The 66269-nt window shown below is 37.0% G+C and overlaps 1 protein-coding gene across 1 annotated transcript; it reads left to right on the top strand.

Annotated features, from left to right (window-relative positions):
• Positions 1-7744: 7744 nt before the first annotated feature.
• Positions 7745-48857, top strand: OTC (ornithine transcarbamylase). Its single transcript, XM_036460519.2, has 9 exons — positions 7745-7887; positions 9589-9670; positions 16047-16134; positions 29763-29916; positions 32560-32682; positions 37546-37599; positions 37678-37827; positions 42911-43048; positions 48601-48857. Exons 1-9 carry the CDS (start codon positions 7837-7839, stop codon positions 48658-48660), a joined length of 900 nt encoding a protein of 299 aa, XP_036316412.1. The 5' UTR covers positions 7745-7836; the 3' UTR covers positions 48661-48857.
• The last annotated feature ends 17412 nt before the right edge of the window (positions 48858-66269 follow it).

The raw sequence follows: 66269 nt of genomic DNA, 5'->3' as shown, positions 1-66269 counted from the left end.
ATAGCCAAAAATATATCAGTAACAGCAAAAATAACAACAAAAAAGAAAATATGCCTTAATTTTTGTATCAATCTGTAATGTTAAAGTAATATCAAAATTTCAGCCATCGGGGCCATTGATCCTCTCTTATGCTTCCAAAAGCTAATCTTTATCATAAAGTCTCCACAGTGATCAAAATATCATTTAACTCTGAATTTTTTCCTACCCTGGCAAAATCTGTTTCTGACTGACCACATTTTACTCGAATCAAGCCCTTTTTCTTCCAACAAAATACAGTTATACAGGGGAACACATCCAGGTCTTCCTCCATGATTCAAACAATTTAACATAATTGAAAAATGGATAATAACAATAAAAGGTTAATTCTTCCAATAAGAAAGCACTCCTCCATTTTCCAGCTGGGAAGGTATTTGAGTAAAGCCAACATAAGGGTTTATTACCTTGGCTTAACTTCTTAAGCATTCAGTGATTTGGGGTTAAAAAATCTCTATAATTATCTTTTCAAAGGATAAAATTAATATAAGAAACTGTCTTGCCTTTTTCAAAATTCTGGCTTTAACCAGGCTGCGATAACAATGGCAGTTTTGATGGAAATCTATACATGGTTCCCATTGTTTTATCCAATATTGCATCCTCCCTATTATGTATTGGCTTAAACATGCATGTGGTTTAGGTCTTGTTTACTAAGGAGACACATTTAAATACAAGGACACCATCTATTTTATGGGAACAAGAAAATAGTGATTCCGGTTCTGGTCTGGGTGCTCCTGAACCAGACTAGGCTGCCTCCAACTTCAGCATAAAGTCTCTATGCCATTTAAGCCAGTGGTTTTAACTGGCTAATTCAAGTGTGGGTTTATCATTAGAAAGCAAAAACTGCTTGATGCAGAGTAGAAAAAAAGTGGCCTATGGCAGAGGCATTTTAGCATGGTACAACTGTGGAGCTCTTCTACTTTTTTCTAATTTTTAAAGTAGCTTAGGAAAGAGGTGTGGCAGTCTCATTTTGGAGCCAAGGCAAGGGTGCTATGAGGAGATAGTAAACAGGATAGAAATTTAAACTGGAACCATTGTGTTTGCTTTCCTTCCAGTGATCATTTTTCCTGGTTAGCTCTTGATATCTATGAAAAACATTCTTTTCCCCAAGCAAACATTTCCTGCCCCACCTCTTAGATAGAATTGAGAAAGGTGGTAACTACTCTAATGATTGTTCAAATGTGTAAATAGTATGACCCCCTTTATCAGTTGAGGTGGAATGTAAAAAAAAGAATTCCAGTTAACTACTGAAGCCCTCACATGCCAGTATGATGCATCTATTTCTCCATCCCCTTTTTCTTCAAGAATCCTGGGGACTTATTCTGTCCAAAAGGAGTTAGAGGAGAGAGCGAACCAAATATCCATATAGTCCACTATCATAGTACTTTGGATTTGGCCCTCATGCTGCCATAGATAAAAACTTGTACCATTATGTCCTCTCATCAGTTTTCCAAGTTTTTGCACTTGACTCAGACTGTTCTGCTTGGGATACAAGGTTATAACTTTGTTTCACATTCTTATGTCTAAGCATTATTCTCAGGACTGCAAAAACTGTGCTGGAGTTTTTGAGCCATAGGGGTTTTCAGCTTTAGCAACTCAATTTTTTTCCTAGACTCTTAGGTCCATATTTGCTCTTACATCAACATTAATTCTGTTTGGGGGTATTGGTGTTCTTTTTTTGTCATCAGATCTTGGGTCAGGGCATTGAAAATCCGTCATGACAAATCTCTAAATGTATCCCAGTCATTTCAATGAGCAGTGCATAAATATTAATGAATAAAACAGGCAGGATCCCTGATATCATGGATCATGTAATCCAATGGAAAGATAAAAAGTAAGCAATAAACAGAAGCATAAATATATATTAAAATTGTGAGGAGTGTTATGAACAAAATGAAGGCAAAGTGGAAACTACTTAGTACAGTCAGGGAAGGAATTGTATGGGAGATGGTATTTAAGCCTCCAGCCTAAGGGGGGAAAAAGCCAGTTTTGAGAACTCAGAGGACAGTGTCCTGGACAGAAGAAATGGTATATAATAATCTTACAATGGGAAGGCATTAGGAGTACAGGCAGTCCTGCCTTTGCATGGTCCCAATATATAGGAATTTCAACTACCACAGTTTAGTTATGTAAATCCAGTCTTCCAAGCACACAGTTCAAATTTTAGTTGTCATGGTATATTAATTGTGAGTGGTTGCGTAAAGTAAAAGCTTCATTGTTAGCTCTTCAGTTCACAAATCACTGACCATAGCAGATGTACATCATGATCAGTGAACAGTCATATCCCTTCTTTTAAAGTCTGTTGGTGAATGCTCAGTGTGCATGTTGTTCAGTTCACATACAGACAGTAGAAAACATAGTTGTACTGCCTTTTTTTCTCCCAGTGATAAACCCATGGTACATTTTATAAAAATGGATAAATGAAAGAGGGAATTGTCTGACAATGATGAAAGTGCAGCAGGCATATACTAGTAAAAAATAGCACTGGCAGTTAAATTTGAATCAAATGTTAATGTATTTATGAAAGAAATAGGTAACTGTGGTATTATTGACCCTGCTACTAGTTGAGAATCTTTAGATATGTGCCAGAGGAACTCAGTGAAGACAAACTTATTGACATAAGGAAAGCATTTGTAGCAAAAGTATGAAGATCTTCCAGAGGAAGTATCACCAGCACAACACCTCACATTAAAGGAATTCTCAGAGATATTTCACAATATTGAAAATACAAAGGATAAAATGTTGGAAGTTGATTCAAACTTAGAAGGAATGCAATAATTTACCCAAACATAAAAAGGTTGCTTGCTCAGTATCTTAAGTTATCTAATAAGAATATAGCATACATTATTCAAACTACTCTTGACAGTTTTTACAAAAAAATAAAACACTATAATTCTCAATGTTCCTATTTTAAATCACAGTGTACTAAATATATATCAGTTTTACTATCTTTTTAATTTTCCCATGTATTTATACTGTCAATAAGAAACTTTTTAATGCTTTGACAAAAATTTTAAAGTCACAAAATAATTGTGACTTTTTTGTATTGATTATTCAGATTTAATGGTTATTTACAGTTCCACACTAAAGTTTAAAGCCAAAACTGTCTGTATTTTTAAAAAAGCTTATCTGCTAACATTTATTAGAGGTGTAATCCAGAGAAACAAAGTGAGGACATTATCAGTGACTGAAGTCACAAAAAAGGTATTCTTCTAATCACTTGTGGTCTAAGAAAAATAATTTGAAATACAGTTTCTGTTGCTATATAAATTTGAAAATGAAAGATCTGAACAAAAAGGAAGAAGTAAGTAGGATGTTTATGTCTTCTTTCTATTATACTTTTAAGTTCAAATCTGTCAATGAAGAAATAAAAAGAGCAGCTTCTTATAATGTGATATCAATAACAGAACATTAACCTTAACACTAAACTGAACTCTAACCACACCTGCAATTTAGAAACTTCTTGAAGTGTGTAAGGTCACATTTGAGAAAATCCCAATCTGTCTTCTGTTTGGGTAGTAAGAACTGGAAGTTGGATGTTTTTTGAAGCAGTTAAAGGTGTCGTTAAACATCCTCTTTCACCATTATTTTCTGATTTCCATGTATGGAAAGTGGAGAAAATAGTTCCCTACAAAATTTTCATTTCTAATTCCTTTTTTCCCCCTGTGATTCAACAGCAATTCTAAGATCTATAATATTTTATTAAGTTAAACATGTAGTCCTGTTATTATTTAGAAGAGAGTAGATACAGCAAAACCTTAAAGGTGTTGAGATTAGGGGAGGATATCTCTTAAGTGTAGCTGTTTGGAGACATAGCTTTTGTGGGCTCCAAAATAAACAGGAGTTGCCATGCCCTCCTTGGGCCAGACATACTCAAATCTCCTTTTAATAAAAATATATTTGTATTGATTTCAGAGAGAAAGAAAGAGGGAGAGAGTGATAGAAACATCCATGATGAGAGAGAATCATGGATTGGCTGCCTGTATTTAGTTATTCAAGTCCCCCACTGGGGATTGAGCCCACAACCCAGGCATGTGCCTTTGACTGGAATCGAACCAGGGACCTTTCAGTTCACAGGCGGATGCTCTATCCACTGAGCCAAACCAGCTAGTGCTCAAATCTCCTTTTTGAGTAAATTTTCTTTCTCCTAAACTCTAAGGGTCCCCACAAGACTTGCAACCAGGGGAGCAATGGGCAGCAGCAGCTCATCCCAGGCTAACACTCTGAACCCCTTTTCTCTGACTTCCCAGTGAGTTTACTGCAGCTGCGCCAAGGTTTACTTCTTTCCCATTGCATTTCAGCCAGCCCCACTTAGGTTCTCTCCTGTTGCTTCTTCTACCCCTGTTTCACTGTCCCCAACTTCAATAAATGTACTATCAAAAATCACCTGGACATACGTTGTGAAATACTTCCTGCATGAAGTAAAAATAAAAAAGTATTTGAGAGTTTATTACTTGAGCTCTAGGCAAAAAATAAGGCCTCAAAATTAGCTCATGGGTTATTTTTCCTATTGTTGATAGGAGTGAGCTCAACAGCTATAGTGATATTTTCCAAATTCCTTGAATCTTGGGGTTTTCCAGCAAAGTTTTTCTCCCTTTAAAAATAATATTGAAAGAAGTACCAAGCCAAGTATTATTGTAAGACATAGAGTAAAAATAATTTATCTTCTGTGACTTTATGTTGCTTGGGTCTTATTCCAGAAGAAAAAAATATTTTCAAAACTGCCCTAAATGTTAAACCTGTTTACAGCTTCTCAGAAAACAAACACAATTGACCCTGAAAAAAGCATAAATATCAGTCAAATGGTTTACTTCTGAACAATATCAGTAACCATATATTATATGTACTACTTAATATTTTATTATTAATATAATCAGAACCAAGCATAAAATCAAAATACATATGCAAAAATCCAAAATTTCCTGCCTAATGCCATGTTTTTAAAGTTATTGCTGACTACTATTGTCCAGATCTTGAACAAAGTTTTGTAAGGTTTTTACTAGGGTTCCAGTACAAGGAAGAAAATGAAAGTCTATTCTAGAAACTTTATTTTCCCCTTGGTTATTAATAATTTCTAATGGTATACAGTACTGACTATTGTTAATTAGAGATAACACTGGGAATACTGAAAGAATAAATTTTGTCCATTTAATATACTGATCATCTCAAATAACAAATTGCTAGCCAGCAAAATATTTTTTATATTTACAATTTATTTTTTAAATATTAGGTTCTTCTTAGTTTAAATTTTTAATTTATTTTTCTTTATATTTTGTTATATACATAATCTATTAGAATACTAACATATATATTATAAACTAATATATATTGTAGGTCCATTTAAAATATTTTAATATTAGGGATCTATAATAAAAAATTAAGGATTGCTACATTAAAGATATTTCCAATTGAAGAATATATGGATCACATATTTTAAAAGTTGACTAAAAAGATACATCTTTGAAATAGGAATGTTAACCAAAATTTTGATTCACATATAAATGGGAAACACTACTTTCTATTGGAGTTGAATATGTCATTAGTACTTCTATTAAGTCAGCCAATCAACCATTTCGCCAACTAACTCACACATCATCATTATGGATGTTCCTTTCTTTAATAACTAGAAGCTTTGAAGTGCTTAATCTCACAAAAAGTCTACTGAAAAAATCTACTCACCTACTGAACACTAAATGAACAAATTAAGTCTGCCAGAAAATTGAATATGCAGTGAAATATTCATTTGTCTAAGTTATATGACATCATGTAGTAGAAACAACAAATTGAGTGAATTTATGATTTTCCTATCTATCACCATCAATGAAAAAAGACATACATAAATCCCACCATAGTATTTACTCAAGGTAGGCTCAAGTTTCTTCTTAAGCTGGAATTTAAGCATGATAATTTTGACACAGTTGTTCTATTCCTAATAAAATTAATGTTTAATACATGTGGTAAACCACATTTTGCCCTTGGTTACTCATAATTTCTAATGGTATATAATAATAATTATTGTTAATTAGGGATAACACTGGGAATACTGAAAGAATAAATGCTGTCCATTTTATATTCTGATAATCTCAAATAACAAATTGTCATCAAAATATAATAGAATATTAAAATAGTACTCTTTCTGTCTCAATTTCTGGCAGAAAATTACAATTAGTACACCTCAGGTCCATACCTGGGAAGCATAAAGTAAGAGGGACTGATGACTAGCTGTTTTAATGGCAGAGCAAGAAAGAAGTCTATACTGGGATGGACCTGACTCTTATAAAAGCAAAAAATATGAAGGGCTTCCCATGAACCAATATAAAATGAGAAAGAGATCTATCATGAGACTGTTTCACATCACAACCAAGAGACCTGCTGAAGGAGTGGGGAAATGTCAGAGAGAAAAAAAGAGTCTGGAGTGGTCTCTTGGATGGCAGAGGAGATGTGATTGTCTGCCATTAAGAACTGCTGTGAGAAATTTCCAGTGATGAGAAAGTTCCCAAAAGGACCATGAAAAGCGCCCAATGAGAGAAAAAGTCAGCCTCACGCACATATACCAATGCTAAATTTCTAGAACAGAACCAGAGTTTGCCTCACCCTTAACTCCTCACCTTCCCTTGGCTTTACATAAATGAACTGAAGGCAAGGAATCAGAGGAAACAGTTTATGGTCCCTCTTCCACCTTGAATTAGGCATGAGCTGGAAGGCAAAGGTTATTAACCTGCAGTACATTTCTTAAAGTTAAAAAAAATCATTTTATTATTATATATCATTTTACTGAGACACTTTGAGAGACTGAAGCAAGCAGATGACGCTCCCTCCTCCCCCCAAAAAAGTTACTACAAAAGCCACAGGGTCCATTGTATTTGACTAGGGACAAATAAAAAGAACAAATCTCTAACAATAGATTTGAAGGTCAGTAGGGAAAAAAGAATGACATTGTTTTTTGTTGTATGTACTAGTATACTAAAAATTCTGATTGTAGAATCTAATGATATTAAAAATAATAGCTAAAATTTATCAAATGCTTATTATATGCCAGACATTGTATGATTTCTATGAATTAAATCATTTCACCCTATAAGGGAGAGACTAAGTAACTTACCCAAAGCTGCACAACTAGTAAGTGGCAAAGCCACTTGTGTGGCTATTTGCAATAATAGCCATTCAGAGAAAGACAAGTATCAAATGATCTTACTTATACATGGAATCTAATGAACAATATAAACTGTTGAACAAAATAGGTCCAGAGTCATAAAAGCATGCAATAGACTGACAGATCTCAATGGGAAAGTGGAGGTGGGGGGTGGATGGGGAGCAATTAACCAAAGAACTTGTATGCATAAACCATGGACACAAATACTGTGGTGAAGGCCTGAGGGGGGTGAGATCTAGAAGGGATTAATGGTGGTGGTGGGAGGGAAGGGACATCTATAATACTTTCAACAATAAAGATAAATTAAAAAAAACTACAAAGAAACAGCTTTATCAATGCCAAAACAGAATTCAATTTCTTTCTTCAAATTCTTTTCTCTCAACAATAAAAATACAGAGTATCTAAAATGCCAACCACAGCCATATCAATATCAATGCATTAGCACTTTGCAGAGACACATGAGGTTGCATGTGATTTACTATTTTGTTTCAAGAATAAAACAATAAGTCACTACAGGACAGGTTATTTTTTCATATATATATATATTTCTTTTCTTTTGTAGATCTGGACAACCATTACAAAATAAAGTACAGCTGAAGGGTCGTGACCTTCTCACTCTAAAGAACTTTACTGGAGAAGAAATTAAGTATATGCTATGGCTATCAGCGGATCTGAAATTCAGGATAAAACAGAAAGGAGAGGTATGTAGCATTTTTATCTTACCTTGCATTGCTACCAATCAGATTTTGTAAAGACAGCCTTACAAAGAAAGAGGGAAAAGAAAACACATTAAAATTCCTAAACAGTAGCAAGTAATGGAACCACACAGTCAAGGTAATTGATTACTGAGTGTACAGGCGCATAAAAGGCATAAAAATCAGTTATTCAATGACAAGCCATTGCACTTCTTTCATGTGGAATGTTGAAATCCATTATTAACTGTATCACAACCTAAAGAATCATTCTTCAGAAAGATTTTGTTTTTGTGCCTCCTTTCTTTTCTTTGTGTTTTCTATCAAGTTAAAAATAAGGATGATATATTATTTTTCTAGCCAAAAATTTTAATTGCGAATGCATATCACATATATGATCATTAGGATGTCAAAAATTTACAGTTGATGTGACAGTGTTTTAAAATTTTAGATTGGCAAAGAAACAAATGTTAACCACGTAGGGGGAGAATGAGATATGGTGCTTAGCTGTAATCGTTATTCTGCATTTTGAGCAATTTATGTTTGCACATGCTTAATTAATGCAGTAGCTTCATTTAGACTGCTTAATTGTGGAAGCATTTTCATATTCCAAATTTGGGTAAAAGCTTTTATAAAGAGCTGGTTTCAGGTTGAAAAAGTTTTACACAACCCTGATTTTCATATATATATATATATATATATATATATATATATATATATATATATTTTATTGATTTTTTACAGAGAGGAAGGGAGAGAGATAGAGAGCTAAAAATGTCGATGAGAGAGAAACATCGACCAGCTGCCTCTTAAACACCCCCACCGGGGATGTGCCCGCAACCAAGGTACATGCCCTTGACCGGAATCGAACCCAGGACCTTTCAGTCCGCAGGCCGAGGCTCTACCTCTGAGCCAAACCGGTTTCAGCAACCCTGATTTTCTTATCTAGTTCACTAGCTCTACAAATCCTTAAAAACAAACTAAAAAGTGTGACTCAAAATGTTATGGGATGCTATTCCTATGGAAGATCTGAAATAAGGAGAAACATCTCCCTCCCCCTAATCTTAGGCCTTTGTTCTTTACATTGTTTGTGAGGATGTTTAGCTGGCAGGAATCTGTTTGTTCCAGAGCTCATCCTATCGGGAAAGTCCATCTATAGAAGAGGAAGGAGGAAGAACCCCACCCAACACCAAACCCTACAAATTGTTTCCACAGGACTTTCAGAAACAAAGTTCTTGCACTCCCACAAGGATGCATAATGACTGTAGCAGACAGTCTGAGGCTTCACCTTTAGGAGTTTTACTGCTCCATGTTTAACAGGGTAATATGTTCCTAGCTGAGAAAACATTTCCAAACCAAGCATCTTCAAGGTCACTGAACACTGATGGGGATTTCCATGGATTTAAGTAAGAAGATGACACCAAAGTGAAATACTAATATATTTTGAAACAAGTGTTCAGATTGAACCTAAAACAAGTAATAATGTTTTCTAATAATGTCAATAATCTTTGAAAGTTCCTATTCCCTTCACCCATTTGTATAGAAAAGGCAAAAAAAACATTTTAAATAACATTTTGAATACTTATTTGGAAGTAGTGATTAATTGTTCTACGTTTTTGACAATGTAAAGAATAAGTTTTGAAATATAATCCTTGATATTAGATATAAATATATTTTTATCTTAATTATATTATTGTCCTTTATTTTCAGTATTTGCCTTTATTACAAGGGAAGTCTTTAGGCATGATTTTTGAAAAAAGAAGTACTCGAACAAGATTGTCCACAGAAACAGGTGAGTCCATCAACAAACTCACCCTTCTGTTGAAGAAGGGGCCAGAGAGTGAGGACCTGGGAGGAAGGAGTAGCTCAGGGTAGGGAGAGAGATCTGTTTTTCTCTTTGGCAACCATAAAGGGGAAATACTATCTCTGGGAGTATCAGTGCAAGCCTCTAAATGCCCTTTCCAATTATCATAGAATCTTTATGCAGAAAGATTGGTTTCATCTATAAGAATTCATTGAGTATTTGAGTAGAAGTCCCAAATAGAAGCACTTTGTATTAAGTACAAAATATAAGTGGACACAAATTCTCATTCTTCAAACTCATGTGGTCAAGGCATATGTATTTTTATAATATATAAAGAACTTTTTCTTATTTGTATCAATTTTGCTAGATGGTGGAAAACTAATGTCTGCAACATTACACAATCCTCAGGCATTTCAGGGTTTGTTTTGTCAATTTAGTGTCTCCTATACCTTATATTACAGCCTTGGTTAAGTTCTAGGGAGTATGAGAATGTCAAGGCATTTAGGATTATGGATATCTGGTTGTTGGATATCAAGATATCATCATCAAAGACCCATGCTAAAGTCCTGTGTATTCACATTGGACCTTGATTGTCTCTCATTCACTGTGCAGTTTGCTTCACTCTAATCACAGACCTGAAATGTATCTTAGTTTGGCTCTCTTAACCTCTTGGCAGCTCTCTATGCTATACTGGACACAGAGATACTGCAAGGCTATCTCTACTCTGTTGTTCCTTCTTCATGCTGGGTGCCAGGGAGTTCTATAACATTTGTTGCCTCCTAGAGCTCTGTCTTGAAAGCATGACACAGGTGTCTCTGCTCTGGGGTTCCCCAAACTCTTCTGAAATGTCCATCACACTCCAACCTGAAGTACTTGGTCTGGGGGATAGACAGGAGTTCATAGTTTCAAAAACCCATAAATCTCTAATTCTGTTGCTTCTCTCTCACTCCTCTTGTTCCCCTTCCAGTTCCAAATATTGAGGGCTCAGTGATAAAGTAGGAAAAACAACTCCCTCTGATTTTTCATGTATTCTTTCAAATCTATTGTTTGTACCTGGAATCCCAGGCTGTCAAAAAAGTTATTTCTTCTCAAATGATTATCTCTTGTCTAAGTTTCAAAAAATCACATTAGCTCTTTTCTTTCTCTCTGCATTCTGTTATATCAGCTTTCCCTTGAATCAATAATATGACTCCCCAAATGGGCAAATGATAGGATCAGGGAGGAGGTATCACAAAAACGCATTGGTTGATTCTTCAAATACCTTATCTCACTTACAAGCATCAGACCTTTCTAGAACTTAGAAGCAAACATCTACTTCATGCCACTCTTGCCTTGTAATGGTCAATAATGAAGTTATCAAATACATAACAAAATAAAGTTCAGAAGGATTAAGTGACTTCCTAAGTTCACTCAATTAATACAAATCACAACAGGATTCAGATGCCAAGTTCACTGTTCTCATTAGTGCACTTGAATTATCTCCTGAAAGAAGGAAGGAGGAGGAGGGGAAACATATAAGGCACCACTTAATCTTTAAAGTCATAGAAAGAAAACAGATGAAAATATTTTGCTCTTTAAAGTTGGCTCCAGTTAGTAATTCTCAAATTCTGCTACCTTTCAACACTGGTCTTCCATGAGTTAGACAGAATTTTATTTTATCATTTTTTATCATTGGTACAAGAGTGTTCTTTTTTGAAATTATAAAAATAATACATAGAAGTTTCTCAATTTTAAGTTTTTTAAAGCTAATTCTTAGTTGTTGATGTTTTCTGCCATTTTCTCTGTTCAATGTTATTTTTAATATCAAATATCCCTGAATAAGAGATAATTTTTATTAATCACACATAATGATGTGATTGTTGAGCTATTAATAAAACTGAGTGAGTATTTAATAAGGTTTTTGGTGCAGACTCTGTATCAAGTACTCTACATTAATTATATGGATTATCTCACTTAATCCTCATGACAACTCTATAGGAGTGAGACCATAGGCTGAAACAGGTTCAACAAATAGTCCACAGACACATAGCTAATAAATAGCAGACCAAAGATTGGAGGCTATTATTAAATTTATTTTGTAAGCATATAATTTAATTAAGACATATGATAGTCATGTATTATTCCAGTAAAATAATTTCCACAGGTGGCATTAAGCATTTTGTTAAATGGAGGCTTTCTATAAAGAAGAGCTCTGAAACTTGGACAAAATCATAAACTGTTGCAACAAATACATGAGAAAAGGACATAAGACCATAAAAAGTTATGGTTCACGGAGTATTCATCATTATCCTTAATAAATACCCTTGGTTCTAATTTCATATGGCATTTTGCCAAGCTCAAAAGTAGAAGAATCAGTCAGAGTAAGGAGCTGCTTTAAATGCTTACAGAAATGGTAAATCTCAGCCAAGAACATGGTAGAGCTTTTCTATTATGTATATGCGCATAATAATAGTTGGCACAATTTTTCATCAAAACCTTTTACCTTGGTACTTAAAATGAAAATAAGATGTAATTAACACTGCCTGTTGCTACCCTGAATTTATGCCAGTCTCTAGGATGAGGTGATCCTCACAGGATAATCCTTAAGAATTCCATCACAAGCCTGAGTAGCAGAGATATGGAAGTATTTCTCTTGTTCCAAGGGACAGAATAACATTTTCCACTCAACCTAAGCGATATTAATTGCTCATGTAATATTTTAAAATATACTTTTTTATTTCAGAGAGGACAAGATAGGGAGAGAGATAGAAACATCAATGATGAGAATCATCAATTGTCTTCCCCCTGCACACCCCCTACTAGGGATGAAGCTATGTGCCTTGACAAGGAATTGAACTGAGACCTCCTGGTTCATAGGCTGATGCTCAGCGACTGAGCAATGCATGTAATATTTTTTATTAAAGTGTAACACACCTATAGAAAGTAAACAAATCATCAAGCATATAGTTCAATTAATTCTTACAGTGAACACATCCTTGTCACTAATACCCAGATATATAAACAGGACAATAATAGCAATCAGAAGCCCTCCTTTGTATCTCCTTTCAGTTATTACTTCCCCCATCCTATGGTTACCATTATCCTGGCTTTGAACATTGCAGATGTTTTCTACCAGTTTTGCCTGTTTGGGAACATTATATGAATGGAATAATTCAGCATATGCTCTTTTTTATCTGGCTTATTTTGCTCAGATTTATATAGCTATGTTATATAAATTTATGTTAGTGAGATGAATCAATGTCATTGTGTGTACTTGTAGATCATTTATTCCTCACTCTTTGTGTATCCCTGCCTGGAAAACTGTGCAATTCTCCTATGTGTTTACTTATGATTATATTATTTTATTGCAAGTTAATTGAGCAGATAGACAGATACATTTATTAATCTTAAGTGCAGTAGCTGATAGAAAAACAACAGGACATTCTAAGAGATATCTCTTTTCATTATTTAACATTGGTATTTGACTTTAAAGGTGAAAAATAAGCTGGTGTTTTCCAAGCTGTTTCAAATTTATCATCTTTACAAAGGTGGTAATATAAAAATCATGATACTATTCTGCAGGTAGGAAAGTGAAGAACAGAGAGAAGTTAATGACTGCCTTAGTTCTACCATAAAGAGCCTTCAGAGCCCACAGATTTCTAGTGCATGAATTTTTTATATATATATCCTACCTAATAAAAAAGTAATATGCAAATTGGCCACACCTTCACTCTGCCCAAGCCATGCCCACCAACCAATCAGGGCAAGAACGCAAATTAACCCAACCAAGATGGCAGTTAATTTGCATATCAAGACAGCATAGAAAGAAGCCAAGTGCTGCAGAAGGGAGCTAAGCTGTGGAGAAGCAAGCAAGCAGGACAGGGGAGAAGGAAGGGAAGCAGGCGGGGCAGGGGAGAGCGCAGCAGGAAGCCCTATTGCAGGAATCTTCCTACAATGGGCTACTAGTATATATATATTTGATTTCAGAGAGGAAGGGAGAGCTTGAAACATCAATGATGAGAGAGAATCATTGATAGGCTGCCACCTGCACAATGGACTAACCCCACAACCCAGTATGTGACCTTGATCGGAATTAAACCTGGGATCCTTCAGTCTGCAGGCTGACACTCTATCCACTGAGCCAAACTGGCTAGGGCCATGAATTCTTTTGAGCAAAATAACAGCTACTATTATATTCCCAGACATAAATTAAGATATTAACAGAAGAAACACTTTATTCAAAAATATTTGATGTAGGGTGACTCTGCCCTCCTCTTCTCAGCAATTCCTTCTCAGAGGCAATGTTCTCTATTTTATCTTCTTTAAGAACTGCTGAAGACTTTGACTCCTACTTCTTAACACTTTCTATAATCCCTCTTCCTCCACCTATCTCTAGGAAAATGAAAATGAACTAATCCTGGGTTATTACAGCAAAATGACTGCTAGTCAAAATAAGAGTGTGACTTGGAGCAGGCCTGCCCTGAAGTCTTAAACTCTGTGTGAAATGTTCCTCCATAATCCGCAATCTTGAATTATAATCATCTCCATGCTAGGTATATAGTAAACACACAATAAATACTTTCTAGATGAATTTGCAGTATTCATATTTATTTATCTGCCTACATTCCATTATCTCACTTCACACATGATATAACATTCTGTTCTTTAAGTTAACAAAATTAGATGTTTGCAAGTGAAAAGAATGGGTTCTCTTTCCAGAGTCAAAATTCCTCCTACATTCATTCAACAAGTATTTTTGAGCAATTACTCTGTACCATTATTTATTCTAGATTCTTGAGAGTGATACATCAGTGAACACAATAAAGAAAAAACCCTTGCCTCCATGTGGGTACACAGACAATAAATTATAGACAATAAGTGAATGCTAATACAATATTAGTGGAAGGTGATAAATGCTGTCAGAAAGGAGAAAAATGTGCCTGGAACTTGGGGGAAAAACATTTATTTTATTATTTGGATTTTGGCTCTACTCTGAGTAAAATGGGGAAACTTTGGATGGTTTTGAATGAAGGAGGGACATGATCCAACATGCATTTTAAGAGAATCTCTATTGAGAATACAGTATTGGGGTAGGAATGGAGGCAAGATAGAAATAGTGAATTGTGTTAATATGTAACTATAGTACATAGAAGTTGGGGCAGGGTGGGTAACAATGGAAGGAGTAGATTCTGGGTTTGTATTGAAGGGAGAGCCAACAAGATTCCTGATGTATTTGGTAAGAGAGAGACATTAAGGATGACTCTAAAGTTGTTGTATAAGGAAGAGGTCAAGGAAAAGAAAAAGAAACAGCAATGGAGACTGAGAAGGACCAATGAGCAAGTAGGTATAAAAGGAAGATGATGTGGTATCTCAGACAGTGTGGCAAGAAATTTTATCAAGGACAGGGTGGTGAACAATTTTGTTAAATGATGCTATGGCAAGAGAGAAATGGCCACTAGATGTAGCAATGTGAAGATAATTGGTGACTTTGGTGAGAGAGGCTTTGGTGCAGTGTTGGGAGACTAAAGCATTATGGGAATAGGTTTGAAGAAAATCAGAAAAGAAGAACTGAAGAGAGAACGAAAAAAGAAAGAGTTTTGATGCAAAAGGAGCAAAGAATTAAAGAGCTATCTAGTAGGGGAAATAAGGACAAGATAACATTTGCATTTTTTAAATTAATGAGTGAGAAAATGAGATGTAGTAATGTAAGGGAGAAATGGAAGAGCAAGATGCTTGAGTAGAAAAGGGGTATGGCTTCTAGTGCATACATGTATGTTTTCTGAAGGAAAACAGAATATGTGGGTACAGATGCTAGCAAGTGGGGAAATGGGGTGGTGGGAGAATCTGGAAATTCTATTATTGCTGGCTCTACTTTCAAAATATATCAAGAACCCAATTACTTTATCATCATTTCACACACTACCTGCCTGGTCCAATCTATTAACTCTTACCCAAATTTTTGCAACTTAAAGTCCAATTTATGTAACCCCTGTTTCCACCCTCCAGTGGAAAGTGATGCTGGGCCTGAAAGGTGGTAGCAGTGAAACATCACAAATGGAGTTAGACTCTTATTATAGGGTCCCTAGCAAGTAGAATTATTACTTTGTTTTGTGTTCTCTGATTCTACCTGGGACATAGCATATCTGATCTGCCAGGTTTTGCACAAGAGGATAGAGAAACAGGAACACATCCTAAGGAGAGGTCAGTGCTTATACCAAAATTTCCCTAGATTCCTTATTTTGGTTTGCTTGGAAATTTCCTACCAGAGAGGTTGGAGAACTTTAAAGATTTTGACTTTTCAATTGAGATGGTGTTTGAGTTAATATTTGTGTTTCCCACTTTACTTTTTTTCAAAATGCATTTTTTCCTCTTTCTTTTATTGTAGGCTTTGCACTTTTGGGAGGACATCCTTGTTTTCTTACCACACAAGACATTCACTTGGGTGTGAATGAAAGTCTCACGGACACAGCCCGGTTTGTAAATCTTCTTCAAATATTATTTTAAAATTAATGGATACATTTCATAAAGAAATATGCTTTTTTCTATAATCAGTGTCCTCTCTACTAATTATAAAATTTCAAATTTAGGGAAAATTAGGAATCACCAATCATGGCCCTTACATTTTACAATTGAAAAAATTAAGGTCCATTCAATGACTCATAACTAGTTAGAATTAAAGCACATAATAATATTAATAGCTTATATTTATTGAGCATTTGTTATATGTCAGCATTGTTCTAACTTATTTAATCCTTATAACAACCCAAAGAGATTCACATAAAGAGGTGAAACAACTTAATTAGGCACATACTAACTACTATAAATACAAAATCTCAAAATCTTAATGACTTAACAGAATGTGGATGTTCCTGATTGGTAAAAGGAAAGGGATAATTATTTATATAGCTATTGAGAGACTCTGGATGAGAGTGGCTCTACAATCATCAACATGTGGCCTCTAAGGTCACCCTGGATGTCAACATCCAGCCAGGAGCTAGGGGAAGAAAGCATGGAGACCAGATACTTGCTTTAAAGCCACCTTAGCATGGAAGTGGCACAATCACTTATACTCATATACTATTGACAATTTCTAACAGCTCACCCCTACTCAGATAAAAATAGAGGGAAGGCAGGGGAGGGTGGGAGTAAGGGGTAGAGATCAACCAAAGGACTTGTATGCATGCACATAAGCCTAACCAATGGATATAGACAACAGGGGGATGAGGGCATGAGTGGGGGAGTTGGGAGAGTAATGGGGGGATAAGGACACACATGTAACACCATAATCAATAAAGAAATTAAAAAAATAGAGGTGAGAAAAGGCTTATAACAACTATACTGAAGATTGAAACATAGAGCCACTGATTCCCCATTCAATACTCTCACCATTATATCATGTCTGGTTAAGAAATACAGAGCAAATGTCTTTGTTTAGATATTTTAAACTTGATATGGAAGATTAATATTTTGTTGTATTTTTCTGAAAACAATGTGCCATAAAACAACTCCTTGCAGACACTGACTCCTTTTTATAGTAGCTGAAGAGATTTGAAATAACTCAACTTTAAATCTTTTTGTTACATTATTTCAGACGAGACAATGTTAGTATTAAGAAGAGTTGAACAAAAAGAATAAATAAACACAAATGAAATTTTCTTCCTAATATGCTGCCACTGACTGGGATTATATTTGCCCAATAATTCTCCCTTCACAAAAGTGAAGTATACTTTATTCAAGAGCAAATATAACAAGCTGGTCAAGAGATAAAGCCAGGGTCACAGCCAAGATAGAGTTTCAGTGGGGATCTTTCATATAGGACCAAGTGAATGATGGTAAATCAGTCATGTGTGAACTAGTGGTTTGAAAAGGGTACAGCTGAGAATCCAATAAATAGTTAAGGAGTGCAGATTGGCAGCCAGAAAGAGGCCAGGGCCCAGAAATCAGTGGAGTGGGCAGTACCCCTAAAACAAGAGATAAGTAGCCAAGCATGGGTTGAAAGATGAATATAAACATTTTTTTTTTTTTTTTTTTTTTTTTTGGTGTGTGTGTGTGTGTGCGCGCGCGCGCGTGCATGTCCACACGCTCTGTACACAATTCCCATCACAAGTTTTTAGTCAGAGATACTCTACAGAGATCCTGAGAAAAACAATCTGTTTACAAGTTCCAACATGTTTGGGATCTTTTATTTTTTATCTTTAAAAAAATATATTTTACTGATTTTTTACAGAGGAAGGGAGAGGGAGAGAGAGAAACATCAATGAGAGAGAAACATTGATCAGCTGCCTCCTGCACACCTCCTACTGGGGATGTGCCTGCAACCAAAGTATATGCCCTTAACCAGAATCAAACCTGGGACCTTTCAGTTCACTGAGCCAAACCAGCCAGGGCATGTTTGGGAGCTTTTAGTACACATATATAATTAGTTCCATTGCTACATCTATATATGGATACGTAAAATTTGAACCATAGAGCTGAAACCGGTTTGGCTCAGTGGTAGAGCGTCGGTCTGCGGACCGAAAGGTCCCAGGTTCGATTCTGGTCAAGGGCATGTACGTTGGCTGAGGGCACATCCCCAGTGGGGGGTGTTGCAGGAGGCGGCTGGTCGATGTTTCTCTCTCATCGACGTTTCTGGCTCTCTATCTCTCTCCCTTCCTCTCTGTAAAAAATCAATAAAATATATATTTTTTAAAAATGACCTTTAAAAAAAAATTTGAACCACAGAATTCCTTCTTATTATTCCATCTTATCCAAAAGACTGAGTGCAAATAACCACTCCTCCTCAAAGGGTATATACTATAGACCTCTTGTACTGTTATTTCTAAATCTTTGTAAAAACCTTACAAAGTAATTATTGGCCCAATTTTATAGACAATGAAACCATGATTCAGACTTAGCAGCTAAGTCAGCAGTTAAAGCATGTGGTGTTTTTAAGGCTATGCTGTTTTGAGTATTGGCTCTTCTAAACATCCCATGAGAGGGTCAGTGAAATATGTTATGAAAATCATTGGCTTCTGTGTCATGAGCTCCCCAAGACCACCACCATGTTTGATGATTCAGTGGTAGTATTTATAGCACTCAAAATATGGTCATACTCATGGCTATGATTTATTACAGTGAAAGTATACCAATCAAAAGCAGCAAAGGGAAAAAGAACATGTAGCAAAGTTCAAGGGAAACCAGGTGCAAGCTCCAAGAATCCCCTCCCAGTGGAGTCACTCAGGATGTACTTAATTCCCTTAGCAATGAGTTGTCACAACACATGTGAAATGTTGCCAACCAGGGAATCTCCTTGGGGGTTTTACTGGGGGATGGTCACATAGCATCCTTTGTTTGACATTTACCCAAATTCCAGACTCACAGGAGAAAAGCAGGTGTTTATTTAAAACATATGTCTACTGATTTCAGAAAAAAGGGAGAGAAAGAGAGAGAGAGAGAGAGAGAGAGAGAGAGAGAGAGAGAGAGAGAGAGAGAAACATATTTGAGAGAATCATTGATTGGTTGCCTCCTGCAACCTGTGCATTCCTGACTGGAATTGAACCTGGGACCCTTTAGTCCACAGGCCAATACTCTATCCACTGAGCCAAACCAGCTTAGGTCAGCAGGTGTTAACTTTAAACCATATTGTTTGTAAAAACATTTTAGGCACATCAAGCAACTCTTATCAGGCCTGGGAATGGTGGAAATGTGGTCTAAATCAAAGTTCTTAGACGTCATCCAGAGGCATCTTACAGCTAGCAGTGCGTTCAAAAGATAGCAGCCAGGCTTTCAATATTAACTCTTTTCTGCATGGCTTGAAAATATCTCTGGATCTTAATTTCCTTTTCTAAAATGTAAGGGAGTTCTGATCCTTAAGTTTAATTTTGTATTCTCAAATGCATGCAAATATATGAAATACAAAGTGGAAGTCCTTAAACAGAGGTATGTCCCAATGTAAAGCATGTGCAGACAGTTGCAGAATAATTTGAATGGGGGTAGAGAGATAATTTATATTTCTGCAGGTTAGGGTTCATATGGTGTCTGGGCATATATATTTTAACAAGCTTCTGAAATGATTCAGCTGCATCGGTGGCTGGACCATACTTTGAGAGACTCTGAATTGAAAGGTTGTATTGTAATACTGGGCTCTTGTGCTCTCAATCTATGCTAGAGCATTAGTAAAGGGAGTGGTAAATAAGAGATAGCTAATAAACTATATGGCTTCATGATAACTGATTACAAAGGGTACATTGATAGTGGAGACACAATTATTTCAAACTATTAATTATTAAAATATTTATGTATGTATTAGAAGAAGAAAATGAAAAATTTCTGCTTTCAGGAGAAGGTGATAAATTAGGTATTGGACACATTTCATTAAAGGCTGTACCTCCAAATACAAATAAATTGTCATTTACAATTGATTTGTATTTGACCTTGAGTAAAGTTGAAAGCTGGAGAAATAGCAGTATAAGTTCAGTGATAGAAAGACCTTGAGTAAAGTTGAAAGCTGGAGAAATACCAGTACAAGTTCAGTGATAGAAAATGAGCTACAGAGACTCATAGCAGTAGAATTGCAGAAGGCTGAATCTTGAGGACAGGTGCAATTAAGGAGGGGTAGGAGGAATTAATCAGGGTACAAGCAGAATAAGGTTAGTGCAATATCAGATGAGGCTGCAATGGGAGATGGAAGTGTCAGAAATTAGGGTAGAGTAACCACTGTGGAAATCTGACTTTCTTTTGTATACCTCATTACTACCTGATCTGCCAAAATATATGACAAGATATTGCTGAGATTCAGAAATTCCATCAATCTAAATTGAAGAACACTAGAGAAACCCACTGCCTTTCACAGAGCAATTGAACAGGAGATAGAAGGAAGTAAATCTTAATGACATCTATCTGCCAATATGCATTATTCAGTCCATAGCAATTGCCTTCTTGCTTTTTGTAAAAGTTAAATTTTGTAAGATGCAAATAGATTAGATAATGTTTATTTTTTATTTTATTTAAAACAATTTTTTTAAAATATATTTTTTATTGATTTTTTTACAGAGAGGAAGGGAGAGAGACAGAGAGATAGAAACGTCGATGAGAGAGAAACATCGACCAGCCACCTCCTGCACACCCCTCACCGGGGATGTGCCCGCAATCAATGTACATGCCCTTCACCAGAATCGAACCTGGGACCTTTCAGTCTGCAGACAGACGCTCTACCACTGAGCCAAACCGGCTTCGGCAGATTAGATAATGTTTAAACAACAGTGCTGGCCCTTTAAAATAAAAGAGACTAGTGCCTACTTGACAATGATTGATGGATTTGCTTCTCCATCTGTCTGGCTATTTTGAGGGCCCTTAGAAGTTGATCCTGTCTCAGCCACTAAAGGAAGGGGAAATAAAATCAGATAAAGGAGTTAAAATCTTAAGTACACATTCAAAATAGAATGTGTTACTCTTTTTTTTTTCTTGATTAAAATAATAAAATCTGTTTATTCTTCCAAATATTGTGGGCAAATTCTCCAAAAGTCCAAGTTTCCAGAGACTAGCTTAGGGTCAACCTGGTAAGCAGACTGTAGAAAGCCATGTCAGGACTACTATGTTAATTCTTTTTTTCACAACAGAGATACGTTCTTTCTTTTGAATTTTTTTTCTAACTGTTCTTTACCTAGATATACTTTAACTAATAAGGGAGTGTATCCTACATCCATGGGAGGACAGCCTTAAGGTTTGAATTGTGTGTCCTCAGTTTATTGTGGGTCCCTATAGAGCCAGCCCACATCAGATAGAATCAATTGTTGCTCACTTCCCTCTTTTTGAAAAGTATCTCTTAACTCTTCTCTACCCCCTAACATATCAGGAGACACAAAACATATACATATATATTCAGTTAAATTTGCTTCAGGTGTTATGGTATTTTCAGATGTTGTCAATTCTCTGGTGCTCTGCTGGGGTTGAGTTAGATATTCGATTTTTTCCCCCTTGTTCTGAGCTTGTTGTTTTAGATGTGACACCAGAAGTGACACCTTAGCATGACTCAGATAACTGATTTTTTAAAAAGTTTAAAATCAGTGGAAATTTAGGAACAGCAGGAAGATATTAACACTCCAGTTTCAAGGCTTTCTGTTTCTTCCATAATGATAGCTGTTCGTGTCTAATGCTCTGAGTCCAGTATTAAAAGGTGCATAATAGCTTCACAGTCATTTTCATTTTAATACAGTACTTCATAATGCAACTTCAGGAACTATGTGCATGAAAAGCTTAATATAAAACAAAATAAGGTAACATTGTTCTACTCTAATTACTTTCATTATAAATGTAATTTACTCATGGTGATGATTGCTAAAGTGGATTCTGTTGATGTAAAACTAGAAGAAAGAAAAATGAGCACAAACCACTGTATTAGTTTCCCAGGGATACAAATAATCACAATCTTGGTAAAGAAATGTATGAGATGGGCTTGGAATATTTTGCCATATCAAAAGGCAAGGGAACTATCAAAGACTAATATAGTTATATCAAAATTACTCAATAGCTGACTTGAAGACAGAACACCTTGGTTAAATATGGGACAATTTGAGCATCAACAATAATAACTACAATTAACTGAAACCTTAAATATTTAAAAAACATGCAGTTAGACAGCATAGCTCAGTGGTTGAGCATTAACCTAGAAACCAGGAGGTTATGGTTCGATTCCTGGTCAGGGCACATGCCCGGGTTGCTGGCTTGATCCCCATTAGGGGGTGTGTAGGAGACAGCCAATCAATGATTCTCTCTCATCATTGATGTTTCTATCTCTCTTCTTCTCCCTTCCTCTCTGAATTTAATAAAAATATATTTTAAAAATAAAAAAATGAATGAATTTATAAAGATACTAAAAACAGGGACATTGAGAAGAGGCATAGCAAGATCACTTTCAACTCAGTTTAAAAGAAAATTCTCAGTCAGTTTGTATAAACTCTCATCAGAACAGTCAAATTGTATAAAATGGAACAAGATAGTTCAATATGTAAAGAGTACCCTGTACTGGATTTTTTTCTCTCAGGCTCAAGGACAATTTTGAAGGAATGGTGTGGATTCATGAAAACGATGGTTGATCTAAGTAACCCATGAAGACCTTCCCAATCTCAAGTTTCTTTTATTCTTTGATATTTTGTCCTTTGGTTTAATATCAAAACTTGTTTAGGAATTAACTTAAAAACCATAAGGCCAGCCGAAACCAGTTTGGCTCAATGGATAGAGCATCGGCCTAGAGACTCAAGGGTCCCGGGTTCGATTCCGGTCAAGGGCATGTACCTTGGTTGCAGGCACATCCCCAGTGGGGTTGGGGGTGCAGGAGGCAGCTGATCGATGTTTCTCTCTGATCGATGTTTCTAACTTTCTATTCCTCTCCATTCTTCTCTGTAAAAAATCAATAAAATATATTAAAAACAACAACAACAAAAAACCCATAAAGCCAAACAAACAAACAAACAAACAAACAAAAACCCACCCCGTGGACCCAAGAAGGCCTGCTGCAGCGTCTCTATGGTTGAAAGAACCCATACTAAAAAAAAAAAAAAAAAAAAAAAGATACGCTGGACCAGATTATAAGAGGAAATATGGATACTGATGAGATAGACAATCACACAGCAATCCTAATGCTCAGAGGGAGTTGAGTTACTCCTAAACTATCAAAATATAGTGAATATGTTTCAAAAGCCAAAGGAGAACAGAAGTTGTATTCTCATAGGGTCCTGCCATGCATTCTTCCTTTTGTCCCCACCATGCCTTAAATAAAACTGCCCCTTAAATTCAGTTTGTTATAATGCTATCTCCTATCAGTAAGATAGCTGACTGGCAAACAGTAGAAGGAATTTTTAGCTATGCATAATGATACCATTGAGAACCCTGTAATCATAACAATTCATTAAAAATTAAGTTTCCTATTTTTATTTTTTACTAGAAGTCTGATGCACAAAGATTCATGCCAGAATGAGCCTTCCTTTCCCTGGCTGCTGGCACCACCTTTCTGCCCCAGCCCTGAGCACATTTCTTTACCAAAGTCAAGATTTAGCCATTACTCTAAGAAGTCCTAGTTCTTTTTCAATTACTATCAAAAGTATGTGTTTTTTTTGAATAATATGCTTTTTCTTGTAATTGCAATAATATATTTTTGGTAGAAACTACTAAAAGATATTTTCAAAATATAGATAGAATCACCAATACTGCCATCATCTAAAAATAATTAGTGTTAACATTTTATCTCTCGACCCATCTTTCCATTTAAAGTGTAAATGTTTAAAATGTGTTCTATTCCCCCTATTACCTCTTTTGCTGCTGTTTAGAAAAAATTAGTTGAATAAATTATTAACTTGTCAGTCAATTATTTTTTAAACCTAATATTGGCTTTTAAATATCCAAAGGAAACATATATGAGAAACTTCCAATTTGATAATTTGGATTTTGCAAAAGCTGTTTTGCTACCATTGTGGACAGCTACCTAACATTTCCTGTAAAGTTTCAAAATCCACTGCAAGGCAAACAGAATTCTATATATTCAATGGGAACAAATGAGACAAAGTGAAGTCATTACAAAGCTAGAGATTATTTTTAACTGTCAACCTTTCATTTGTAGCACATATAACACAGCTCTTAAAATGTTTAAAGCAAGGGTTTTAAATTGATGTTGAGGTATAGAAAGCCCAAATTACAGTTAATGTGCCTTTAAGTCCAGCTCTATTTACAGGTTTGTCATTTTTTCCAGAGAAAAGGCTTTTTATATTTAAAGATGTTTAGTAGCCTAGAAGAAAAAAAATAAGAATGGTGATTTCTCCATGATCTATATCAACTTTAAACATAAAGTAGAAAGCAACATCACTGACAAAATAATATGAACTAATGATCTATTTAAAGGTTTTTAATATCTCTGTTTTCCTGAGTGATTCCAATGTAAAAACAACCACATCACTGATACCATTACACCTTCACCTTCAGTGGTATTTTCTATCAAGTTTAGTTGTGGTCACCTACTCTGTATTTTTTATTTACAGTTCAATCTGTCAATCTTATAAATTTATCAAACATTTGGCATTTCTTAACATAATCTATCTCTAAACATAAAATAGCAAATATTCCTGTGTTTTTTAAAATGTGCCCCCCAAACCAGCAGCATAAGTAGCACCTTTTAGAAATGCAAATTCTTTTGGGCCCCAACCCAGACCTACTGAATCAGAAATACAATTGGCTATATTCTAATTAGCCCTCCTGGTGATTCTCATGTATATTCAAGTTTCAGAATGACTGCTTTAAACATTCCCATACTACGTATCCAGCCAATAAATAAAATACATATTAAATAAGTCTCCTTAGCCATTTAAAAAGTTTGCAAATTTAATCAAATGCTTAAAATTTAACTCAATCACAAGCCTAGTATTTCAGATTTCCTTGAATGCTCTAAACATTTAAAAAAAGAAAAGGTACCCATAAAATATCATGTTGACTATAGAGCTGATTAATTTTTAATAAAACTGGGCACAACACTTAATATAGATTTAATATTGTTTTTACATTCTTATCCCTACTTTTATTCTTATCCTTGCATGGTTCTGGAATTTAAATTTCTATACACTGCTGGGTTTTTTGGAATTCCACAAGAGACTATTTTTATACATTTCCAGGATTTATATATGTAATTTTACCAGACTGAAAGGAAAAAAATAATAATCTCTGTAGGCAAGGAATGCAAGTTAAATGCATTGCTGACCACTTAAGTTTGATTAGGTTTTGGGAATTGGTTCCTAAATTCAAGATGAATTAAACTCAAGCTGATGGCCATTAAGCTGAATATATTTTTATCACATAGTTTTCACTTTTTATCTTGGGCTCTATATTGATTTGCAATTGCTGCTTTAACAAATTACCAGAAAATTTGTGACTTAAAACAACATAAATATATTATCTTACAAACTTCTGGAGGACCGAGGTCTCAAATGAACCCACAGGGCTATATTCCTAGCTAGCATCTGCTCTCATTTTTTACCTCTCTCTTTTAAGAGCCTTTGTAATTATATTTGGCCCACCCCAGGATAATCTATTTCAAGGCCCTTAATTTAATCACATCTGCAAAATTCCTTTTGCCATGTAAGGTAACATATTCATAGGTTCTGGGGATTAGGACATGTACATCTTTGGGGAGGGGATTGATTCTGTCTACCACAAGGTCCTTATTCCTGTTTTTCATATAAATTCTGAGTTTTCAAAAGAAATGAAAAGATGAGGTATTCTTTGATTTGTTTTTGTTTTAATCTGTGGCAGTACATGATACATTGTAATATTTTCATGACATATTAACCTGGACTAATTTAACTATTTAAAAATATGCACATTTTTCATTGATCTTGTGTTATACTGAGTTGTGTTATCAAGAGGTTTGATGCCCAAAGAGATAGGAAAGTGAGTTTGTAAATTTAGATTTCTTCTTTAGGACAGTTAACTAAGTTATAATTTTGGAATGAATGGCTGTATTAACTTTGTGATTATAAATTATATATGGCAACTGATATTAGTTAACTGCTGGACTTCTCTTGTACTTCACTTTATATAAGACCACAAATGTTGGTGGGGACTATACACTTATGGTAGTCTGTACTATTTCTAGGACTCTTTGACATAAGATATATTAATTCTTTGTGGTTTGCGCAGGTTGAAAATGGTATACATTCATAATTGATGAACAGAAATATATTTAACAAAAACTCCCAAAATATCTATATTTATACTAGAGGCATTCAGGGAGAGGGAGGTCTCTCAGCCCAGCCTGCATCCTCTTGCAATTTGGGAGGCCTCAGGGGATGTCTGACTGATGGCTTAGGCCCACTCCTTGCTCAGTCCTGATTGGCCAGACTCCAACATCAAGCTAACCTCCCAGTCAACTATCTGCCCTCTGGTGGTCAGTGCATGTCATACCAAGCGATTGAGCAGCCTTAGCATATCATTAGCATATTACACTTTGATTGGTTGAATGGACAACCAAATGACCAGATAATTAGCATATTAAATTTTTATTATATAGGATAGTTATATATAAACACTTTCCTATATTAAGAAAATAAATTTAAATGTGCATGGTAATAGTCTTCCTTCTTTGATATTAGAATTATATTTCTGTAAATTTATATTTATTCTTATGAATAACATGGCATTTTACAGCTATACTTTGTTTCATTTAGTGATCACAACTTGATAATGGGATTCCATTTAAGTTGATTTTTTTTTTTACCTTTTAGATTTGCCCCTGCCATTTTAAAAATTACTTTTGCTTCTGGCAGCATTACGGTGTTATAGACCTATATTGATTTTATCTTGCCCAAGGACTTAGAATTGAATATCTTCTACTGGTTTCTGGATTGTTGGTTTTTCTAATAGAACAGTATTAAGATAAAAATCTGGGCACTAGAGATGCTTACAAGTGTTGGGGTAAAAGATTATACGTACTGTGGCTTCAATGGGATTTTTGTTGGTAGTGACTGTGATGAAAGGAAAATACAGTACTTCTTTTACAAATGTATAAGATCTCATACTTTTCAGTAAAACACATCATGTTGTTACTCCTTACTTTTCTTATAGTATGTAATTTCAGTTACAAAGAATTTCCTCCTCTACATTGACCCATTGTTCCATTCAGCATAAGAATAACCTCTTTCCACCCTCCCCCTGTCTCTGTATTTCTAGGACAATGATTCTCAGCTTTGCCTTTACATAGGAATAACGGGGAGTTTTAAAAATATTGATGTGAATCCTTCACCATAGCTTCTGATTTAACATTCCAAAATTCAGAATATGGCATCAGGATTTTTTACAGCTCTTTTGATGATACCATCATGCACCCAATATGAGGATCTCTGTTCTAGGAACTTTGGGACAATCTCATGTATATAGAGCATTGATTTCTCTAGTTGGTCCCCTAGCATCTCCTGTTTTTCAGCTATCTACTTCCACCCACATTACTTCCTATAATGAAGCTAAAAACATGCATTTTATAGTATGAAGCATCAGTATCGGAACTGAGAAGGGAATTTTTATTAAGAACTTGAAGAAAGAAGTAAAAATTTAAAATGCTTTTAACATATTACCATATATCTTAGGAAAGTTGTTCTCTAACTTTAGAAGGTTATCTGAGTTACTTGGGAAACTTAATAAGAGTAAAAAGACACAGACTCTACCCTATTTCAGGAGCTTAGTAGTTTGTGAACTATTGGGGTGTCCAATAGGTCAGAGTTGCTGATTATTCTAAGGAGGGTGCCTTATGTAAGGGAGTAGATTATTCATTTTTTTAGGATTTGAGATGCCCTTTTTCCTTCAATTGAACTAGAAAACACTCCCTGCCAATGACATTATGGACAAAGTCTTCTGTCCTTCTGGGCTGCCATTACTTTATTTTTGGTGGGTGGGTGGGTGAGGGTGCTTAGATAGTTCAGAGCACTTAGATAGTGGATAGGAATAGCCTGGAGAAAGTGGGGCCTCAGCAGAAATGTCTTTTGCAGAGATGACTGCCTATCAGAAAAGTGTCCTGTCAGGCAGAATGGTCCAGCTTTCATGCCCCTACCATACTCAGTCATTGGTGGGAATAGCCTGGGGAAAGTGGGACCTCGGGAGGAATGCTGCAGTGCATTCTAAAGGTACAGCATCTAGGGGCTGTTAGCTAATGTCACTCCTCTTAGAAGGCTCTCTCTTGTAAGGCAATCTGTTTGTGCACCTCCATGGCTACTACAATGGTACTTTCAATTTGATAGTTGAAAATGTATATTTGTCTGTGGGATAGTGCAAAAGAAACTTAGCTTCATGACAGGTCATTAATATTTATTTGTATATCTTCTTTTGGGTCTTTTCTCTGTTAACTTTGCCAACTGCTATTTATTAATTACTAGAGTCCTGGTGTATGAAATTTGTGCACAGGTAAGGTCCCTAGGCCTGGCCTGTGATCAGGACCAATCTTCCCCAGCTGCTGGCAACTGGCCCTGTCCCCCCCCACCACCGCCAGTTGTCTTCTGTGTGGGGGGCGACCTGTGGGTGACTGAGGCCCCACTTGCTCGCACCAGCCTTGGCCTGGTGCTGCCAGTGTCTGTTGCTACCCACCCCCGGTTCCCCATTCCCCATCAGGTGATCAGAGCCTGCAGGTTGGGGGCAGCTCCTGCATTGAGCATCTGCCCCCCTGGTGGTCAGTGCATGTTCTAGCGATAGGTCATTCCACCATCTGGTCTATTTGCATATTGTATATATATATATATATATATATATATATATATATATATATATATATCTCGACTGGTGGTCAGTGCATGTTCTAGCGATAGGTCATTCCACCATCTGGTCTATTTGCATATTATATATATATATATATATATATATATATATATATATATATATATATATATATCGACTAGTGGCCCAGTGCACAAAATTCATGCACGGAGGGTGTGTCCCTCAGCCAGGCCTGTACCCTCTCCAATCTGAGACCCTTTGGGGGATGTCCAACTACCAGTTTAGGCCCGATCCCTGCAGTTGGACATCCCTCTCACAATCTGGGACCACTGGCTCCTAACTGCTCACCTGCCTGCCTGCCTGATCACCCTAGCCACTCTGCCTGCCAGCCTGCTCCCTCAACTGCCCTCCACTGCCAGCCTGCTTGTTCCCAACTGCCCCCCAGATAGCCTGATTACCCCCAACTGCCTTCCCCTCCTGGCCTTATCACCTGTAACCGCCTCTGCCTCAGCCCCGCCACCATGGCTTTGTCCAGAAGGATGCCCAGAAGGTCTCCTGGAAGGTCTCTCAGTCTAATTAGCATATACCCCTTTATTAGTATAGATAATTCCTCATTATGACTGCAAGCCCAACAATTGGTTTCTTATCTCTCAAAAACAGTAAAATTAGCTGTCACTATTTAAGATATCAGTGGAACAACATCTGGCTTCTGTAATGACTTCACATTTAATATTATCTTTTAAATATGTTGTGGTGATGGGTAGTTGTAGCTTAGTAAAACTTCTAACTTATTAGAATTTATTATTACTGTTTAAGATTCTGTATTAATAAAGGAACTATTAAGCATAATTAACTTAAATGATCTTTTCTTGGTTTGCTGCAGTGTCTTATCTAGCATGACAGATGCAGTGTTGGCTCGAGTGTATAAACAATCAGATCTGGACATCCTGGCTAAAGAAGCATCCATCCCTATTGTCAATGGACTGTCAGATTTATATCATCCTATCCAGATCCTGGCTGACTACCTCACGCTCCAGGTTGGCTTACTTCCTTGCCTTTATAAGAGCAAAATCAATAAATTATTCTTGACTAGCTCTAAGTAGAAACATTTCTATCATGGTATTGGTGTTTTGTTTTTAAATATAATCTTGGTAATGAATTATAGCACGTTTGTACACTATATATTCAAGGAATAGAGCATTATTTAAAACATTTTATAAGAGCCTTTTGTTCTCAACCTGATTCCCAACTTCTTTTAACCTTTCTCTTATCCCCTGTTTTTTCAATACTTTTGCTTTTTGGTGCCATATTTAACACAATGGATGAATAGTGAATGCTGTAACATACAGAACAGAAAAGCTTTATGTAATCCTCCATACATCAGGCTGGGTGGCTTGGGAGTAAAAACTGATGGAGTGTCTTTTCAATATTCAAAATAGCCAATTATGAAATCACTTTCTGAGAAGAAGGCTATTTCTATCATTTTAATAAACTGATTAAGATTGGAGTTAAGGACATGCAGAATACATAGAATTGAGGCTCAAATTTAGCCACGTATCCCCAATTTAGGAACTTGTATAACTTTAAAAGAATAACTTTATCCCGTTTGTTTTGCCACAGCCATTCTACATTGTTTTGCAACTGGGATTCCTAAAAACCATGGTTGCTGTGTCTATGGGATATTCTGGGGAAACAGGGTAAACTGGATAGGTCCATATTCCTCCTCATTTGAATAAGCTATGCACATATAAATGTGAAGTTAAATTAAAAATAAAACTCGCCGGGACTGGTTTAGCTCAATGGATAGAGCGTCGGCTTGGGGACTGAAGGGACCCGGGTTCGATTCCGGTCAAGGGCATGTACCTTGGTTGCGGGCATATCCCCAGTAGGGGGTGTGCAAGAGGCAACTGATCGATGACTCTCTCTCATCGATGTTTCTAACTCTCTATCTCTCTCCCTTCCTCTCTGTACAAAATCAATAAAATATATTTATAAAAAAAAAAAAAAATTAAAAATAAAACTCATTGGTGATGTGGATAAGATTCATGCAGAAAGGATGATATAACGATGTTAGATACCAAATGGCTATTTGAATGTGGCTTTACATACCATATTTTTCGGACCATAAGACGCTCCGGACCATAAGATGCACCAGTTTTTAGAGAAGGTAAATGAAGAAAAAAAGATTCTGAAACAAATAGTGTCCTAAAATATTTTATGTGCATTAAAACCCAACATCACAGTCATAAACACATGTAATCAACCTTGTAAAGTAAACAGCAGCATTTAGAACCATTTTAGAGCTGGGCAAGCACACAGAGACCACACAGAGCCGGGCAAGTAAAAAAACTTTTTTTTTTAAAAGTATATGTGTAGGCTATATTTGGATCATAAGACGCAGGGACTTTTTCCCCCCACTTCTGGGGGAAAAAAAGTGAGTCTTATGGTCCGAAAAATACGGTATATGCCAGAAAATTGAATGCTTTACCCTGGGGCTTTATCATTACTAGATTATAAATTCATTCAGAGACAGTGAAATGTCCTATCCATCATATTGTCCCCTGCATGACCTGGTGCAATACCTTCATATAGGAGATCCTCAAAGTGAGAGTTGAACGAGTAAATAGCAGCTTATTAAGAGGCCCAGTACATGAAACTCATACATTGGATGGGGTGTCCTTCAGCCCAGCCTGCACCCTTCAGGGATGACTGACTGCTGGTTTAGGCCCACAGGGATCCATTCTAAACTGGCAGTTGGACATCCTTCTCACAATCCAGGACTGCTAGCTCCTAACCACTTGCCTGCCTGCCTGCCTGATTGCTTCTAACCTCTTCTGCTTGCCAGACTGAGTGCCCCCTACCCTCTCCCCTGCCAGCCTGATCAATGCCTAACTGCTCCCCTGCTGGTCCGATGGCCCCCAAGTGCCCTCCCCTGCCAGCCATCTTGTGGCAGCCATCTTGTGATGACATAGGGGTGACCATCTTATGATGACATGAGGGCATCATGTGAGTGCGCAAGGGCCACCTCGGCTTTTATTAGTATAGATGGAATCTAAATCAGCTGTTTATCTCTTCCTATCTCATTTCCTCCCACCCCCACAAGGAAATTATTATCCTGATGTCTGTATTTATTATTTCAATGCATGTGTTTATACTTTAGCTACACATGTCCATATGTGTAAAGAGTTAAGATTAATAATGAGCATGTTTTCCAACTTTACATACATGAAAACATACTCAACTACCATGTTATACTCTTCTAGGTACATTGTATTTCCCCTTTCTTATACCAGCAAATGTAAACTCCATAAAGCAGGGATTTTTTCCCCCTCCTTTATTCATTGCTTTATCTATAGGGCCAAGGAAAGTAGACATTCATTTAATTTGTTGAATGAATGAATGAATGAATGCATCAAAGATTCAGATTTGAAAAGTTTGAAAATATGAGTATTCATATGAGTTCATATGATGTCTTGATTTAAGATATTAGGACATTTTTCTATTTTTTGGCAATTATACATTTATATTATTTAATTGCTTAGTATAATGCAAAAATAGTTTAATCATTCCAACAAAGCATTAAAATTGGGGTGAAGAATTTTTTTATTTTAACCATAACAATTGTTTCATATACGTTAATTTCTTCCCAGGTATAATCTTCTCCATCCCTTGCCTCTTAGGAACACTATGGCTCTCTGAAAGGCCTTACCCTCAGCTGGATTGGGGATGGGAACAACATCCTGCACTCCATAATGATGAGTGCAGCCAAATTTGGAATGCACATTCAGGCTGCTACTCCAAAGGTAGGGAAACTTTCTGCTTGAAACTACCCCCACCTTAAATCATCCCCAGATGCAATTACCTAGGGAAAATAAGCCTCTCTTCCATTCAGGAATACAGATGAGGCCATAAAATGTAGGTTATGTTACTAGCCCACCTGTTATAGCTGTTTGCCTTCTTGGGTGCCCAATTTCCCATCTCTACAATAAGAAACAGTCTTGGCTGATGCCTTTCATCCTATGACTCTGTAAAAGCATGTCGGAGTTATTCCCTCAAATGCTCTGAAACCAGTCATGCTGATGACTGGTATCCTTGTGCATTGCTACCACAAAGGATGAAGAAAGCAATACAATTCAAATAGTGTAGAATTCACAAGGCATGGATAGAATGCAATCATTTTTCTAATAGAGTAGTTCCCCCTTATCTGTGGGAGATATATTCCAAGATTCTCAGTGGATGCTTGGCACCACAGAAAGATCTGAATTCTTTAAACACTATTTTCCCCCCTATACATACATACATACATACATACATACATACATACATATCTATGATAAAGTTTAATTTATAAATTAGTCTCAGTCAGAGATTAAAAACAATCTATACTAATAACAGAATAAGATGCAAATTGACCATACCATTGTGATGCCCACTAGCCAATCAGGAGTGAATATGCAAATTAGCCCAACAAAGATGGCAGTTTGCATACGCAGGTGTTGAGTGGCCAGTAGTGAGGTGGGAAACAGGCATTCCACACCACCCCAGCTGTTCTGGGCCTCTGGGCAGCATGGGAAGGCAGAAAGGTGATTGGACCAGAGCAAAAAGGCAGCCCTGGCTGGAGCGAAGGCAGTGCCAGCAGCCAGGGGAAGGAAGGCCTATTCTTGCATGAATCTTCATGCATTGGGCCTCTAGTAACTAATAATAGAATAGAACAAGTATAACAATATAATGTAATAAGAGTTATATGAATGTGGTATCTTTCTCTCACTCCAAAAATCTTATTGTACTGCCCTCCCCTTCATCTTGTGATGATATGAAGTGGTAAAATGCCTAAATGATGAGATGAAGTGATTTATTAAGTAATTACTCCTTAAAAAACCTGTAGGAGAATAGGGGGAACAGAACAGAGAAAGGAAAGAATGTAGGCAAGAATGCTATTTACAGTGATCAACCATCCTGGTTTTCCCAGGAGTATGGGTTTCTGGGGACATGGGATTATCAGTGCTAAAAACTGGAAGAATAACTGGCAAACTATGATAATTTGGTAACCCTAGTGCCATGTCAGGCACTGCCTCACAAAAGAGAGCTTCAGTTTGATCCCACAGATGCTCTTGTGGACCATTTTGAGTTAACACACCCTGCTGCCTTAATCTGCAGTTGTTGATAAATTACCACAACTTGGGTGGCTCAACAGAACAGAAATTTATTGTTTCCTTATTCATTCTAGAGACTAGAAGTCTAAAATCCAGGTGTTTGGTAGGGCTATACTCCCTTTGAAGCCTCTAGGAAAGGATCCTTCCTTGTCTCTTCCAACATCTGGTGGCCCTAGGTGTTCCTTGCTTTTTATTTGTTTACAAATGTCCCTCTGTATGAAGATAGCAGTCATATTAAATTTATGCCCAACCTTATCCAGTATGACCTCATTTTAACTAATAACATCTGAAAAGACCCTACTTCTGAATAAGGTCATAGTTTTAGAATCTGGGTGGGAATAAATTTTGTGGGGGACACTATTCCACCTACTTGCCATAGAAGAAAAGCAGGCCTAGGCAATAGCATATATTGGAAGCGACACTAATACAGTAAACTTGAGCACTCAGAGACATAACTCTCACAACAGATAATTTTCTTTTGTTCAGCATCACTCTCTCTACAAATCTAGTTTGTATTAATAACTATTACAGCATTTAGTTTTTACAGATAAAATATACAATAACAATAATTGTTTCTCATTATAAGGTGTTTTTGGAAAGGATTTATTTTGTTGGAGAAATATAATTTAAACATTTATTGCATGTTCAAGATGTTTTCTTCTCATCAAAGGAAAAATTCCAATATTACAGAGCAATTTTAGTATTGTTCCTATGCAGAAACTCATTTACATGATAAAGAGTACTAAAACTTGCCTAATTCTTGGTGGGAATGAGTTTTGAGATGTCTTTTACAAAGTCTGATAGTGTAGAAGTTGTTCCAGAAATTTATAAGTAGACCTATTTCCTTTAAAGATAGAACTAGGGTATTTATGGTAAATTTAAGAAACATTAAAAAGTTTCTAAGCCATAATTAATCTATTTCCCATTCTTCAACCAAGGATAATTTACATGTTCAAGAAAACATAATTTTGCCATTGATTGTAAAATTGCTCCATAAACTATTGATGGTATGATTTTAACATCGTTCTAAGTGAATATTTAGACCACACTGAGTTTGTTAATCACCTTCTTCCTCTGGTTTTAAGATTTATGTAAAAGCCAATGAGTGATTTACTCTTGAAAGCTGAGCTGTGAATAAAGAATTCCACTTTGTATTCTCAGTCATGATCCAGTGCATGCAAGGTTGGGTGATTTTCTAATTTCCAAACCTCTCTGTTGGTTCTCTAAGTATTTATTGGTTCCTTCTCTAAGAATGATTATACTTAAGAAATATAGAAATCTGCTCTTCAAAGGGAAGGCTAAACTTTCAGGACAGGAGTCACAGGAAGTAATAGTCAAGTTCCTATCATGTTTACCAGTATGAATGATCACAACATTAGTTACTAAATTAGCAAATCTTTATAATTACCTTCCCCAAATCCCAATAAACAAAGCTCCAAAATTTATGGCTATTTGAAGGGTAGTAAAGCTGCTAAAATTTTGTAGCCATCATCATCAATATCTGAATAGTTTCTTTCTTCAAGAATTTTTATAATGAAAGAATTATGGTAGACAATGACATGCAAATCAACACAATTTAAAATGAATAAACTCGAACATACCTGTCATGGGTTGAGATTACTGGGAAGCAGACTCTGAGACACAGTTTATTGTGCAGGAGATCAATACCTGTGGGAGGGAGGAAAAGGAAGCAGGAGTGAGCACAAGGAGAAACCAAGCTGTGATGCAGGCCCAACAATTGCCTCTGCTGACCTAATGTAGAGTCCTAGAACTAAGATGGCCATTCAGAGCTGTCCTGAGTTGGGAGGAGGGAGTGAGGGTTTCATATCCTCTTATCAACCAGTCATGGAATGTCACTTGCCCTGGGAAAGTTATGTGACTTTGGTTGCATCAGCTCTCTGCAACTGAGGCAGTGCTCAAAGAGGGCTGACAGCTGAAAGTCATGTTTCAACAGCATGCCTAGCAGCTGAGGAGTAAATCTTTTATTTACAAAGGGGAATCTGGATGGCACATCACAGTTTCCACCACAATGTCATACTGAGAATTTATAAAAACCAATTCATAATCAATGCTAAGAATTCAGGAAAATAAGAAGCACGAAGGAAGATGAGAATAAGTGTGATTTTTGAACTAATAAGACTTCCACATGGAGGGTGTAGAGATGAAGGTGGATGAGAGTTTGGACAAAGAAGGGAGCTGATATGCTCCTTTGAAGATGCCCAAGAGGAGACAAAAGGTAAAAAAGTATGTGATGGCAGAAAAGGGCAAGACATGAGCAGGGATGCCAATAAGACCGGCTTTCCTGCCAAAAGATGTTGAGAAGATTTAAAACAGACAAAAGCAGGGGGTGTTAGTGGGGAGCCTTGATACCCTTAATCAGTTTTGACTTAAGAAACAAAGTAAAGATTGGAAGCTTCAGAGAAAACAATTATTGCTTTAATGTACAGAACAGATTGGAAGGAGAGGATTAGAGGCAGAAGGGCTACCTATGGGTTCTGGAATAGCACGAGGTTCTTTAGCTGCTCTAAAAATATCCTCTCACCTAGTGTTAGATACCTTATAGCACAAATTTTGTGCAAGCTAGACTCTGACAGTGAGCACCTCCTTATATTTTATGTCTTAGGCACCTTGCTTGCCTCCCTCAAGTCCTGATCCTTCTATCAGCAAACCATCCCAAGCAAATATATTTTAGTGAAAACAGTGTGCTTACTGTGTAAGTGCCATTTCAGAGCAAGTGCCTGACACTCACAATTATTGGTCAGTGCAAAAGAATAAGGTGTGCATGTAAGGTGTTAGTAGTTAGCTGGGGTGACCAGGGAAGGTTTTTATGAGAAAATATTTGAGGAAATATGTGAAACTGTTATTAACATGGAGGGGGTGTGGAAAAGCATTTCAGATAAAAGAGCATTAAAAACACACACCAAACAACTCATAGCCCTTGCTGGTTTGGCTTAGTGGATAGAGCATCGGCCTGGGGACTGAAAGGTCCCAGGTTCGATTCCAGTCAGGGCATATGCCTGGGTTTCGGGTTCAATCCCCAGTGGCATCAATCAATGATTCTCTCTCATCATTGATGTTTGTCTTTCTCCCTCTCCCTTCCTCTCTAAAATCAATAAAAATATATTTAAAAAAAAACTCATGGAAATATTCTGAGACAAAAATGCATAAGGTTGTGTAATTCTGTATATGATCCTTGTAAGCTATTAGAGGAACAGGAAGGAGTGCTACCAAGAGCTAAAAAGAACCCTAACCCCACTCTATCTTTATGACTAAAGAGGTCAAGATAATAAAAAAATGGGAGAACTGGTTAACTTTTTAAATTTCAAAAAGCACTATTACAATTTGATCAAGATGCAAATATTACATACTACTGAACATGTATGATTACGCTACAACTTAAAGCAAAAAGAAGGGAAAGAGAGTGGGACTATTGTTGAAAGGAATATAATGCATATGTAAGAAAGTATATATAATAGAATTACCTAAATAACGGTTAAATTCTTCCCCTTGCAGGGTTATGAGCCAGATCCCAGTATAATCAAGTTGGCAGAGCAGTATGCCAAGGAGGTATGTTCCTTAAAGATAAAGTTATTATTGCCTTTCTTTGTCCCATGAAGTTTTAAATTAATATACTGTGTATTCTAGAACAGTACCAAGCTGTCGCTGACGAATGATCCATTAGAAGCGGCTCGTGGAGGAAATGTAATAATTACAGATACTTGGATAAGTATGGGACAAGAAGAGGAGAAGAAAAAGCGGCTCCAGGCTTTCAAAGGTTACCAGGTTACAATGAAGGTAAAAATTAATGCCTCTCTGAAGGTTCATTAATTCCATTCATAAAGGCCAGAACCATCTAATCACTCATTCACTTTGGGGAGAGCAGAATGTCTTTTCATTCCCTATGAAGGACTCACTGACTGTATCCCCTAGAGCAGTAGTTGGCAAACTCATTAGTCCACAGAACCAAATATCAACAGGACAATGATTAAAATTTCTTTTGAGAGCCAAAATTTTAAAACTTAAACTTGTTCTAGTGTCACTTCTTCAACATAGACTAGCCCAGGCCATGGTATTTTGTGGAAGAGCCACACTCAAGGGGCCAAAGAGCCACATGTGGCTCTCGAGCTGCAGTTTGCTGACCACAGCCCTAGAGATTTCTCTTCTCCCAAAGATTAACTATGTCCTTTAGAAAGACACTTTTATCCTGATTAAAGGAATTGAAAGCCAGGCAGAAGAAAGAAGCTAAATTTTCCCTCTCACATCAATGGAAGCATCTGAATGCTTTACACTTTATGTGTTTAGAGACATAAGGTTACTTCTGTTGCATGCAGTTTCTTCTGATTTCTTTTCTGAGAAAAGCCCCATAATTGTGTTCTTCAGGCTACTCCTTAACTATATTTTCTAAGGACTCAAGTCCAGTTGAGTTTTGCTAACTGCCTGCAGGGTATTCTCAGGGGAATCTCTTCTGGTATTCATGAAAGCCATTACATGAGAAGGTGTTAATACACAGCTGGCAGGACCCTGCTCCCATAGGGTTGCTGAATCAGTAGGTCAGGGATTGGACCCAATAAATTACATTTCTACCAGGTTCCCAGGTGTTGCAGTGATGCTGCTCTAGGGTCATACTTTGAGAACAACTGTTCTGGAGGAAACCCCTAAAAGTCAGGTGGACATTGGGATTTTGTTAACAGAACAACTAATCTGTTTTAGTGCAAAAATGGATTAAGCCATTATAATAGATATTTATTGATAAAGTAATATCTAAACATAAGCTTCTTATTTATATATGTCACTAGAATGAAGTTTAAAAAATAAAAAAGTGAAAAATCTTTTTCCCCACCCCCTTAACAGCAACTATTCCCACAGGACACCAGTGTTCATCAATTTGATGTGTCACTTTGCAGAACTTTTCTGTATACTAGAGGCTCAGTGCACAGATTCGTGCACCAGTGGGGTTACTTAGCCTGGCTGGCCTTTGCCCTCTCACAATCTGGGAGCCCTCAGTAACCATTGAGGCTCGCCCCGATGACAGCAACTGGTGCCCTGCCTTTTCTGGTGCCCCTGCTCACCTGCTCCATCATCCCACCATGGCTGATGCCTACCATATTCCACACTCTGTGCCTGCTGCTGACACCTGCCATGTTCCACATGTGCCCCCTGGTAGTCAGCACTCAGCATAGCAACTGGTTGTTCAGTTGTTCTGCCATTCAGTCTATTTGCATATTAGAGTTTTATATATACACTAGAGGTGCAGTGCATGAAAATCCATGCACTGGAACTGGGTGGGGGGGGGCGTCCCTCAGCCTGGCTTGCCCCTCTCACAGTCTGGGAGCCATCAGGGGCAGGAGGTGACCTGGCGATTAGGAGAAGGCAATGCCCCATCACACCTCTGTTGCTGCCACTGCCAGTAGCGCAAGCCTTGGCTGGCCCTGGTTACCTGAGCCTCGGGTAGCCCTGGGCAGCTGGGAAGCCACCATCTGAGGCTTGCCTGCACCTCAAGGTGGCCCTGGGTGGCTTGGGGGTTGAGGGGACTGGGGGACTCCGGAGGCAGGCATGCAGAGTGGCTGGTCCCTCCTGGGGACAGGCCCAACCTTGCCATGTGCCTGCCACCCTGGCAGAGCTAAGGAGACTGGGAGCCGCCATCTTGTGACTGTGGGTACTGCCATCTTTGAGGGCGTGACAGTCAATTAGCATATTTCCTCCTTATTGGCTGTGGGCACCACCATCTTTGAGGGCCATCTGTGGCTGGGGTAGAGCACTTGCCTCATTGCCAAGGCAATAAAACAAACATTCTGCCAGGCTGCTCATGCTGCCTGCTCTCAGCATCCGCCCCCTCAGGACTGGGGGACTCCAGTGGGGTGATGCCATCTTTGTGACTATGATCGCTGCCAGCTTTGTGATGGAGTGATGGTTAATTTGCATATTGCACTTTTATTATATAGAACTAGAGGCCCAATGCATGAAATTTGTGCACTCGAGGAGAGGGGCCCTTAGCCTGGTTTGTGTCCCCTCGCAGTCCAGGAGCCCTCAGGTGATGTCTGATGGTCTAAGTCATCAGTTGGGCATCCTAGCGCTGCCACAGAGGTTAGAGAGGCTCCCACCACCATTGTTGCACTTGCCAGCTGTGAGCACAGCTCAGGGCTTCTGGCTGAGTGGTGCTCCCCCTGTGGGAGTGCACTGACCACCGGAGGGCAGCTCCTGCATTGAGTGTCTGTCCCCTGGTGGTCAGAGCACATCATAGTAACTGGTCATTCTATCATTTCATTGATTTGCATATTAGCCTTTTATTATATATACATATACTAGAAGCCTGATGCACAAAGATTCATGCAAAAATAGGCCTTCCTTCCCCTGGCTGCTGGCACCGGCTTCCCTCTGGCACCCAAGACCTGGGCTACTTTGCTTCTATTACTGCCAGGCACCTGGGACCCAGGCTGTTTTGCTCCAGCTGCCGCCAGGCATCTGGCACCAGGGCTGTTTCACTCTGCTGCTGCCACCCAGCAGGGGTGTACTCTGAGCAGTGCTATGGCCACTTGGAGCACATCTTCACCCCTGGCGTGTATCTGCTGGGACTGGAGGCAGCATGCAGTCCCCTCCTACCCATCTGTGCAGGTAACTCCTCCTGAGCAGTTGTGATGCCTGGCTAATTTGCATATTACCTGTTTCTATATCTATATCTATATTTATATCTATATCATCTATATCTATATCTTACCTAATAATAGACAAACATGTAAATTGACTGTACCTCCACTATGCTCACAGCCAATCAGAGTGAGTATGTAAATTAGAAGGCCAACCAAAGATGGTGGCTGCTCAGCTGCTCTAGGCACAGAGTAGCCAGGCAGGGCAGGATGCCTGCTATGAGAGGGAGAATGGGTGGGGGTGAAGGAATCTACAGGAGTGGAATGCCACAGTGAAGACAAGACTGCACATTCTGGAATCTGTAACAAAGACGAAGACAGCAGACTCTGAATGGAGTGAAGGCCTGGGTCCCAGGTGTCGGAGGAAAAAATCAGTGCTGGAAGCCAAGGGAAGGAAGGCCTACTGCATGAATCTCTTCATGCAATGGGCCTTTAGTAGATAGATAGATGCCTATGTACACAACTATTGGTTTATCATAAATGGTATATTACACATTTTATTCTGACTTACTTTTTTCACTTAACAAATCTTAGATTTTTTTTTACCTATTCATTTAAATATTTTCATTCTTTTTAATGGCTACATAGAATTCTAAAGTATGAGTGGACTATGATTCACTTAAACTATTTCCTGTTAATAAATTAGACTACTTTCAATTATCCCAATTACAAAAAATATTGCAATGAACATCTTTATACATATTTCTTTATGAAAATACTAGAGGCCTGGTGTAAGAAATTCGTGCACTGGGGCTGGGAGGTGTCCCTCAACCCAGCCTGCGCCTTCTCCAATCTGGGACCCCTTGGAGGTTGTCTGACTGCCAGTTTAGGCCTGTGGGATTGGGCCTAAACCAGCAGTCAGACATCCCTCTCACAATCTGGGACTGCTGGCTCCCAACAACTTGCCTACCTGCTTGCCTGATAACCCTCTAAACACTCCTCTGCCAGCCTGATCAATGCCTAACTGCTCCCCTGCAGGCCTGGTGCCCCCCAACTGCCCTCCCCTGCTGGCCTGATTGCCCACAACTACCCTCCCCTGCTGGCTATCTTGTGGTGGCCATCTTTGACCACATGGGGGCAGCCATCTTGTGTGATGGTGTGAGGGTCAATTTTCATATTACCTCTTTATTATATAGGATTACTGGAGAATAGATCCCTAGATGAAAAATTTTGGGGTGAAATAGCACATACTTTTTAAAACATAGGAAATGCTGCTAAATTGCCCATCAGAAAGAATTTACAATTTATAATCTCTCCACACTTTCTCCATCTTTAGTTATTTACATTTTTAATTTTAAAAATTGGTATTTCATGCTTTGCAAAATCTGCATTTTCCTGATTACTGATGAGATTAAAATTAAATATCTTTTTTTTAATTTATTGGTTATTTGTGTCTTTTTCAATAAACTGCTACCATAACCTTTGCCAATTTTCTATTTTTTGCCTTTTAGTATTGGTTATAAGAGTTATTTACATATTATGGCCAATTCCTTGTCATATAAGTGGTAAATGTTTTTTATGGAGAATTTTTCTTTTTTTAAAATTTAATTTATTGGAATGACATTGGTTAACAAAATTATATAGGTTTCAGATGCACATTTCTACACCACATGTATATTGCATTGTGTGTTCACTACTCCAAGTCAAATTTCATTCCATCACCATTTATCCCTCTTTCATTGGTATATGACAGGTTCAAATGTTATTTTTTTCCCTTGTCACTTTCCAGTATTTAGAAACTCAGAAGTTCTGAACCTAGACGTAGAGTAGAAGGTAAAACAAAATTTAAGTACCAAAGCAGTAATTCTGAGGTAAGAAATTATGATGGAATATAGTTTTGAATTTATAAGTGAACAACAGAAATGGATGGGAAAATGTAACTTGTAGGAATTAACTGTTGGAGAAAATTAAAACTGTTAGGACATGTGCATTAAGAATGAAATATCTAGTATATAGTGCACATAATCCTGTTTAATGCACTCCTATCTCAGTGCTCTTCTTCAAAATTGTTTTTAAGTGATAATAAAGTATGTTACAAGTGCTAAAAACCATAATTTGGAGATATGCTCAAAATATAACACGATTACATAAAAATAACTTCTAAAATAGATTGGGGGATAATTGGTCCCTTCTGCTATCAACCACGTATTACTCATAGAGTTCTTTATTGAAATGTCCACTGTCCCCCTAGATAGAGTACTAGAAAACTGAGTTATCCCCATTTTTTTCCTTAGACTGCTGAAGTGGCTGCCTCTGACTGGACATTTTTACACTGCTTGCCCAGAAAACCAGAAGAAGTGGATGATGAAGTGTTTTATTCTCCACGATCACTAGTATTCCCAGAGGCTGAAAACAGAAAATGGACAATCATGGTAAGCAAGAAATAGGAATGGAGAGTAAGGAGTGCTTTCTATGGCCCTAACATGGTCATTCATGCTTTTTGGCAAATAATAAGCAACTGAGATTATCCAACTATTTTACTTATATGGCATCTATTTATTACAGAAAGTTCATAACAGATTATTATTGCTTATTATCATCTATAGTATCTCTCAATTGAGTAAAACTAATCTCACTCTTAATATATCTATTTTAATTTAAATTCTCACTCCTCTTGATCAGTTGGATCACCAGCCAGCATTGCTCTGCCAATCATTATAGTTTTTATAATTCTTATTTTATAATCCCCTTGTGAATGTGTATAGTGGTCCTTATTTAGTGCCTGCTATAAAATGGGCATTTAAAGTAATTGTATTTCCTTCCTCCTCTCTCTTCCTTTCATAACTTGCCTAGATAATTATTTTGGTTCTCTACTTGACTTTAGCCATACATACACATTTGTTTTTAGGTATGGTGCATTTTTAGAATTGTAGCAAAACTAACTTAAAAGTTATTGATTTCTTTAACATAATGCTACTACTTTCATCTTTATCACTGCTATTCTAGGAAATATTAACCTCAGATCTCTGCTTTACAATATCTCAAACATCACCTTCTTTTCTGAATAACTGGATACTGAACTGCTATAATTTACTACAGTCATTTTTGTAGCCTATATTAATTTAAATGATCTCAATTATTATGCAAGCCAAGGCTTTACTGGCAAACAATAGCATCTACTCTAGCTAGGTAAATGGAAAGGAATTTATTAAAAGATATTAAGCAGTTCCCAGAATGTCTGGGGGAAAAGGATGTAGCAAATTATTCTTGGATACCACACATTCAGAAACAACACAGGCAGGAAAATTGCCCAACAGCACTGTGGCACTTTTGTAGCCAAAACAGCACTGACACTTTTAACTGTCACCCATAAACTTGTAACTAAGGCCTTTGAAACTAAAAGCTGGACCAGATATCTCTGCATATGGACCAGAAGATCCAATCTCTAGATCATGGGTTCTACTACATTTAGTTCACTTATGGCTCCATGTCTTTAGTAGAAGCAACAAAGGGCATGTCTACACCCTTAGCTGCAAGGTAGTCTGGGAAATGTAATCTATAACTTTCCATCTCTGAGTAGTGAAAACCAAGGTGAAAAGAATTATCTGCTAATTATTTTTATCTTCTAGTGCCCCAGTGCATAGATTCATGCACATTGAAAGGAAATTAATTAGAACAGGCCAATGGGGCTGGACAGGGCGAGAAGGGCCGGACATGCTCTGGAGCCAGCTTTCCTTGGTCCCTCCCCAGCTGGCTGCACCTGGGGCAGCACTGCAGGTTGAAGATCATCTGCAGAGTGAGCGGGATCCCTCCAGTAGGTGGGGTCCCTCAGCTTGGCTTTTGGGGATTGGGCTGAAACCAGCTCTTCAACAACTCCCAAGGGATCTGGGATTGCAAGAGGGTGCAGGCCAGGCCGAGGGACACCAGTGGTGCACATCAGGGATAGGGAGGATGGCGGGAGGGCTCCAGAGCATGTCTGGTTCATCTCTCCTAGTCTGGATCGGCTGGACCCCAGCAGTAAGCTAACCTACTGGTTGGAGCGTCTGCCCCCTGCTGGTCAGTGAGCATCATAGCGATTGGTCAAATGGTTGAACAAACAGTTGGACACTTAGTATATTAGGATTTTATTATATAGGATTCTATAAATGAGGGTTGATAAAGTTATTGTAAGCATTAAAATAATAAATGTAACGCACTTAATATGGTATATAATACACTGTAAATATTGTTATTATAATTATCACCATCGGCAACTTCATTATTGATCCAACACAGTGACCAGAAGAAATTCAAGCTCTACTATGGCTGCTTAAAAGCCAGTCATGACTCCCTTAACAATGAAAAGTTGTATACTGGGCCTAAAATTTGTTATATCTAATAAGAGGGAAGATATTTTTTACTGTACCTTATTGCTTGGCACTTCAGGATGCTAACTCTGGCCAGATGGCAATTGCAATGCCACATATACCAGTGCTTCTTGAAACTTTAATTTCCATTTGAATCACCTAGAAATATTAAAGTGCAGGTTTGGATTTAGTAGGCCTGAGATGGGCCCCAAGATTTAGTATTTCTAACAAGCACCTAGGTAATGCAGATAATTCTATCCCATGGACCACATTTTAAGGAGCAAAGATCTAGATGATGAAAAAGAAAATGTGTGGGCAAACAAAAGAACATAAAAACTGGAATCACATATAAAACAGACAATAACATACATCCACAGGGAATATAAAACAAAAAGAAGAAAGAAAAGTGATTCTTTGATTATCCTTCAGATAATATGCTCACTCAGCAAATGCTTAAAAAAAATGTGAGCTATCCAACCATATACCTCAGGAAGAAACATAGCAAAAAATTTTCCTCAAATTCTATTCTTGTTTTTCTTTGTCAGATATTTATTACAGATTTATTACATTCAATATATTGTGGGAGCACAGGTGTTTCAATTCTTAAAATAAAGTAAATCTAGGAACATTAATTTTCAGAGTTTGAAGAGATCTTAGAATTCATCTAAACCAACGGACTAGGATGCTGCAGTGGAAAACAGATCTGATTCACTTATTAATACATCTGGGACTTGAATGTGGGTTTCTTGGACCAGACATCCTTTGGCAGTTTTAGTTTCATCTCTTCAGTCAAGCCCTATTCTTTGTCAGAATATGATTGAAGCTACAAAGATAAATCAACCAAAATCTGTTAAAATAGTTCCTTTTAGAAATTCAGGGTGGAGAGTCTATAATTCAAAGGTAATTGTTACATCTTTAGGTCACAGTTTCCTGTAGATCAAGCTATATAGATAGCAAATAAATTTTAATCCTAGGCCCTCAAAATAATCCATAAGCTACTTAGAGTCCTATGTTAAGAAGGTTCTAAGCTTGCCTGTGGTATAGAAAAAGTGGCATGACTGACTAGTGATACCTGCCATAGATTCTATCACACATGTTGCATTCTTAATTTTCTAACCTAGATGATTTTTATGTCCCATTGAGTTAAGCTCACTTCAGCAATCATATACTGAACATCCACTGTGTGCCAAGCCCTATGCTAGGCATTGAGGCTTTAAAATATGTATATTGTGCAGTCCCTGCAGCCTGTACAATTCATAAAAGCATAGTATTTTCAAGTGAGATCTTAGACTATCTAGTCTAAATTCTTATTTTATAGGCAAAGAAATTATTTTTAGACAGCTTATTTAGAATGGCATTTAGGCTCAGCACTTTTTGTTAGATTTTTCTGGGATGTTCTAAAGGCACAATACTGGTTTTCCTTTTGAACTTTCTTATCCAATACCAGTTCTTTTAAGTCCATGTGCCTATTTCAATTTAAACTTTTACTAATTAAAATATAATAAAATTTAAGATTCAATTCCTCAGAAAACTAACCATATTTGAAGTGCTCAATAGACACATGTGGCTGTCAGTTACACTATTTGTATTTGCCAACACAGACATAGAACATTCCCAATTATTGCATTAAGTATTTTATAGTCTCTTCATGTTAGGAGTGCCAGATAAAATACAGGACATCCAGTTAAACTGAAATTTCAGATAAACAAATAATTGTTTAGTATAGCTAATTTTCCATGCAAGATTTGGAACATAGTTATAGTTAAATAAATTTGTTGTTTATCTTAAATGCCAATTTAATTGTCTGTCTATATTTACTTTTTAGCTAAATCTGGAAACTATTCTAAGTTGATTTTCTAAGATTTTACTTTTAAAAATAAATTTGATATATGTAATGACAATTAAGAACAACAATAAAAAAATAAAACCCCTGAGATATGATCCCAAGAACTTATAAAAAAGCTTAAAATATTTTACCTGGAAGATGTTTTTAATCCCAGAATTTAGCCTTTCTACTTTCTTCTTGTCATTAAGATCGTAATTTAAATGCCATTCCTTTAACAAGGTCTTCTTTGGCCATTCACTCTTAAGTGGTTCCCCAGGTCTGTTTATACCATTTTTATTTTATTTTTTAATGGCTTTTATCACTACTTGAGCTTTTGTTTGTTGTCTGTCTCCCCACTATAATGAAACTCTATTAAAGCATGATCTTTGCTGTAATGTTCTTTGTTATGCCTAGAATGGTGCCTGGCAAATACCCTAAATATGTGCATAATACTATATTTTTGTAACTTGAAGGCAATATAGGTACTTGTTCTAGAATATAGGCTTTGGAAATCAAGTTAAATTCTTGCCTCCCTGTAATCTTGATCAAGTACCATAACTTCTGTAAATCCAGTTTATTCATAAAAATGGGATTAAAATAGAAATGACATAATAAGATTGTGAAGATTAAATGAGGTAAGAGTAATTTGAGCATTGTGGTCAAGGTCTAGGGACAGACAGGTGCAGATCCATTCCTTACTACCACCACTCATTAAAATACATATGCCTCAGTCTCCTCATCTATATTTTATCTCTCTTAACAATTTACACAGTAGAAAAGGATATTAAATGGTAGGATTCACATAAAGTACTCAGCACAGGGCCCAATACTTGGTTACTGCTCAACAAATATACTCATTAAATCCCTTTTAAATATAAGACCTGCACTTCTGATATAGGCTAGGAATACATGAGTATGGTGGAAAAGAAAGAGCAAATACCTGTAAGATAGTAAAACTACCTCTTAAGACTGGAGTCAGAGAAATCTGGGTCCAAACCCAGTTCTGCATTATCTATTATTACCAGGGTAGATTTGAATAAATGATAACAACAGAAGCTACCTTAGAAGGTTGTTTCATTAAGTGAAATAATGCATAAACATTTCTTTATGGCTTACCATAGCACCTAGCACAAAACTTGGTAAATATCGATATTTCTTAACTTACTAAAACATGATAAGGCACTTAGTCTGGCACATAGTAAACATTCAATAAACACTTTTGTTTATTGAACAAATATTCATCATTGTTTAATGTTATCACTATTGCCATAATATTGGAAGTTGGGAAGGGTAAAAGTGAAAATTGCCATTGGCAGCTGGCTTGGTTATACTTTTTTTTTTTTTCATGAGGACTCTGATTCAGATAGACATTATTTATTAGCCCAGATTATTTACTTTTATTATTTTACATCTGATGTATATTACAATTGCCAAAACCACAGAATAAACATGAGGATGGGAGGAATTATATTTCTCAAAAACCAGCCAATGCCTAGGTTTCACTTATGACTGGAAAATCTAATCATGGCTACCACCATGACACCTCATTTCAATTAGTCCTGGAATGAGGCCCAAGTAAGTATGGTGTTTGTGTATGTATTAGGGTCAGTTTGATTTCTCATGACCTTTTTTTAAAAAAATCTAAATAAAAATAAATATTAGATCAGAACTGTCTCCTTATTATTTCTTTGGGAAAACTTATTTTAACCACAGGCATTCAAAGCAGCAACCCAATTCCTCTTCCTTAGGTCCCTAAGCAGACTCTTGCTAATACCCATTTCTTTCTTTCTCTTTTTTTGTTGTGTCATTCTAGGCTGTAATGGTGTCTCTGCTGACAGATTATTCACCTCAGCTCCAGAAGCCAAAGTTTTAATGCTGTGATGCTTGTCAAGAGAGAACTGATGTTCTTCAGTAACAGAATGAGTCTTTTATGGGGAAAGGAGAAGAGAATCTAAGAGAAATAAACAAATCCTGATACATGGAATAGGTGAACAATATGATATTGCTTTGCTATTGTAAAACTTTCATAAAACCCTTAAGTATTGACTTAATCAATGCTCTAATTCAAAATTTCTGAATTACATTTAGGTATCATATTAATAACCATATACATTTGCCTCAGCTAAACATAAAATACTGTGTTTATAATGCATAATGCCTAAGCCATTAAATGTAATCTATGCTTATTACCTTAATAAATTATCACCCATGCTAATTTATAAGTAAACATTTACCAGGCAGTCAGCTGCTGGTAGATCTGTGGGCTATGCTCATATCCCTCAGGACTAACAAAGAAGCCAAATGATCCATCTTACTGATGTATTGCAATTTGCAGGCAAATGAGGTAGACAGGCATTCGTTTATGAAGGCAGATGAGGAAATTCTTAGAAAACAGCTATAACTATGCCCAAACTCTGGAGTTTCTTCCAGTGATTTGTGGGAAGGCAGGTCCTTCTAGAGCACACATCTCTTTTCTGTAATAGATACTTAATGTTATAACACTAAGGAAACATTTGTGAACAGTGGTAAAACTATAGATACCTGGCTAGGAATGTAAGATTCATTGGAGTGAGTGACATTTTCATAGGTTCAAATTCTTTAGCAGGAGCAGCTTAATTTTTTTCATGTTTGTGCTTATCATGCATCTACTCCCACCACACACTGGATATTTCCATAAATCCACTATTTGTCATATTTTAGCCCAGTTTCCTCCATTTTTTCTTCAAAATAATAAATTTTGCATTACTGGATTATTATCATGTAATTAAAGCTAGGTGTCTCTTGTGGGTCACTAAAATCTGAAGTGTTGAACTATTATGATATAATTTGAAAACATTTACTTAAAATTTAAGTAACATAAATGAAACTTTAAAACAACGTATTTTACAGAGAATAAAAAAGTAATTACCTTTATATTATATCTTCCCCATTAGAAGAATGCTTTCAGGCTGGTTGGTTGATATTTTCAGCAGATATCTATAACTTAAATAAGTGACTAAGAGATAAATTATAAATTTGCAATGAAGGTGCAATAAAACATATTTTGTAGGGGGAAAGGCTCATAATGTTATAGGAGAAAAATAATTTTTTCTAGAAAATATCAAAGGTGACTTTTGTGTCTATGGTAGTTTATAAGAAAAAAAAAGAGTAGAGTTTAGAGGACTATCATTTTTTAGCAGAAGGTATAGGAATGATTTAACAAGAGGGTGTCATGTGGATTATTGAGACTCTCCCTGAAAATGCCTAAATGTAAAAAACACAATTCTGAGTATCCTTCTACTTTCTAAGTGGTTCCCCATGATAATGAGCTCTCATCTCTTTACTAAGTATTATTTGAATCAAATGAAAGATATAATCTCAGTCTCTCAATAATAAGGAACTTATAAACATTTTCTTGCCAATATGCAGTCACTTTACCTTCAAAAAGCCCCAAAGCTTCCTTTTTTTTAATGTACACCCAATTTAATATCTTTCTCAACCCAAATATGTAGAAATTTACTTGCTTTCTTAATTTTTCATCTTAAGAAGACTTTTAAAGAAATAAAGAAAGGAATAAAGGAATAAAGAAAACAGGAAAGGAAAAATTAGCCTTAATTTTCCCCAAAATATTTTTGCCTCCTATTTCTTTTACCCTTGCCTCTCTTATTCCATTTTCTATGTAACCACTGCAACAAAAAAAGATGAACAAAAACTCTAGGAATGACCCTTGTGTCTCTGATATACAAAACAGATCCTACCCATTTAATTAATATAATTAGTCAAAGAGTTCCTTTCTTCTAGGCTTTCTCTACTGTAACATTGGAAATTAAAACATCAAGATATTACACTGCAATAATTTCAATGTCACGGAAGATCATCAGTTGCTTTTTTTCACCCTAGTGATGTTTCTAATCAGATATTCCTAATGGATATTATGCTAATGACTTGACTATTTTAAGATCCTTAGGCAGAAATATATGCACAGATTAACATGGCAATGTTACATTAGACCTCATATGCAAGCAACACTAAAACCTCAGTTAAAATGGCAAGACCCTTCAACTAATACAAAAGTTTCAATGCAAAACTTCTCTTGTGATAATAATGATGAATGCATACAGAGAGGGTATCCATAACACATTCTTTTGAGGGCCTTTTTGTCTTGAAATCTCTCATCAATGTCTAGATTATGGAGATGTCTGAGCATATCTTGAGACATGGCACCATTCAGGAATTTTGTAGGACTAATGTCTTTTGACAAATATGAAAGACCATATCAAAGAATTAAAAAATAGTCAAGTCACAATGATCAGATTCCTACAACTAGAAACACTATATACTGACATACAGGGTGTGCTCTGTGCAAAGGTCTCAAGTGAAAAGTGTGAGGGTTAAAACATGGTCTGTACTTCAGTTGCCAAATCTTGTGCTTCCTTACAGGCCTTACAAGTCAGAGGAAGGACTAACTTTTTTGTTTTAAGTCACACAAAGGGCCAGTATCTAGTAGGGCTGGCCCTACCATAAACTTTTTTTTTTTTAAATCCTCACCTGAGGATATTTTCCATTGTTTCTTTTTCTTTATTATTATTATTTTTTTTAGAGGCAGTAGAAGGGACAGAGAAAGAGAGAAATATCAATGTGAGAGAAACACACAGACTGGTTGCTTCGTGCATGCGCCCTGACCAGTGCTTGGCCTGGGGAGAAGCCCAAAACCAAGGTACATGCCCTTGACTGGAATCAAACCCAGGATCCTTCGGTCCACAGGCTGGCACTCTATCCAATGAGCCAAACCAGCCAGGGCCCTACCATCAACTATTTACATTGAGACATTTTTTGAATATCACTTTGTATTTGATTAAAATGAGATACCTGGAACTACTTAGTCCACAAAATTGGACTCTCACCCTTATCCCATCACCAGAAGTCCACATCCTTGATTAGCTTTCCCTATAGCTAACTTGCTTCCCTTCTCCTGAGAGTGCTTCCTCATTGTTATTATATTTTGCACAAGAATCCCCATCTCAGGCTCTGTTTATAGAGAATTTGGTCTAACATGAACCATAAAAAGATTTTTTTTCAGAGGTCTGTACTATACTGTTTTTCCTTTAGACATCTAGAGCAGGGTAGGGAGATAAAATACCAAACGGTGACAAATGATAAAAAACTTGCAAGCAACAACTTTTCTGGTTACCAGGAGTCTTTGCTAAACTGAATCACGGGAGGCCAGCAAGTCTGAAAATCTAATCAAGGTGACTAAATTCTTTGTTTAGCAAAGCATGGCAGGAATGTACACTTACATAAAATAAATCAAAGTTATGGGCAATTGCTAGACTTGGGTCTAGCAGATGAAAGGGGAAAAGGATTAGTAAAAAAAAAACTCTTATCAGGATTTATCTATCTTTGTTTGAGTCTAGAAGTGCTTAAAGGAAGAAGTTTTCAAACTGTTCTTAAATCAGCAATTCTCAAAGATTTTGATCTCAGATCTTATAGCCCATAAATTATGAATATCTCAAAGAGTTTTTGTTTCTGTGAGATATATCTATCAGTTTTTACCACATTAGAAGTTAAAACAGAAATATTTGCCAATTGATTAACTCTAAAATAACAATAGTGAACTTATTACAGGTCAACATAAATAACATATTTTTATGAAAAATATATTTTCCAAAACAAATAAAGTTAATGAATAGAGTGGCTGGCATTATATTTTTGCATGTCTTTGATGCCTGCCTTAATGAAAGACAGATGAATTCTCATATCTACTTCTGCATTCCATCTGGAGCACTGTTCTGGTTTGAAGTATAGGAAGAATATCCAGCCTCACACAGATAAGTGTTTGAAAAGGGAGATATATTTAAATAGCCTTTTCAAATAGTCATGAATATTCTTTGATGTTAAACTGAAACTCCACAAGTGATAGCTCCTTAAAAATTAGTTGCAATGTGAAATCTGAAACCTCATCTCTGAACTTTTCTACAAAGCTAAACTTAATGTCTATATTTCACTTTGAATAGATCTTTTACCCATATGTGATTCTAATTCTGGCCATTTGAAAAATATTAGTCCAATGAATTATGGCAAATATTCCAAACGATTTACATGATATAAAAAAATCACAGCAGTTGGTAACATCACTACTGCTATGATCTGACTGTTTGTGCACCCCCCAATTCATATGTTAAAATCCTAATGCCCAAAGATTTTGATATTAGGATGTAGGGCCTTTGGTCATGAAAGTAGAGCCCATTGTAAATGGGATTGGTGCCTTATAAAAGACACCCCCACAGAGCTCCCTAGCAATTTCTATAATGTGAGGATACAGTGAGAAGGCACTAGCAATGAACCAGAAAGAGGGTTCTCACTAGAGCATGACCATTTTGCCACTTATATCTTGGACTTTCCAACTTCCAAGACTGTGAGAATAAATGCCTGCTGTTTAGAAGCTACCCAAAATTTTGTTATAGGAGCTCAAATGGCTAATACAATCACCTATCTCATTAGAAAAAAAATCTTTATGTATTGAGAAGCAGATACAGATTCTACACAATTCTAATTTTCTTTTGAAAGTTGTCAGTTACTTTCCTTGAAGTGATAGGTTCACCTTATTCAATTTCAAGATGTCTGCCAAATAACCAAGTCTAATGACCATAATATGTGAGTTTTTTTTCCCAATTAAAACTAGTATACCATAAAAAGGTAGCTAATTCAACAAATTAAAGAATTGCATAGTACTTTTCAATAATTACATTCCCTTATGCAACAGAAAGGCTTAATGCTTACTTTTCATGTTATCACATAGAATGTTAAAGACATATGTACACAGAAATTGACCTTTAATACTAACAGTTTTTTATTGCTTTATCAAGGATATACATAAGTGAATCTGGCTTTTAAAAACTGCCTATATGTGATAGTGAAGAATAAAATGACTTGGTTTTACTGCCTTAATTCATGCTAAGGTGTTAGCAGTTTTACTACCAGTGCCTTTGTACCAACTTTTTAGAACCAGTTGAACCAGGAACCACCCATTATATAGAGGACCATTATATTAAGGTCCTTTAATACTTCAGGGATTCAAGAGAGAGCAAGAGGGAAGAACTCTGCAACACCCATTCCTGATTAAACCAGAATAGTCCAATCTAATCTGACTTCATCTGTAATATTTAGCAACATTTCTTCAAAAGATTCGGGTGGGAAATAAAAAAGTTCATGACTCCTTGCTTCTATAAAGCAAGTCTTGGCTGTAATAAGCTACACTAATAAAAGAGTAACATGCTAATTGACTGTACCTTTGTGACACCCACCATCCAATCAGGAGTGAGTATACAAATTAACCCAACAAAGATGGTGGGTTAACTTGCATACACAGGCATCCAAGAGTGGGATGCTTGTGTGTTGCCATGGCAATGATGCAGGCATTCCACACCACCCCAGCTGCTCTGGGCCTCTGGGCAGTGTGGGAAGGCAGAAAGGCGGCTCCAAGCCAGAGCGGAAAGGCAGCTCTTGCCAGAGCAAAGGGAGTGCTGGCAGCCAGGGGAAGAAAGACCCATTCTTGCACGAATCTTAATGCATCAGGCCTCTAGTTATGGATAATATTCATACTGAAGTCTTGATTTATTCATTCTGTACATACCAAGCCATCTATTGTTTTGAGTCTCAGTTTTGTGCCAGACATGGAAGACATGACCCACACCTTCATGGTGCTTATACTGTAACTAGAGGTCCAATGCATGAAATTCATGTAAGGGCCTTGTGCCTGACCCCCGCTGCCTCTAGTGTGGCCCCCACCTGCCACCACTGCCACGGCCGGGAGCCTCTGCCATTGCTGTTGTGGCCCCTGCAGCTTTATCCAGAAGGAAGGATGTCCAGAAGGACATCTGGTCTAATTACCATATTATGCTTTTTTATTATAGATGGGGGAATAGGCAACCACATGTAATAAAAGCTGTATGGGAAACAGGACCTTCTAATAAAAAATAGAGAGACAAAAGAAAAGCTATACATTTGAATCAATTGTTCTCAAACTTCAGTGAATATCAGAATCACCTGGAGAGCTAACAAATAATACAGAGGCCCTGGCTTTTTAAAGTGGGGAGGGTCTTGGGCCTCTAGTTTTACCACATGATTTCCCAAAATGTGAGTAGTGCTGTTTTAAATATAGTACTCAGAGAAAGTCTTTCAGAGGTAAACTTAAAACTGGGTCCTGATTGATGAGATTTTGAGGGGACCCAAGCTTTTTATTGTATTTGGATCTCAGATTTGTCTGAGATGATGCCAAGTCTTTTACAGCTGTAGGTTGAACTGAAGGGCTATTAAGTACTGCTTAAGTGAGCACATTTAATTTCTTATTATAAAAAAATTATCATTTAAGTGAGCAACTACAAGTTCCTATAATAAATGTTTTATGAGCAGAAGTTACACAAGACATTTTGTATTTACAAGCCTTGTCATAAAAGTCATTGAAGATCTTATCCCATTAACAAGGGACAAAACACATAACATTATCTTTAAAAACTTATGCCCCTACTAGCTATTTTTTCGAATAGTGCCATTTTATGTGGTCACTAAAATGTAAATGTTCTCTAACTTCTCTTTGTTATCTTCCTGAAACTTGTACAACCATCATGACACTTTGAATTAATTCTCAGAGTACTTTTGCTAATTATCTCCCCTCAAGGCTTTCTATTAAATATAATTGTAAAAATTACATTTCTTTAACTAAGGTCAGTAAAAGAAATTAAGGTATTTAATTTCTGATCTCCATATAATTAAATGAAGAATGAAAAAAAAAAGAGAATTTTTCAGTTAGAGGACCAGTGCACAGGTTGGCCTTGAGGTGAAAAGAGGCTTGACTTCTTCAAGGAACTAGAAGAAGATGAGTATAGCTAGGATGTAGTGAGCAAGAAAGAGAGGAGTACAAAATAAGTGGCATTTAAAGGACTAATAATTTAGTTAACAAAGAACTTGGACTTTGTTAGATCAGAGACAGAGATGTTCACATCTATGAGGTTCTGGTATTACTGAACATTTGCTGATGAAAAAGAAGGTCAGGGAAACCATTAATAATTGTAACTAAGTAGTTTGCCTTCTTTACTATCACACCCATGAACAGGAAATACACTTGTTTTACCTTACAATCCAGTTGACCTATAGTATTAAAAGTGTCAGTGGTGAAAAAGCTATAGTATGGAGCTTATGGCAAGCTCCAGTGGAAGTTAAAAATGTAGGACCTGGGAGTCTGGATCCATCCATAGCAGAAAATGGTATATCCAAAATGGGGCCTGAGTAAGATCAGAGGACACAAGTAAACTGCATGAGCAGATAGACCAGATGCCATGTCATCCATAAGAGCTTTACCAGTATCCCACTAATATTTGAACCACACTGTCATATGAGGGAGGGTTCTCATACAAATAGCTGAAAGAGAATGAAGTTCTTTTTGGTTTACAGACGGTTTGGCTCAGTGTGTATATAAAGCTGAAAATAGATGACAGCTACATTACAACACGTTCAGGATTTACCCTGAATGACAATGAGAGGAAAAATCTTCTCAGTGCCTGGAGATAAAATGGTATATCTGGTCACCCACTTTGTGTGGAAGGAAGAGTGGTCTGAAGTAAAAATATCTAGATTCATGGATAGTGGCCAATAGCTTGGAAGAGAAGGCTACAAGATCAGATACAAGGAATCCTAGGGTAAAGGCATATGAATAGAAACATGGGAATGGGTACAAAATGTGAAGATCTTTGATCACATGTAAATGTGCAGCGAAAGCATCCACCAAAGAAGAGGCACTAAATCAAGTAGACAAAATGCCGCAGCTAGCCTTTGCCACCAGCCACCCTAGAATTGGCATGGTGGGCATATTCATGAAGTGGCCAAGTGACCAACATAAATGGACCTATAATATTGGTGACTAATAACATTGACTACCACTTACCAAAGCTGAGCTAGCTACTGTTGTGTCTGAATGTCCAACTCTTTGGCAATAGAGACTTATATTGAGCTTCCAGATAAGGCACTATCTCTTAGTTACATGGTGTCAAGTCAATAACACTGAGTTCTTTCCATCCTGGAAGGGTCAGCAGTGTGTCCTCAAAGAAATAGATACTTATTCTAAGAATAGGTTCACTTTTCCTGTCTGTAGACCTTCAGCCAGTATCACTATCAATGAGATTATGAAAGGCCTGACCCATAGCATGAAATTCCACATATAATAGCATCTATCTAGGGGCACAATTTATAGTAAAGGAGGAGTGGTAGTGAGCCCATTTCCAGGGCATCCACTGGTGTTATCACATACCACACTATCCAGAGCCAGCCATCCTCATAAAACACTGGAATGGATTTTAAAATAAGTAACTGAATTGCCAGTTTTTAGGCAACACTCTGAAAAAAGAAGGTTCCCTTTAGGACACAGTGTAAATAATAAATCATAGACCTCTGTCTGGTGCAGGGTCTCCAATAAGAATACATGGATCCAGAGACCAAGGTGGAAGCAAGAGTGGCCCCACATACCTCATGATGACCCTATGCTTTCAGTCCCATCAACTCTGACCATGACAGGGTTGGTGGTCATGGTCCTCAAAGAGGTTACACTTTTGCCAGAGGATGCAGAATGGGTCCCATTAAACTACAAGCCATGGCCTTCACCAGGACACTTTAGACACCTTGTGACCAAGTATTAGCAAGCAAGAAAAAGGAGTAACAATTATGGCAATAGTAATTAGTGCTAATCATCATGAGGAAGTAGGGTTGTAACAGGGAGGAATGTGTATGTTACTCAAATGATAAACTTGGGAACCTCTTACTACTCTCTTACCCAATTATGATTGTGAATAGAAAATGCAGCCTCAGAAGAGTATGATTTTCAAGGGCTCAGACTTCTCAGGAATTAAAGTTTGAGTTATATAAACAGATAAAGCCAGACCTACAGAGGTTATAGCTGAAGGTTAGAATGGACAGTAGAGAAGAGAGAGGATTAGTAACAATTGCAGCTCCAAGACCAACTGTAGCAAGAAGGGTTGTAAATTGTCCCACTAACCTTCCTTTTCTGAGTTTTTTCCTCAGGAAGAGAGGTCCACCAGAACCATGAAGGATTTGTTCCTGAATCTGTGTGAAGGAAATCTGTGCAGTGCAAGGAGTAGACTGGTTGTCATGAGAATGCTCTTCTTAGACTTCTGACTATGGGCAGTGTACTTGACTGAGAACCCTAGCGGCTCCCCAGGAAGTTAGTGAGCATGACAGGAACAATAAAGCAGGCTACTTTGGTTCTAAGATACCTTGAAAGCCTTGTAGAATTCCCTTAAAATTGTATTGAAGCCTAAGGCATTTCCACCTAACCTTTCTTCCTTTCCTGGATCAGATCAGATATCCTTCTCAGTCTGAGAGCTCCTCTAGCCTCCTTATTCATTTTCCCTCAGAAGTTTTTCTGTCAATAAATCTTTTGCATGGTTAATCCCATTTTAGAGGACCTGGATCAACACAGTTTCATTGGAGACTCAAAAGGTCTGCAACCTGACAGAGTATAAAACCCATTTACCAGATGCTGAATTTGCATTTCTGCCTTGGAAGAACCAGGGACAGAATTGGGAAGAGTGGTCTCAATCTTGCCATATCCTTGGTCAAAGTGAATAAGATTATGCTGATGCATTTGGGAAGATGAGTCAACATTGGGAATATGGTAGGTTTAGATGAATACTGATTTTCTTTCCCTCTAGCCAGCCAGATCACCCTACTAACAGAGTCAGCCTTATTATATAGACCACTAGGACTCAATGGAATGTCACAAAACCAATTAAGTTGGAGGAATAGATGGCCTTAATTGTACTTATTAAAAAATACATTAAAGAGAATAAAAATCCTTCCTGAATCATCCAAGTTGTAATGCTATCAGTCACTCAAAGAATCTGAAATGTACCACAAACACATGGTTTTTTCCATCCTGAAAAATACAGTGACAAGGGAAGATAATTGCAAAGTATTTCTGGAGAAAATTCAATTTATACATTTTAGGTTTTAGACAGTTAAGCTCCCTAACCATCCTGGAGCTTTCTCCATGACATTAATTATGCTGTTATGAAGAGGGACATTATCTACCCTATAGATCTATTACCCATTAGAGAGTGTTTAAGAGGCTGATGACATCCTCCTCTCTTAGTAGGGACAGGACTGATTTAGAGTACTCCTCTCTGATCCATTTATTCATGGGTATATTATCAAGTGTAATCAAACTTTCTACTTAATAATAAAATAGATATAAATTCAACCAAAATTCATACTTTGTCTTCTTTTTGTCCCACTCTCATATTAGCAATATTTCCTAGGTCTTTGCTCTTCAAATAGCAAAATAAAAATTTTATTTTCTAAAATTTCAATGTCTGAAATCCCTCTAGATGTCACTCCATTTTAAATAGCTGGGAATATGGTTCTTCTAGGGTAATGTGCAAGGAGAAGAGAGTTTGAAGGTGGGATCCAGGATACTGGCAGGAGTGAAGCCTTTTTCAAAAGAAAAAAGAAAAGAAAAGAAAAGAAAAGAAAAGAAAAAAAAAGAAAAGAAAAGAAAAGAAAAGAAAAAAGACCAAATGATCCTTTTGTGAGAGTGATGTCTCTGGGGAACATCTGGAGTACAAGGCAGGATACTTTGATAAAAAGACTGCTGGAACATCAATGTGTTGATCACATCTTACCCTTATACTTATACCTGTAGCAGATCCAGTTGCTAAAATCATCTGGGCATTCTCTTAGAGACAAAAAGTACTGGAAGCTCATGCCAGCTCTGCAATTTAATGAATGAGATCCAAATCACCAAGTGACCCTACAGCAAGCATATAATCTATTGCACCTAAAGTCACCCATTTGTAAAACTAAATGTTACTTTTTTTTTTTTTACAGTGAAACCTTGGTTCCTAATTTATTTTTTTTAAATTAAGTTATTATTTAACTAGAGGCCTGGTGCATGAAATTCATGCACTGGGTGGGGAGGAGGGGGAGGTGAATCCCTTAGCCCGGCCTGTGCCCTCTCACTGTCTGGGATCCCTTGGGGGATGTCCGCCTACTGGCTTAGGCCTGATCCCCCTGGGCCTAAGCTGGCAGTCAGATATCTCTCTCACAGTCTGGGGCTCTTACAGTCTGGGACCCCTTGCTTCTTACTGCCTGCCTGCAATGGAGGCAGGAGAGGCTCCTCCCACTGCCTCTGTGCTCATCAGCTGTGAGCCTAGCTTCTGGCTGAGTGGTGCTCGCCCTGTGGGACCGCACTGACCACCAGGGGGCTGCTCCTGCATTGAGTGTCTGCCCCCTGGTGGTCAGTGCGAATCATGGCAACTGGTTGTTCTGCTTGTCATTCTGCCATTTTGTAGATTTGCATATTAGGGATTTATTATATAGGATACATTACCTAAGTCTCCTTTTTCTCTCCCTGGCCACTCACAAACCCCAGCACATGCCCTCATCCTCCCTCCCACTTATCTGTGTCCATTGGCTATGCTCATATGCATGAATACAAGTCCTTTGGTTGATCTTACTCCCTCCCTCCCCATACCTTCCCTCATAGGTTAGATAGTATAATTGAAGCTTTTTTTTTTTACTCCAGTTCTGTTTTTGTTCATTAGTTTATGTTCATTATATTCCACAAATGAGATCATGTGATATTTATCTTTCTCCAACTGGCTTATTTTGCTTAGCATAATGCTCTCCAGTTCCATCCATGCTGTTGCAAATGGTAAGAATTCCTTCTTTTTTACAACAGTGTAGTTTTCTATTGTGTAAATGGTATGACAGTTTCACTCATCTACTGATGGGTACTTGGGCTGTTCACAAATCTTAGCTATTGCAAATTGTGCTGCTATGAACATAGGGGTGCATATATCCTTTCTAATTGGTATTTCTGTTTTCTTGTCGAATGGGAATTCCATTTATAACTTTTTGAGGAATCTCCATAATGTTTTCCACAGTGGCTACACCAGTATGCATTCCCACCAGCAGTGCATGAGGGTTCCTTTTTCTCTGCATCCTCACTAGCACTTGTCGTTTGTTTGTTGATGATAGCCATTCTGACAGGTGTCAGATGGTACTACATTGTTGTTTTGATTTGCATCTCTCAGATGATTAGTGACTTTGAGTATGTTTTCATATGTCTCTTGGTATTTGTTATGTCCTCCTTCAAAAAGTATCTATTTAGGTCCATTGCCATTTTTTGATTGGATTGTTTATCTTCCTTTTGTTAAATTGTATGAGTTCCCTGTAAATTTTGGAGATTAAATCCTTATTGGAGATAACATTGGCAAATATGTTTTCCCATGCATTGGGCTTTCTTGTTGTTTTGTTGATGGTTTCTTTTGCTGTGCAGAAGCATTTTATTTTGATGTAGTCCTATTTGTTTATTTTTTCCTTAGTTTCCATTGTCCAAGGAGCTGTATCAATGAAGATATTCCAACAACAAATGTCTGCTATTTTGCTGCTGATGGCTTCTTCTAACATTGTTATGGTTTCCTTTGTTATGTTTAAGTCCTTTATCCCTTTTGAGTTTATTTTTGTTGTAGTGTAAGTTGGTGGTCTAGCTTCATTTTTTTTTTTCTCATGTATCTGTCCAATTTTCCCAACACCATTTATTAAAGAGACTGCCTTGACTCCATTGAATGCTCTTGCCTCTTTTGTCAAATATTAATTGAGCATGGTAGTTTGGGTCAATTTCTGGGTTCTCTGTTCTATTTCATTGGTCTATATGAATGTTCTTGTGCCAATACCAGGCAGTTTTGAGAATAGTGGCTTTGTAATACAGCTTGATATCTGGTATTGTGATCCCTCCAACTTTGTTCTTCTTTGTCAAGATTGCTGAAGTTATTCGGAGTCTGTTTTTATTCCAGATGAATTTTTGGAGAGTTTGTTCTAGATCTTTGAGGTATGCCATTGGTATTTTAATGGGGAGTGTAGTGAATCTATAGATTGCTTTTGGTAATATAAGCACTTTATGATGTTGATTCTACCAATCCATGAACAGGATATATTCTCTCATTTGTTTATGACTTCCTCTATCTCTTTTTTCAGCATCTTATAATTTTCTGAGTACAGGTCCTTTATTTCCTTGGTTAAATTTATTCCTGGGTATCTTATTTTTTGTGTTACAATGATAAATGGGATTTTTTAGTTTCTCTTTCTGTGAGTTCATTATTGGTGTACAAAAAATCCAAAGATTTCTGGGTGTTAATTTTGTATCCTGCTGCATTTGATGAATTCATTCATTAAGCCTAGTAGTTTTTTTTTTTTTTTTTTATGGAGTTTTTAGGGTTTTCTAAATACAATATCATGTCATCTGCAAATGGCAATTTTACTTATTTTACAATTTGGATGCCTTTTATTTCTTCTTTTTGTCTGATCACTATGGCTAGCACTTTCAGTACTATGTCAACAAGAGTGGTAAGAGTGGGCATCCCTGTCTCATTCCAGTTCTTAAGGGAAATGGTTTTAGTTTAGTTTTGTTTTTTTAAATATATTTTATTGATTGTTTACAGAGAGAAAGAGAGAGGGATAGAGAGTTAGAAACATCGATGATGAGAGAGAATCATTGATCAGCTGCCTTTTGCACACCCCCTACTGGGGATGTGCCTGCAACCTAGGTACATGCCCCTGACCGGAATTGAACCGGGACCCTTCATTCCACAGGTGACGCTCTATCCACTGAGCCAAACTGGTTTCAGCTGGTTTTAGTTTTTGCCCATTGAGTACGATGTTTGCTGTAGGTTTGTCATATGTAGCTTTTATTATGTTGAGGTATGATCCCTCTAGCCCACTTTGCTGAGAGTTTTTATCAGGAAAGGGTGGTGGATTTTGTCAAATACCTTTTCTGCATCAATTGATATGATTATATGATTTTTTTGTCTCTCAATTTATGTGATGTATCACATTTATTGATTTGTGGATATTGGGCCAGCCTTGCATCCCTGGAATAAATCCCATTTGGTCATGGTGTATAATCTTTCCGATGTAATGCTGGATCCAATTTGCTAGAATTTTGTTGAGTATTTTAGCATCTATGTTCATCAGAGATGTTGGCCTGTAATTCTCTTTCTTTGTAGTGTATTTATCTGGTTTTGGGATTAGAGCAGTGGTTGGCAAACTCATTAGTCAACAGAGCCAAATATCAACAGTACAACAATTAAAATTTATTTTGAGAGCCAATTTTTAAAAAATGTAAACTTCTTCTAATGCCACTTCTTCAAAATAGAATCGCCAAGGCCGTGGTATTTTGTGGAAGAGCCACACTCAAGAGGCCAAAAAGCCACATGTGGCTCGCGAGCCACAGTTTGCCGACCACAGGATTACGGTAATGCTGGCTTCATAGAAAGAGCTAGGAAGTGTACCTTCCTCTTGGATTTTTTTTTGAAAAATATTAGAAGGATAGGTTTTAGTTCTTTGAATGTTTGGTAAAACTCCCCTGTGAAGCCATCTTGCACTGGGCTTTTGTTTGCTGGAAGCTTTTTGGTGACTGCTTCAATTTCCTCCTTAGTTATTGGCCTGTTCAGAGCTTTTTATTCTTCTTGATTGAGTTTTGGAAGGTTGTATATTTCTAGGAATATGTCCATTTCCTCTAGTTGTTTAGTTAGTTGGAATAGAGTTGTTCATAGTAGTCTAATAATCCTTTGTATTTCTGTGGGGTCTGCTGTTATTTTGCTTCTTTTATTTCTGATTTTGTTTATTTGGTCCTCTCTCTTTGCTTCTTGGTGATCCTGACTAGAGGTTCATCAATTTCTTTATCCTTTCAAAGAACCAACTCTTGGTTTCATTGATATTTTGTTTTGTGGTTATTTATTTATTTATTGTCACCATGTTGTTTATTTCTGCTCTGAACTTTATTATCTCCTTCCATTTGCACGCTATGGGCTTTTCTTGTTACTCTCTTTCTAATTCTTTAAGTTGTAGAGTTAGATAATTTATTACCAGTTTTCTTGATTTTTGAGGTAGGCCTGTAATGCTATGAACTTCCCTCTCAAGACTGCATTCACTGTGTCCCATAGGTTTTGGATTGTTATGTTGTCATTGTCTTTTGTTTCCAGGATGTTTTTAATTTCTTCTTTGGTCTCTTTGGTAACCTAATCATTGTTTAGTAGCATGCTATTCAGCTTCCAAGTGTTTAAATTTGTTGGTTGTTTTTATTGTAGTTGATTTCTAATATTATGCCATTGTGGTCTGAGAAGATGATTGATATGATTTCAGTATTCTTGAATTTGGAGAGACTGTGATCCAATATGTGATCTATCTTTGAAACTGTCCCATGTGCACTTCTTCTGAAGTGTATTAGGTCTAGTAATAATTAATGTCGTTTTCTAATACTTTTTTAAATCGAATTTATTTAAACAATACAACAAAATTTAATCAACAATACAGTTGCCGTTGTTTTCTACTACTTGTGCCCAACGCTCAGGAAGCATTTTAATCCCTCTGTTGTAAAATTCTTGTGATTTTGATGCAAAAAATTCGGTCAATGCATTTTTGAGGCATTCTTCATTATTAAATTTTTTTCCAAGAAGAAAGTTTTGCAAAGAACGAAACAAATGGTAATCGGAAGGGGCAATATCAGGAGAATATGCAGGTTGAGGGAGAACTTCCCATTCCAACTGGCGCAGTTTTTCAGCAGTGATTCTTGCAGTATGCGGTCGTGCGTTATTGTGGTGAAGAATTACGCCCTTCCGATTAATCAGCGCGGGTTCTTTTTCTCTTAAAGCTTGGGCTAACCTTTCCAATTGGGCACTATACACTGCACTTGTAATGGTTTGGTTAGATGGTAAGAGTTCATAATGAAGAATTCCTTTAAAATTCCACCAAACACACAACATCACTTTTTTCGCATGCAAGTCAGGTTTTGGCGTGGGCTGTGGAGCCTCATTTTCGTCCAACCATTGAGGCCGCCTTTTCAAATTAACATACAGCACCCATTTTTCATCTCCGGTAACAATTTGCTCTAAAAACGGCAAACGGTTTTGACGAGAGAGGAGCGAACTGCAAATTGTGACTCTTTGATTACGGTTGTTGTCGTGTGTCGGTCAACTCATGAGGAACCCATTTTCCAAACTTTTGGACTTTGCCAAGTGCACGCAATTGATTGGAAATTGTTTTCTGTGAACAATTTAAAGTTGTCGCAAGCTCTTGTTGGGTAATTTGAGGATTTTGCACCAAAAGAGCTTGAAGAGCTTCTTGATCAAAATTAGACACACGGCCTCGACCACTCTTGTCATCTAACAAAAAATTTCCCTCGCGAAATTTCTCAAACCAACACTGGCATTTTCTGGCGCTAACTGCATCTTGACCAAGAGCACTACAGATGTTTTTTGCAGCCTCACTTGCTTTTCTTCCTAATTGGAACTCGTAAAGCATGCAGTGCCGAATATGCTCTTCATCCGCCATCTTCTTAGCCCTAGTTTTGCAACAAAAACCAAACCAAACACAAACTTTTCAAGCAAAACTTGTTAATTGCACTTCACACGTTCTGTAGATACCACGTGTTTGAAGGTTATGTCAATACAAGTCAAAGCCAAGCAAGATTTTAAACGAATGTTTAAAAACGACATTAATTATTACTAGACCCGATATTCTGTAGCTTTGGGGTGAAATATTCTGAAGTTGTCAATTAAGTCCATCTGATCTAGTGACTTATTTAAGATAGCCATTTCTTTGCTGATTTTTTGTCTAAAGGATTTATCCAATGCTGTCAGTGGGGTATTAAATTCCCTTACTACGATTATATTGTTGTCGATCTCTCTTGATATCTTTCAGGAGTTTTATTATGTATTTCGGTGCTTCTGCATTTGGTGCATATATGTTTACCAGAGTTATATCCTCTTGTTTTATTGATTCCTTTAGTATTATTAAGTGTCATTTCTTACCTCTTGTTATGGCCTTCACTTTGAGTTCTATTTTGTCAGATATAAGTATTGCTATGCCAGCCTTTTTTTTATTTCCATTTGCCTGAAATATATTTGTCCATCCCTTCACTTTCAGTCTGTATGAGTCTTTTGTTCTGAGGTGAGTCTCTTGTAGATAAAAAAATATCTGGGTCATGTTTTCTTATCCATTCAGCCACTTACTGTCTTTTTTTTTATATAATTTATTTTATTGATTTTATACAGACAGGAAGGGAGAGAGATAGAGAGTTAGAAACATCGATGAGAGAGAGTCATCGATCAGCTGCCTCTTGCACACCCCCTACTGGGGATATGCCCGCAACCAAGGTACATGCCCCCGACCGGAATCGAACCCAGGACCCTCCAGTCCCCAAGCCGACGCTCTTTCCATTGAGCCAAACTGGTCCCGGCCACTTACTGTCTTTTTATTGGAGCATTTAGTCCATTTATGTTTAAAGTTATTATTGATAAGCACTTCTTTGTAGCCATTTCTATTTTTTTGCCTGTGTTCCTTCTCCTCCCTCTCTTTTTCTTTCCCTCCCTCTTCCTTCCTTCCTTCCTCCCTCCCTCCCTTCCTTCCTTCCTTCCTTCCTTCCTTCCTTCCTTC

This window comes from Pipistrellus kuhlii, unplaced genomic scaffold (assembly GCF_014108245.1).
Source record: "Pipistrellus kuhlii isolate mPipKuh1 unplaced genomic scaffold, mPipKuh1.p scaffold_m20_p_32, whole genome shotgun sequence".
Taxonomy (NCBI): domain Eukaryota; kingdom Metazoa; phylum Chordata; class Mammalia; order Chiroptera; family Vespertilionidae; genus Pipistrellus; species Pipistrellus kuhlii.
The sequence above is the reverse complement of the archived record's forward strand: the minus strand, read 5'-3'. Positions and strand labels throughout refer to the sequence as shown.

Bases quoted from the DNA above. Each gene is read 5' to 3' on its own strand.
- OTC (XM_036460519.2), top strand. From the start codon at position 7,837: ATGCTATGGCTATCAGCGGATCTGAAATTCAGGATAAAACAGAAAGGA. The intron at 37,600-37,677 runs GTATGTTCCTTA...TGTGTATTCTAG, and splicing joins CAGAGCAGTATGCCAAGGAG to AACAGTACCAAGCTGTCGCT. The intron at 43,049-48,600 runs GTAAGCAAGAAA...GTGTCATTCTAG, and splicing joins ACAGAAAATGGACAATCATG to GCTGTAATGGTGTCTCTGCT.